General features: G+C 32.2%; 1 protein-coding gene across 6 annotated transcripts; it reads left to right on the top strand.

Annotated features, from left to right (window-relative positions):
* Positions 1-13,099: 13,099 nt before the first annotated feature.
* On the top strand, positions 13,100-66,673 carry LOC127739444 (serine/threonine-protein phosphatase 2A 56 kDa regulatory subunit gamma isoform-like). Of its 6 annotated transcripts, XM_052251215.1 has the most exons (18): positions 13,100-13,216; positions 13,382-13,450; positions 13,658-13,826; positions 30,851-31,050; positions 32,333-32,443; positions 35,389-35,481; positions 37,903-38,033; positions 39,781-39,840; positions 40,228-40,390; positions 42,125-42,175; positions 43,004-43,123; positions 46,854-46,978; positions 47,758-47,859; positions 51,658-51,730; positions 52,548-52,670; positions 54,325-54,354; positions 59,860-59,874; positions 62,536-66,673. In XM_052251215.1, the coding sequence occupies exons 1-18, from the start codon at positions 13,187-13,189 to the stop codon at positions 62,689-62,691; spliced, it is 1,821 nt and encodes a 606-aa protein (XP_052107175.1). In that variant the 5' UTR covers positions 13,100-13,186; the 3' UTR covers positions 62,692-66,673. The 6 variants fall into 6 exon arrangements, with proteins under 6 accessions (XP_052107175.1, XP_052107177.1, XP_052107176.1 ...); XM_052251217.1 differs by lacking the exon at positions 54,325-54,354; XM_052251216.1 differs by lacking the exon at positions 59,860-59,874.
* Positions 66,674-72,089: the final 5,416 nt, after the last annotated feature.

Raw genomic sequence — 72,089 nt, 5'->3', positions numbered from 1 at the left:
TCTGGGTCAGCTCTCCTTTACCCGCTATCTTCGGTGAGGGTTTACTGTTAGATGGATCAACGACTTACTACTTTCGATGACAGAAACCAATCCAACGCTGTACAGTCTACGTTAGGCTATAATCCGCGTAGGGCTAATTCCCGCGTCAACATACACTCCAAAACCCATTATGGATGGGGGAGTGGTTTGCCGAGGGCTGTATTCTAGGTGTTAGATGATGGACCACCATTTCACTGTCTCACGACTTTGGTCCTGATAATGCTTCCTGTCATCATTAATACTACGTCCGAGACTCATCTACCAGTACTCCATCATCGAGGTTAGCGGGCTGCCAAGCTGACCAATCTGACCCTGAAAGCAGCCGTTGTGAAGACATAACATCAAAATAGTCAACAAAAGAAAAACCAAAACAATTCACAAAACCAAGATGGCGGCCTACCAAAACGGCGTCCTCCACCTGTTCCTGACCGATGGCACAAAATTATTTAAACGCTCACCAAACGCCTTCGGGCACTGAGCCGACCGTGCGAGGAATGTATATCCAGTCAAGGTCGTAAAACACTTCCAGCAGCTACCTTAATATCTTCCTGGACGTAGAAACCTTAATCAAATGAATAAACTTAAATCGGGCATTTGCATTATCCCGTAAGTGTTGGTCTTGATTCGGTCTTGCGTTAAGCCTTTATTACTACAACTAGCTCATGGTATACTCTTTGCTTTTTTCATCCTCACAATCTTCCGCTAATGGTTTACAGTGATTTCGTCCACAAACCACCATCTTACTTCTGTCTTATCTGCTTACTTTATTAGTTTTTGTCTCGACTTTATCTGTTACATACCTCTGCAATCTTTCATGAAGCGGTTATGATATTATCATATTAATAAGTCAAATGTTCTGATTCCTAATAGTTGGCAGTTGGCTACCAGAAACTTTACGAAGGCTTTCCTGTTATGCTTATACTGTTCTAATTTTCCTGTTCTAAATTTCCTTTTCTAATTTTGTAGGTCTCTGTCATGGTCTCGTCGATTTTTTTGATAATTAAGAATCGGACCATGCTTTCTGCTTTTCCTGTATGTTTTGTTGAAAACCATCTAACACGTGTTAAGAAGTAAAAAGTAAAATAACAAAAATACCGAACTCCAAGGGAAATTCAAAACGGAAAGTCCTTTATAAAATGGCAAAATCAAAAGCTCAAACACATCTAACGAATGGAAAACAACTGTCACATTCATTACTTGGTACAGGCATTTCCTTATGTAGAAAATGTGGATTAAACCTGGTTTTATAGCTAGCTAAACCTCTCACTTGTATGACAGTCGCATAGAATTCCATTATACTGACAACAATGTGCGAGTAAAACAAACAGACATAATAAGTAAAAACGTCAAAAATTGGGGTACAGCAGTCAACATTGTAATATAATCTTAAACACTATAAAAACAAATATCTGTTTCAACAAAGAAACACAAAATGGCATATAGACAAAGTACATAAGTAAAAATGAAAGACAAGAACTCAAAATTGACCATAGCACAATGGCGGGATGTATAGGTACCGATCTACGTCTTAAGTATATATTCAAAAATGGATAAACAGAAAAGGTTAAAAATGTACAAGGACAAAAAAGGTGAACTTTAACACGTAATTAAGATGATAAACAACGCCAGTACCAAGAATCTATACTTCAAGACCATCATGTATTATTTGTGAAGTTGATACGGAATATTTATCAACAAGGACTTGGTATGTTTCGATGAACTTTTTTAGAAACAGAACGAGACGCGTTTAATTTAAGCTGTTCAGTGGTTTGCCTCGAGTTCTTTGTACGGCGCTTTTGATTTCCACTTGAATGATTTCTTTGAGCTCAGAGTCTATTCCTAAGTCATGCCTGTATGCACGGCGGCTAGAGAGTGACGAACGATTCGAACATGCCTACATACCTGGATATAATTCGACTCCTCTGATTGAACCATACACATACGCATATAGCCCATAACGCTAATACAAAATGTTCTCAGTTTATTTTAATTTTTGTGTTCGAAACCGTTACTTTTAATTTCCAATGATCACAATATCCTGGCTAAACATGTAGGTCATTCCGCCATTAACACAGTATAATCAGCGATGATATATATTGTATGTATATATTTTTTATAGTATGATTAAAATTTGGTAGCTCTTATATGTGCTGAGCATCATCTCTGCTCTGTGTACGGTTTCAATATTGCTATTATTCCGGAAGTCTTTAATAAAATAGTCAAACCGCATACAAGAGTAACAGTATCATTTAAGGGAAATAAATTCCTAAAATATGTTGACGTATAATTAGATCCTATTTTGCTGATCATATTTACAGTTTGACTATCCCTTATTTGAAATTATCCCACTTAGCTTATTTTAGATATACAGGCTTCACGTAGTGTTTCTCTGACCCTCTTTAGCCAGTTGTCTGCCTCTGCAAAAACCCTATCATGGTCTATGGTAAGACCAATAGGAGCGAGAAAGCTTCTTTTGTTTATATGTCAGTAATATTGCTGGTCAAAATTAAGTCGAGTATGCGATCACTATTAGTTGGAATGTCCATTAATTGATGTACATATATCAAGTTGCATAACGTGTTGATGATGGTAAGGTTTTACTGAGGTGACACAGTTTGACCAATCTATATGACCTAGATCTGTCCAAACCATTTCACAGTCTGTTTTTAATTCTTTCATTTTAGAGCGAATATAGTCTTAAGTTATTGCAATGAAAACTTCTCCGTGGCTCTGGTTATTTGTGTCAGGTGGTCGGTCATTTCTATATACAGTTATAGTGTTCGGATTGGAAATAATCAATTGCTGATGTATCCAAGTTAAGCCAAGTATAATATCTGGGTTTACTGTATCGTTAATTTCCAGAGTTTTTTTTTTCATTCTGTTTTTTTTTTTTTATAGACTAGAAATTTATGTTAAAGATCTTTAAAAGTTTATTTTTGTTACTATTGTTTGGAGTATTTTTGTTAAGTGCATTTACATGTGCTGGTGGACCTTCGGCTTTAGTAATTGGTGCTAGAGGGATGCCAGCTTACCAACAAGCTACGTATTCAATGTAGGTATCAACCTGTGATCATCCCCCGGTTTTTTGGTGGGTTTAGTGTTGCTCAGTCTTTAGTTTTCTATGTTGTATTTTTGTATTTTGTTGTTGGTCTTTTCGCCTTTTCTTTGCCATGGCGCGTTGATAGTTTGTCTTCGACTTATGGGTTTGAATATCCCTTTGGTATATTTCGTCTCTCTCAAGCAATAAGAAATCATGTCAAGTTGCATGTAAGACATTTAAATTTACATTACTGTGGTTTGAGGGAGACCATTTCTATAGTACTTGGTCTGGATGGGGTTTAAGGAATAGAGAATAATATTCTTATGTTGTGCTGTAACACCGCTGTCCCAGGTTAAGGGGAGGGTTGAGCGTTCACAAACATGTTTAACCCCGCCACATTTTTTATGTGCCTGGCCCAAGCCAGGAGCCTGTAGTTCAGTGTTTGTCAATTGTTCATGTCTGTCATATATGTAAATTGTTTTGTTATAAAGTACGCCGTTAGTTTTCTCAATTTAAATTGTTTCATATTTTTCATGTGGGGCCTTTTATATTTGTTTCTCCTTCAACGGTTGAAGGCTGTACGGTTGCCTTTAATTGCTTACATTCACTTCATTTGAACTTGGGTGAATAGTTGTCTCATTGGCAATCATACCACATTTCCTTATTTTTATAAAACATATAAGGAATCAATGGAGAAAAATGGTCTCAAAAAATAAAGAATAGAGCATAATGTGGTGTAAAATGTAAAGCAAAATATTGTCCTACGAAATAGCGTCCCTCCATGATTATCTATCATCATATGTTGTACACTGTAATATACCTGACGCCTGACGCGTCCGGACGCGTTCAAAATTTGTACACCGAATGTTTAATATTTTAACGTCATATGTTCATGCTTAGAGACGTGTTCAAAGTTTTAACGTTTGTGTTAAAAATATTAACATGTGTGTTCAGACGCAGTGAACACCGGTGTTCAAATTCTGATCTAAAAAAGAAGATAGTCGTTTGTCCGATTTTCTATCCTTCCAATTAGCAAATTGAAAAAGAAATTCTTTAAAAAATATGAATGTATACGCAGGATGATGATCTTGTGAATTTTTGGCTAATATTTTAGTAATTGTGAAATATTAAACTTCCAAGCTGGCATATATGTATAGTTTATGAATTTATTTTATTGTTTATTTATATATACTAGTTTTACTTATAAGTGACATAATTATGCATATCAATGAGGCCTGTTATGATAATATCGTAATAAAAATATGTCGATGTTTATCTTATTTCATGATCCGTTCATTTTATTAACATTACATGTTCAATCAGTGTTCAAATCGCTCGAAATTTTGAACACCTCGTGTTAAAAAAAAATATACCAGGATACCAAATACCGGAAACAGATATCGGCTGGCGATTTAGGCGGTTAAACGAAGAATGGATACACATAAGAAAGAGAACTGGAGAAGGGACTTCTATCCCATATGAACACGAAAGAAGTAAGTAACAAGTTAGAATAATCTCCATAGGTAGTTCGATGGCTTCCTTGTTATTTTCTCATGCCAGATATATATTTGTCAAATATTCATAACTGTTATACTAGTATCCAAATTTTCAATATTCAACATAAAAGACGAATTAAAAAACGGGCTTTAGATATAAACGTAAATAACTCTCAGCTTTGTTCTGATGATTTCCTAAACTGATGAATAAACAGTCTGTCTGTTATACAGAATAAATGATGATTTTCGACATCCACATACATTAGCTGAACACTAAGTGTTAAGAATTCTAACATCAAGTGTTAAAAAATGAAACACAAAGGCATTAAAAACGGAACACCACACATTCAATTGATGAACACTAAGTGTTAAGAACTCTAACATCAAGTGTTAAAAAATGAAACACAAAGGCATTAAAAGCTGAACACCACACATTCAATTGATGAACACTAAGTGTTAAGAACTCTAACATCAAGTGTTCAAAAATGAAACACAAAGGCATTAAAAACTGAACACCACACATTCAATTGATGAACACTAGTGCAAACATTTGGAACACCATTTTTGACTTAGAAAATGCATTTGTTTTTTTATTTGCAGGAATCGTTAGATTAAAATGTTTGAATTAGGAACCGGTAGCCAATAATCCCAAAAGGTCATTTCTGCATGCTATAAAGTGGTGAAAATAGAAAGATGTCGAAAAAAGGTATGACAATATATGTATATTAATAGCTTATGTGGGTGTATCATTTCTATCTGTTCACCTTAGGTCAAGAAATCGACTTTTGTAATTTATAATGTCAAAACTTGCATTTCATTGCTATAGAATATCAATTTGTAAACTAGTATATATCGACATTAAAGCATAACAAGCATTGCATAATTTGATGCTTTATGAAAAACTCTCTTCTATTAATTTCTAATTTTATTTTGCAGGATATATAGGCTCATAGACATTCCTTGTTGTGGAGGATTTTGACATTGGAAGTTGATAACAACACATAAAATGCCACCCAGTTGATAGCTTTAAGTGAAGATGCACTGAAAAGTGGAGCGTACATTGTATGTGATCGTACAAGAACTGTTGGAATTTGCAAACTTTTAAACTTTCATTGTGACAAATACCTATATCATAAACTATCTAATTATCACATTGACATGCTCTTTTGGTTAGGATACAAATGATGTTGCAACTATCTAGTCATGTAGGGGAAAATCATTATTTGTGATATATATTAATTCAGTTTAAAAACATTATGTATGTGATTTCACTGACTGTTACTTGTGATATCATAAGGTATCTGGTGTACTTGTCTTACATATAATATGCTCATTTGTTACATAAAGAATTACTTGTTAAAATATGTTTTATTGTTATATTTTGCCTGATTGAATATAGTTTTTATAACAGTTTATTTAAGTTGAGTACTTATGGAAAATTATGTACGCTTGAAAATAGAACATGTTCCACATTTGAACACCATCACTTTGAACACTTATGTCAACTGTTCTGAAAGTTAACGTCTGGTGTTCTGAATCTTAACACTTTGGCTTTAAACATGTTCTATGTGTTCAAAAAGTGTTACATGGCTGTTGAACGCGTCGACGTATTAAGATTTTGAACATTCGGACACGTTAAATCGTTGAACACTAAGTGTTAAGAACTCTAACATCAAGTGTTCAAAAATGAAACACAAAGGAATTAAAACTGAACACCACACATTCAATTGATGAACACTAGTGTAAACATTTGGAACACCATTACACGTTCAAAAAGTGTTACAAAAAAGCGTTCAAGCAGTGTTTTATTTATTAACACTTAGATTTACAGTGTACCTGTCCGTGGAATAATGTCTAGAGAACGACAATTTTCCATATGCAATTTTGTCTATATAATATATAGACTATTTCATAGATTGATAGTAATGAAATTTTGTCTCATTAAAGTTAAGTCATCCAAAGTTATATTTTGTCCATATCGAGATAATATTCATGGATTGATTGTCCTGAAAATTTCTCTCATTAAAGGGAGGTTTTAGAAATTGTTATTTTGGACTGTACAGTGTTTTATTTTAATGATCACAACAAATCCACCCAAGTTAATAAATTGATACAGTTATAAACTTACAATTTGAAATTATTTCATGTCTGGGAATAGTCAATATACATATTGTGACCTTATCTATGTCAAAAGATACATAAAATATTGTCAGTTGTAGATCTAAAAATGTGCATGTTTGTGTACTGCAGTATTTCAAAAGATTACAGAAACACTCTTAAATTTTCATTGCGGGGGAGTCCTCGTTTAGTTTATAAGATATCTTATTTATCCGTTTATGAGATATTTATTAAGTTTATAAGATATCTTTAAAAATAAAATATAAAAGATAGCTTATTCTTCTTCCATATACTGTCCGCATTCAAAATATTGAATATTCTGGCAAGTTGTGCATGATTAGAAACTGATTAAAAATGATTGCTGATAAAGTTATTTAGTGCTGTTGGTCACTTTACTGTGGCGATATCCGGAGGTAGTTTGTTTCAGTTCGTGATAGTATTTTCAAAGAAAGACCACTTCCTACAATCTTATGTAGCTGGCTGTAATAGGTATGTGAGATTTTCTGTACGACTGGAGCTTCTTGTTGAGTTTTGTAAGTACTTATTCTTTTCAATAGTAGCTACCAGGTCATTTGTTATTTTGTAACACATGATAAGTCGTGATTCTTTTCGCCTTGTTTGTAAGCTTTTCCATCCTATAGTTAGTTTTTCATTTTGCTGACACTGGATCTATTTCTATGCCGGCTGTTTATGTCTACTAGTATGTGGTTTTGATGATACGGGTCCCATACTGACGAGACATATTCCATTTGTGGTCTTACTTAAGTCTTATAAACATGCTCTTTGATGTATTTGGAGATTATGTGAAGGTTTCGGTGTAGGAAACCAAAGCTGCGACTGACTTTCATATGGTGTTGTTCTCCCCAATCTAGATCGTTTGCGATGGAGCAACCCAGGTATTTAGTTGATGTTTCATGTTTCAGAGTATGGTCGTCAAGTTTGTATTCCCACTGGATTGTTTTGATCTTTTTTGTGACTGTTAGAACACTGAATTTTTCTGGATGAAACTGTATTTTTCAAAGTCCTTCCCATTTTGCTAGTTTGTCTATGTCTTCTCTGGAGTTTATGACCGTCGTTGTCCGAAGAAATGGTCATAAAGACTACAGTATCGTCCGAAAATAGTCTATGAGTCATTGTTTAGTGGAGGCCTCGAGGTAAGCCGTTTATGTAAAAAAGAAATAGACTGGGTCCTAACTTATATAGTTTATAAGATATCTCTTAATTGATTGATTGATTTTTGGTGTTTAACGCCACTTTCAGCACTATTGACTATTTCTTGGTGGCCAGTTTTTATTTGTGGAGGAAAACGGAGAAAACAATCAACCTTCGATAGAAAAACTAGCACTCGGAGTCAAACGCACCTGCCACGTGGGGGATTCGAACATACAACATCAGTGCTTGGCAAACGAGGCCCTAGATATGTTTTTAAAATAAACCAGATATCTATTTAACTTTTAAAATAAGATACCTTATAACTTGAATAGACGGATGTATATCGAATAAACTAAATAAGATATCTTAATAAACTGTTTTGAGTAAGATATCTTGTTAAAAGAATAAGAATATTTATTGTTCTAATTAAGGACATTAAGGGGTTTTGATTGGCAGTATGGCAATTACATACACAACAAAATACACTATGATTTTGTAAAAAAAAAATTACACAAGATATAAGCAGAGGTATCTGATGTTCAGTAGTTGTCGTTTGTTGATGTGGATCATAAGTATTTCTCGTTTCTCGTTTTTTATATAGATTAGACCGTTGGTTTTCCCGTTTGAATGGTTTTACACTACTAATTTTTTGGGGCCCTTTATAGCTTGCTGTTCGGTGTGAGCCAAGGCTCCGTGTTGAAGACCGTACTTTGACCTATAATGGTTTACTTTTATAAATTTTGACTTGTGAGAGAGTTGTCTCATTGGCACTCATACCACATCTTCTTATATCTATATAGTACATAACAATATGTAGTATAATAGAGTATATCTGAGACTACTATAACACATTATAGTATATAATATATAGTCTTAGAGTATATCATGGTGACTTGTCTCTGATATAAGATATTTCAATTAGTTAATAAGATATATCTTGAAAATGGAATAGATATCAACATGTTTTTTTTATATTACAGCAGAGACGTATTATATGTCTCTGATTCCAGTGTTAGTCTTTTAAAAAAAATGACAATATACAGAGTCATTGGCACTCAGTACCACATCTTCTTATATCTACATATATATGTCTCTGCAATATATAACGTGAGGGTACCCAAATTGCACCTATTTCGACAGTTTTTCCACCTACGTTTTTTATGATCCAAACAAAAGTTTCCATTCTGTGTTTATTTTGTAGATGTATCTTTATTTAATAATCCATTTTGAATCATAGAAAAAAGGGTGTGAACCGACCTCCAAACGATCCGTGATTCTGTAATGAGGAGTACCCAAATTGCACCCATGCTTAAATTCACATCCTTAAAAATTGAATAACAGATGTTTTGTCTTATTTCTTCAAATATTTAGAACAATTTGACAGTAGTCCATGCTAACTATTCATTTTTTAAGAAATGGATGCTTGTAACATATTCTATTTGCTCATTTTTAAAAGAGGACTTTTTGTGGACGTCGCATGGCGACGTTCCTTAGATTTTACTTTTTCCAGTGAATACACCATCTGTTGATATATACTGTGAACGTTTTGTGTATGTTTAAATATATCTACCTATGTTAAAAGATGTGAATAATGTCAAATCATAAAAAATACAAAGTGTTTAGTCTCAAAGAAAACTTGTAAGATTTCCGCTGCTATTTTTGCTAAATAGGTGCAGTTTGTGTACTCGGTGCAATTTGGGTACTGTGACGTTATGTCTCTGATTGCAACAAACTGTCGACGATATTACTATAATAATAATAAATTCTTTATTTAAAGAGGGTAACTCAATTAGAAGTAGTCTAATTTTCATTGAGGCCCTCAAACAAAATACATGTATACAGTTAACATTCATACATTCATACATTAAAATACAATATATATTACTGGTATATACACAATTCAATCATTCAAACATACAAATGGCAATGAATGGCAATAAATAGTAAAGTTTTGATTAAATTTTCTTATTGTTACAATAAAAGAAAGAAAACAAATTATTCGACATGCATAGAATTTTCAAGAAAATGATTATAACAATGTTTCTTAGATAATTCCACATTTCGACAATTTTTTATTTTGAGTGGTAAATTATTCCATACCTTTGTTGCAGAATAATGAAAAGATTTTTTATAAAAATTTGTATTTGGTCTTGGAATCAATAGATCATTATTAGAGACAGATCGTAAGTTGTGGTGTTGCACATCATTAATATTTAGCATTGTTAAGTAATCAGGTGTTAGTCCATTTACAATTTTATACATTAGAATTGATTGTTGGTATTTTATTATTTTTGTAAAAGATAGCCATTTTAAAGATGAAAACAGAAAATTAGACGGAACAGAAATATCGCATTCAAGTATAATTCTTGCTACTCTTTTTTGAAGTTTTATGATTCTATCTGAATCTTTTTGTAATAAATTTCCCCAAACTGAACTACAATAGTCTATATATGGTAGAATATATGCATTATAAAATAGTTGTCTTGTGTGTATAGGCAAATATACTAATTATTTTCATTTACCTGTGTATAATATGACGCAGGTTTCTTCAAAAGTGATGATTTTCTATAAATTGTTTGAAATTTCACAGTGATATCATACTTTAACTTTGTTTAAACCTGTTTATTTACTTTTGACTTTAATTATTTATCCCTTGTAATTTTTTATTAACTGTGTATTTGCATTCAGGTGTCATAGGTCAAATTTATTCGTTCATTGTGTGTTAACTTACGTTTTTTGATTGAGTTAAGCCTTCCAATTGATATTTTATAGTGTGTTTTTCTATGTTGTGGTGTTATACTATTGTTTCAGAAAAGGGAAAAGGTTTGGTACCATTAAAACGTTTAATCCCGCTGCAAATGTTTGCACCTGTCCTAAGTCAGGAATCTGATTACAGTAGTTGTCGTCTGTTTATGTAGTTCATACGTGTTCCTCGTTTCTCGTTTTTATATAGATTAGACCGTTGATTTTTCCGTTTGAATGGTTTTACACTAGTAATTTTTTGGGGCCCTTTATAGCTTGCTGTTCGGTGTGAGCCAATGCTCCGTGTTGAAGGCCGTACCTTGACCTATAATGGTTTACTTTTATAAATTGTAACTTGGATGGAGAGTTGTGTCATTGGCACTCATACCACATCTTCCTATATCTATTTAATTTTAAACAAAAGTGATATTTTAGATGAGATAATCTTGCATATACGATCAACATGATCCTCCCAGTTTAAAATTTCATCAATGTCAATTTCAAGTAATTTGAAAGAATGGACATTTTCAATACATGTTTTATTGACGGTAATACACAATTCTGATAGTTGTGTAAGTTTTTGTTTTGAACCCAATTTCATACACTTTGTTTTTTGTACATTAAATTTCATACTGTTATTGGTACACCAAGATTGTATAGCATTTAAATCATTTTGCAATATGCTGTTTATTTTTTCAATGTTTTATTATGAAAATGCAATGTTGAATCATCAGCATATAAATCCATGTCGGATTGTTTAACATGAAGTGGTAAATCATTTATATAAATTGAAAATAACAGAGGACCTAAAATAGAACCTTTAGGCACTCCATATTTTACAAACGATTTATCAGATTTTATGTTAGCGTATTGAACTTCTTGTTGTCTCTCAGACAAATATGATATTATCCAATCTATCGTTTGTTCTCCGATATGATAAAATTTTAACTTTTCTAAAAGTATGGCATGGTTAATAAGGTCAAAAGCCTTACTGAAATCTAAAAACACAGTACCAACTATTTCTCCATTGTCTAAATATTTTAACCATTCATCAATTAGTTTAGTCAGCGCTGTTTGACATGAATGACTTTAATTTTGCCTGAAACCTGACTGGGCGATATGTAACAATTTTTTACTATTTAAGAATGCATATAACTGTGTACATACATGTCTCTCAAAAATTTTAGATATGATATTTAAAATAGAAATTGGACAATAATTGGAGGGAATATCTGTTGGTCCTCCTTTATGTATAGCAGTTACTCTTGCAAGTTTTAATTTTTGCGGAAAACGATTCGACGTTATACTTTTGTTTATTAGAAAAGTTAGTGATGGCGATATTATCTCTGCACTTAGCTTTAAAAGTTTTGGACCAATTCCATCTAAACCTGCGGATTTATTAATATCAGAGACATATAATACAATTGTATTATATGTCTCTGTTAATATTAAGGTGTTTTAGTTGTGAACACACCTCTCCAACAGAAATGAGTTTTAATTTAAAAATTTCAGTTTCCTTTAATTTTGTACTAGTAAAAGTTTGTAGCTTAGAAAAATCCATATCCGAAGTATTATTTCCAATAAGTTTTTCAGCTACGGAAGAAAAATGAACATTTAGTGTATTAACAATATCTTTGGGGTTATAAACAGTTTGATTTTCATACTGCATTTTAGGTGGAAAAAATATTATCCATTTTTGGATTTAACTCTTTAATGTGATTCCTAAGTTCTTAACTATTTTAGGAACTAGATATAGCGTTTTGATAATATTCCTTTTTTGCATTAAATATTAACGACGTTGTTTTATTACGCCACTTTTTAAAGTTTACCCAATCTTTTTTTGAATGATACATATTTCTGTATTGAATGGAATTTTTAATTTCTTCATTGAACCATTCGGCTTGTTTAAATGTTTTTACTCTTTTAGTTTTCATTGGTGCGTGCTTGTTAATAACTTGATTAAAAAGTTCATACAATTTGTCGACAGAAACGGTGTTTCATCGGCCAACACCGTTGAGGGATTCAGAGCTGCCGTTAAGGCATGCTCTGAAAGGAAGAGGAAAACACCAGTTGTACATAATTTTAATTGTATAATATTGCGAACGTTTTAAATGTAATTTGTAAATAGCCTAGAGAGAACTTTCTGTGTTGCCCGACACTGCGTAAAGTTTTCGCGCGGAACCAATAACATTCAGTTTTGAATCCGGTTCCTTACCTGGAAGAAGAAGAAATATCAATATCTTCTTCCATTTCAACAATATGAAAAGGGGTTTGATGTAAGTCTGCACAAAAGGCATCTTCATTAAAGTTTTTGAAACACCTATACTTTATTTCGATATGATTTTCTTTCTTTACCTTTATATTGATTTCGTATTGCGGTCGTCAAGAGCAGATGACCTAAATGCTTTTTTAAAAGAAATGATACCGCTGAAGCCTATTTCAATTTTCGCGCACTTGAAAGTATAAATTTGCACATGATAGAAATCTAAAAATAGGATTTTCCATGTGATAAAAATTTACCAATCACTAAGCTTGTTGTGTGTCGAAGCAAAATCCATACATCATTAAAATCTAACCCGGGGACACGAGTTTTCTCGAAATGCCGGGGAATAAGCCCAAAAAAGAGAAGGTAAGTATCATTGAGCGATTCATAGTGCATATAATATCCTTCTACATACGTCTTTTTTCACTTTTCTCTGTAGAAATAAAAATATTTGCGTCTCGGTTCGTTTTCGAGAAAACAAACCATTGTTTATGTGTTTTGTTTACACTTTGTAATCTTTTCTCGTTTCAGACAGTCACGAAAACTACGCCTGGCTCCAAAGCTAGTGCAAAAGAAAATTCTGAAAATGCTGAAAATGAGGTGAGAATCATGTTTTACGTCAGTGTTGTCGGAGTCAATGCCAAGAATGGCCGCCATATTGACATGGAAATTCAACATGGCGACTGTAAATAATGACATTATTGTTTCTTCCTGTCCTTCATTAAACATACATGCCTCCCACATAGTTAAAACATCATCCTATAATATGTTACATATAAGAAAAAAATCTACATATTTCATTTTCAGAACAAGAAAAAGCCGGCAAAGATTCAACTTCCAGAACATCCACCACCAGCACAGATCAACAAACTGAATTTCACTGGACCACCAACCATAAAGAAAGACAAAAGACAAAACTCATCAAGATTTAATGTCACAAAAAACAGAGAATTGCAAAAACTACCATTGCTGAAAGGTATATAAAATATCAACTATAGGCTTTGGCAAATCAGTTGTGTTCACAGACCTTATCGCTATTTGGGAATCTGTGACACTTGAGGTGAGAAAATATGGCGCCTAAACTATTGATGTCATCCAAAAGATCTCTTATTTTGTGTCGTTTGTAATTTCTTTTGTGACGTCAACATTTATGGGAATAACTGTGATGTCCAGTAATGGCAGACAAATAGTAATATAAATGTCTATTGTTGAACGCTGGTGGCATTTATTGGACCACCAAACACCCAATATTTCAGGAATCTCAAAAAGACTTGAAGAATCCTCTTCCTTTCTCATAGATATTGATGAGAATAGGCAAAACTACTGCATTCAGACACTTTAATGGCCTGACAGAAGTTGTTGTCAGCTTCAAAATTTGTGTGTGATCAATGATCAATTCAGTCATGATATACATGTATTTTCAGAAAATAATAAGCTGTTAAAACAACTGATATTTTCGTGAAAATATTTCGAAGAATACCTGTGTTTTCAGTTGCTGAACCAACCGTTATTTATAGGGTCTGGCCCTGATTTTAATAAAAAAAAAAAAAAAAAATTGGTAATATTTTGGTGTGGTAGGAAAAATGCTCTTCCTTCAGCATATCCCAAAATCATCTGGGTCTAATTTGCACTTTTTTTAAAAAGCATTTTTGCGACCAGGAATGATAAACAAATTTCCATAACAAGTATTCCCGCGGTTTCTGTGGATGAAATGAAACTACAGGTATATACTTAATATTTTAACATTCATGACAGTTTCACACATTTGAACAATGATTCTAAAAACTTCTTGATTAGATCAATTGAAATTTAAAAGAAACCACCTTCCAACCCTAATTTTTTTGGAGGGTTGCAACCAGAAACACACCTATTTTACCTGAGTCAACTATATATAACAGTAGCTAGGCGGAAGAAGGTCTAGTAACTGCTCAACTCTCTCTGTCCGAAAAAAAACTGTTATCAAAGTTTACATGGCTTCTTTGAGAGGGAATGATTACATATTTGATCTGCAGCCTTATAATGTTGAATTGCAGCGAGAAAGCATTTTTTTACAACATTTATTGTACAAGGAAAATTTTCATCAGCTCCTGTTGAAGGGTATGATTTAATATTTGGTCTGATGCTTCATAATGTTGATTTGTAGCGAGTAAGCAAATTTAACATCTGCCATGCATGTACATGTAGCCACTTCTGTTTGTTGATATTTTAAAATTTGACAACACATTGTACAAGGAAGATTTACGTCGAAAGTTTTCTTGGCTTCTATGAAATGGAATGATTTAATATTTGGTCTGCAGCTTGATAATGTCGTTGTAGTGAGTAAGCAATTTTAATATCTGCCTTGAAGCCACTTCCTGTTTGCCTACAGTTTGACCATTTACACCACTCATGTACAAGGAAAATTTTTGTCAAAGTTTTTTTGGCATCAGTGAAAGGGAATGATCAGTTATGCTTCAGTAATGACTGTTTACATATTCCCTCAATTAATTGCAAACAGGGATGTAGGTCCTGTATTGGACTTGTTTCTTTTGGCTGAATACAATGTTGGTTGTATTAAAATAAAATGAAAAAAAAACCCTATTTATATACATTTGTACCTTGTATGCATTAGAAATGTTACTTTTTATTCATTATATTAAGTACTTAAGGCTGATGGGGGTTGGGGCCGTAAATTAAAATCCATAGAATTTTTAAATAGTTTGCCAAAAAGTAGCTTACATGTATATCATGCCTTTTTAAAAAACATGATAAAACGTTTCATATAGGTCACAGGGCTTCTTTTCAAGCTACAGACTACAGGTTGTGCAAAATTGTCAGATTATGCATAGAAACTCCTATTTTGTGTGATAAAAAGAAAACTAAACCATAGAATATATAAAATATGATAAGATAGCTCTTACAATGTTCTTTCAGAAAATAAAAATAAAAATTGGGGTCACAGGACTCGTTTTCTTGCTTCAAAACAAAATAGGTAAATTCATAACACATTCCTACACAAAAGTAACTTTAACTGAGTTATATCCCCTTTCGAAAAAACTGAATCAAACAAAAAAATATTCTGTATTTGTAAGAAACAGTGGTAAAAATATTATAAAACACATTATTTTCTTCATTTAGTTGAAATGTTTTACAAATGAATTACATTTTATCTCCAAATTTGTCTAATTATGGTAGCAGAGGGGGCATTAAGTTTTACCCTTGTCCGTTTGTACGTCCATTTGTCCCGAAATTGGTTTCCGTTCTCTAACTTTAGTTTGCCTCTACTAAATGTTATGAAACTTATACACAATGCTTATTACCACAAAACACAGATCAAGTTTGAATTTTGGTAGCGTCACTATTACTGTTCTGGAGTTATGCCCCTTTACAAATGGAAAAATTGCTGAATTTTTAGTTTTTGTTCTCTACCTTAAGTTTGTCTCAACCAAATGTTATGAAACTTATTCACAATGCTTTTTACCACAAAACTCAGATCAAATACGAATTTGGGTAGCATCACTTTTACCGTCCTTTATAATGTTATATGCAAGCGGGGGCATCATCTGTGTCCCATGGACACATTCCCCATTTATTCATTAAAGATCTAGACTGATTGTTTCCTGTTATTTTACAAACCAAGATGGCGAAAGACACCCGATCTACCTTAATGAAAATTATAATGCTTGCAGTGTTCTCCCCAGATATTTCATATAGCATCCTGGTAAACAGGGAAATTTGAAATACATGTACCATCTTGTTTCTTAAAATTATAGCATCACATCCATAAAACAATCTATAACATGTATAAGAAATTTAAACTCATTTCAGATAGCATCATATTCAAGAAAAATAGCATCACATTACCATGATGCTAAAAGGCCCTGGGGAGAACACTGGCTTGTATTAATTAAAGAAAAGCATTTGTAAATTATATGATTTCTGAGATGGTCATATCAGAAAATTTCTTTACCATGTTCACACCAAAATTATCTCCCCTCACGGATAGATCAACTTCCTGGTTACTTGACCCTTTGTTAGATATTTATTTTAAGTAGTTATTGGTCCCCTACCGACGAAATCGAAGGGACTTTAGGTTTGCACTCCGTCTGTCAGTCCGGCAAATCAGTTTTCCACACTTTTTTTCGTCATGCTTGAAGATATTGATTTGATAATTAAGTCTCCCAAACGAAGTTTGGGAAGACTTATTGTTTTTGCTCAGTTCTTATTATTATTATTATTCTTCTTCTTCTTCTTCTTCTTCTTCTTCTTCTTCCGCCGCTTTTAAATTTGAACTTGTCCGCACCCGTTCTCCAAAACCGCTTGTCAGATTAACTTAAGGTTTCACAATATGTTAGACTAACATGTCTAGTGGTGCAATCAGGGTTTTGTTTGTGCAATGGGGTTTATAAAGGGGTACTTTGAGGGGCAAAAAGAAAAGAGGGTTTTACTATAGAACCCTATGGGATTTTATTTTTTTAAATTTTCATATGATTATAAATTGAAAACCGTTTGTGATAGACACAATCTTTTTAATTGAAAATGTTCTAAATGATAAAGCCCATTAAATGAAATACAGGGTTAGTCCCCAGGGGTCACCCCCACCCCCTGCCATTTAAGAAAGTTCGAATACCTTGTAAGTGGTCAAGATCCCCACCCTAAACCATATATATTTTGGTTTGTTATGCTAAGATGGTTTGAATGATATACAGGGTTAGTCCCCAGGGGTCACCCCGACCCCCTGCCATTTGAGAAAGTTCTAATATCTTGTAAATGGTCGAGATCCCCACCCCTAAACCATATATATTCTGGTTTGTCATGACAGAGCACATCAAATGAAATACAGGGTTAGTCCCCAGGGGTCACCCCCACCCCCTGCCATTTAAGAAAGTTCTAATATCTAAGTGGTCAAGATCCCCACCCCTAAACCATATATATTCTGGTTTGTCATGCTAAGATGGTTTGAATGATATACAGGGTTAGTCCCCAGGGGTTATCCCGACCCCCTGCCATTTGAGAAAGTTCTAATATCTTGTAAATGGTCGAGATCCCCACCCCTAAACCATATATATTCTGGTTTGTCATGATAAAGCACATCATATGAAATACAGGGTTAGTCCCCAGGGGTCACCCCCACCCCCTGCCATTAAGAAAGTTCTAATATCTTGTAAGTGGTCAAGATCCCCACCCCTAAACCATATATATTCTGGTTTGTCATGCTAAGATGGTTTGAATGATATACAGGGTTAGTCCCCAGGGGTCATCCCGACCCCCTGCCATTTGAGAAAGTTCTAATATCTTTTAAATGGTCGAGATCCCCACCCCTAAACCATATATATTCTGGTTTGTCATGATACAGCACATCATATGAAATACAGGGTTAGTCCCCAGGGGTCACCCCGACCCCCTGCCATTTAAGAAAGTTCTAATATCTTGTAAGTGGTCAAGATCCCCACCCCTAAACCATATATATTCTGGTTTGTCATGATAAAGCACTTCAAATGAAATACAGGGTTAGTCCCCAGGGGTCACCCCCACCCCCTACCATTTAAGAAAGTTCTAATATCTTCTAAGTGGTCAAGATCCCAACCCCTAAACCATATATATTCTGGTTTGTCATGCTAAGATGGTTTGAATGATATACAGGGTTAGTCCCCAGGGGTCATCCCGACCCCCTGCCATTTGAGAAAGTTCTAATATCTTGTAAATGGTCGAGATCCCCACCCCTAAACCATATATATTCTGGTTTGTCATGATAAAGCACATCAAATGAAATACAGGGTTTGTTCCCAGGGGTCACCCCCACCCCCTGCCATTTGAGAAAGTTCTAATATGTTGTAAGTGGTCAAGATCCCCACCCCTAAACCATATATATTCCTATTTGTCATGTCTCGAACATTTGAATGACGTATACGGTCAGTCCCCAGGGGTCCCCCCCCCCCCCCCCCCCCCCCCCCCCCCACCCCCAATGTTCTAATATCTTGTAAATGGTTGAGATCCCCACCCCTAAACCATATATATTCCTGTTCGTCATGTAATGAACATTTGAATGACGTATAGGGCCAGTCCCGAGGGGTTCCTCCCCACCCCCAATGTTCTAGTATCTTGTAAATGGTCGAGATCCCCACCCCTAAACCATATATATTCTGGTTTGTCATGCCAAGATGATTTGAATGATATACAAGGTTAGTCCCCAGGCATCACTAATGCATATAACTTTACTGGACCAAACCAATTTTCACTGGAAGTTGCCCAATGTCAGGCGACCCTGGGAATTACGAATTATGGGAGCTTCGTTTGGGAGACTTCGTAACAGCATCCTGTTACATTCATTTCTTGTTGGTATATAGTTTTATCATGACAAGTTACAGATCAAGTTCAAATTTTGTTCCAGGCTGATGATTTTGTGCAGAGTTATAGTCCTTGGACTTAGAAAATTCACTTAAATAATAAGTTTTCCACACTTTTTTTAGTCATGCTTGAAGATATTGACTTCATATTTGTTATATAGATTACATCATGACAAGTTATAGATCAAGTTAGCATATTGTTCCAGTACAATGAATTTTTAACCAGTAGGGGACTATGTATTGTCATGCAATACTTCCAGAATGCTTGTTTATATAGAATTAAGGAGATTTAGTATGATTGACAATAAGTGAACTATCCATCAGACTGAAAGGATGGAGGTGTAAACAACTATAAGTCACTGTACTGCCTTCAAAAATGAGCAAAACCCATATAGTAAGCTATAATAGGCCCTGGCATAACAAAATGTAAAACATTGCATAAGAGAATCCAACGGGCTGATTTAGGCTAACAACAATGAACAAAATACAAATATGTCAGACAGCAATCAATGACAACCACTGAATTACAGGCCCTTGACTCTGAACAGGCACTAGATTATTTCCTCATACTGTCATACTGTTTGTTTATATGGGCAATATTTAAATTTGAAAAGACACATGAAAAAGAATCTACTTTATAAATGATCTTGTTGTTGAGGGTGCAGTGGTGGATCAAGAGAGGGGGGGGTTGGAACCCCCCCTTTTTTTTTATTTATCAATGCTTTTGAATGGGGACATATGAATGGAGCTTACATTCAATGAAACTACCTGTCAGCCATTACTACCAGCCCAGAAAATAGCCTCTACTAGATTTATAAAAAATAATATAAACTTTTAATAATGTTAGTAATGGCAACCATTTGCTGCCTTAGCATTTAGGATAGACAAAAAAGCCTAAGTAAATCCTCAAAAAAAGAAAACCAATATCAGAATTTTTACTAGAATAAAAAAAAAACATGCATGTGATAGCGTGAAAGATGTAAGCCCCTTTTCCTTACTTGGCAACTATGAAGTTACAATGTACACTTAAAGTAGGACAAACTAACCTGACTTCTCCTTCCTCCCCTTTTATTAATATAATAAAAACATTATGTATAGGAAAGTTTGACCTAGAGGACTTTCAATACTTGCTTTATTGTTGAAGACATTGATTTATAAACATGGTCTGAATCAGTTGTCAGTGTTGAAGACTTTTTCTACCCATGAATCAGTTGTCAGTGTTAAAGGCTTTTTTTCTACCTGTTAATCAGTTGTCATTGCTAAAGTCTCTTTCTACCCATAAATCAGCTGTCAGTTCTAAAGGTTTGTTCTACCCGTGAATCAGTTGTCAGTTTTAAAGGCATTTTCTACCCATGAATCAGTTGTCAGTGTTAAAGGCTTTTTCTACCCACGAATCAGTTGTCAGTGTTAAAGGCTTTTTCTGCCCAAGAATCAGTTGTCTGTGCTAAAGGCATTTTCTACCCACGAATCAGTTGTCAGTGCTAAAGGCTTTTTTTTACCCACGAAACAGTTGTCAGTGCTAAAGGCTTTTTCTACCCACGAAACAGTTGTCAGTGCTAAAGGCTTTTTCTACCCACGAAACAGTTGTCAGTGCTAAAGGCTTTTTCTACCCACGAATCAGTTGTCAGTGCTAAAGGCTTTTTCTACCCACGAAACAGTTGTCAGTGCTAAAGGCTTTTTCTACCCACGAAACAGTTGTCAGTGCTAAAGGCTTTTTCTACCCACGAAACAGTTGTCAGTGCTAAAGGCTTTTTCTACCCACGAAACAGTTGTCAGTGCTAAAGGCTTTATCTACCCACGAATCAGTTGTCAGTGCTAAAGGCTTTTTCTACCCACGAAACAGTTGTCAGTGCTAAAGGCTTTTTCTACCCACGAATCAGTTGTCAGTGCTAAAGGCTTTTTCTACCCACGAAACAGTTGTCAGTGCTAAAGGCTTTTTCTACCCACGAATCAGTTGTCAGTGCTAAAGGCTTTTTCTACCCACGAAACAGTTGTCAGTGCTAAAGGCATTTTCTACCCACGAATCAGTTGTCAGTGCTAAAGGCTTTTTCTACCCATGATTTGCCAGCTGAATGTTGTCCTTATTCCCAATACTCAAAGACAATTTTCCCCCTAATTTTCACCCAATTTTCCACAGCAGATTGAATGGTATTCTTCTTTAAATGTATTTCAGTAAATGAGTGGCAAATATCATATGTTTGCATATAGATTTTTGTGATTATAAACTATTAGGCATAGGTATGGCAAAGACTATGTATCTTAGCTGGTTCATGTGCAAAGGAAAGAGTGTGAAGGTTTTTGGAATTATCCCATTATCATTGAATCCACAAGATAAACAACTATCTTACGACATTGTGCTGCTTTATTGCAACTCACAGTTGTTTTTTTTAATTTAATGAACAGATTAAAGAACCATGTCACAGCATAAGAGTAAATATTACATCAATAAATATAATTAAAAAAAGACTGTGTAAGAAAGGGAACCTTTTATATATCAAAAACAGTTTTAAATCCTTTTTACTATTCTGTATAATGAAACTGCTACATGTGGAGTTCATGTCTGTGGTTGTCAGTATGTTTTACCGAAGCAGGTCTAAGTCATATATGCATATATTTGTTTTCATGTCAACAGTCTTCATCATTAGTTACATTGATAACTGTATGTAATCTTTCAGAATCAGTCCACCAATCTGGCTAATTGCTTTCCTAGAGTTGTTTAATAATATGAATACACCTTATTGATTCCTACATCAACAGCCTAATGATCTATGTATTCCACTTACATGTAGGAGCTGATGACTGACTCAATATAATTTACATCTGATATTTTAAGACAATTTGCAGTGAGGGACCAGTAGTCTGACTCATATAATTCTTGATGCCAACTGGTAACAGGAAACAGTGACATATTTATCTATTATCGGACCTGAATAAAAGGGATGTTCAAATTTTTTTTTTAAGATATTCAGTCCAATTTAAATTAACCTTTTAAGTCTTGTCCATGTCTAAAATTTTATTTTATTGGTAGGAGTAACTGTTTCAAGTAATGCAACTGTATAGAGAGGTGGATTCTGGGTTTCTACCCAAGTTTTTTTCTGTAGAGAACGACTTAGTAACAACCTGTAGGATACTACAATATTAATTAGTACTTTGAAAACGAAAATCTCAAGATCTAGAATACACCATTTGACAAAAAAGTCAATACATGATCATTATTTGTTTTATATATAGGAAATAATCAACAATGTACAGAATCGATATAAAGCATCAACTTTTTGGAAATAACACCATGACCTCTGACTGGTTGCTAAATTATATAATAGGCATGTGTGACCATGGTATAAATAGATAATTTAAAACAATTAATAATCATAGCATGTTCAATAGTATAATCACTATAAAATTTTCTGTTACTTCTTTCTCTTTTTTTCAGCTGACATTCTTTTCATAAGTGATAGGTATCTTTTTAATGGATTTATGAGACTTGAACATCAGTAAACTACTTGTATACTGTGTATACTGTGTATACTGTACATGTTTTTATCTGTTTGATTTCATATCATTGAAGAAAAAAAATAATGTACATAATCTTTTTTCCTGTAACTAATCTGTTTAAAGAAGATTTCCTTTGGTGGACAGAATCAGTCAAGCTCTTCATGTTGGCTTTTCTGTATTTACTTTGTCTCCCAAAGGTCACAACATCGGTTGCATACATTTATTCAAATGAGGTTTAATGTCGTGCAAGACAGTCATGCATTAGCAAAGATTCCTTCTTATTTTTGAGAAATTTGAATCAAACCGACTGCAAATAGAAAATTATTATTCGACATTCCATACGTGTAAATGTTGGAAAAAAGCCATGCTTTATTTTTTCCAACTAATATACTCACAAAATCGTCGCATATGCCACTATAAATGATAACGAGTTCAAATTAAAATATTTCCAGAATAGAGTTACCGGTAACTAAAAATTATAATATTTAGTAAAGATGCAAACAAAACATGAATGAATAGAAAAAATGTCATACAATGGAAGAATTTTTATACTGAAGACAAAAACCAAACACCAGAAATAATCATTTTATGAAATTGTGACATTATTAAAGAATTGAAATGTAAGATTTATTATAATCAACTACTTTTATTAAGTCATGGAGTTTATCAAAGCATCCTTAATTGTTCATTAACTTTGACAATAAATATGAAAGATAAAACGTAATAAAAGTTAATGATATGGTATATATGTCCACTTCTGTAAAGAATATTTGGTATGCACCTATATCATCATCATCAGTATTATTACATGTATATATCAGTGGAAAATACTTTGATACATGTTATATAGATTCACCTCCTTAGTCGTGATAGTGTTTGTAATTTGGGGTATAAGATGAAATTTAGGAATTCAAAAGGAAAATATAAATGTAGTTTAACAAATATTATGTTCAGATATATACATGTATTATGTTATTATTATTTTATAAAATCAATTTGTATCTTAACAACAAGGACATATAGCTTCTTCATGTATGTAACAACAAGGACATATAGCTTCTTCATGTACGTAACAACAAGAAATAGATATTGCAACAATTTTCCTGTGTAAATTTCTCACATTTTTAAAAGGAGCACTGCAAGCTGCTGTTACATGTACTACATAAATCCCTATCTTGAAAAGACTTGTAATCTATAACTGTCTATCAATAAAATAAAACAGATAAACAACAAATAGAAACTTTAAAGTAGCTCATCATATTCAGAATAGATGACTGAAGGAAGCAGACAACAGATAGCAATTAATTTCAGTTTCATTGGAAATTCATATGAATAAATTCCATTGGAAAAGACTACCAACATTAAACCACTGACATAATGGAGATACATAAATATAAGGGGAAAGGTTTTAGATAGCAAATTCTATTTACTTATTTTCTGATGTTATGCTGGGACAACTGATTTATGTTATTTTGAGAATTGAAAAACTTTTATTTCTTGCTGTTACTAAGTGACCAAACTTGAAAGAAAATAAAAGTTTGCTTTTTCATTTGGTATGGATTATCCAATAAGCAACATTCACGATAAGTGATTAATTAATTATAAAAAGGCATACATAGGCAAACAAAACTTTGCAGTGAATGTGGTGGCCAAAAACAAAACACCCAGAGGAAACCATAGCCATAGATTAAACAAATGGCCATCTTTGTGTGAATTTAAAAATAAGGTGTTTAAGTCCTTTTGATTACATATGTACTAAAGCTTGCTGCTGTAGAAAAATTGGTTCAACAGCAATTTTCCCCATGTGAAAACAATGTTTGAAATTGCTGTAACATTGCATAGTGATTGATACTTTTTAGCAGGTAATTATTGTTGATCATAATCTAATAGGACACAGAATTACGTGTATGCCCTGATACTGTTGAAAATTAATTCCATGTGGAGTTCAATATTGATTTACCTCTTAATTAAATATATTTTCTATTACAATAGTCATAATTGATCAGTATCCATTGAAAGTATTAAAGGAAAGTCAGTATTTATGTACCATTATGGCATATATGTATATATCAAAATGTCAAACATGTAAAGAGGAAGTACCATTTTATCTTCATCTGGCATTATATAAATAACACATAGCTGAGAGGGTGATAGAACAGATTGTTACCTTGAGAAAACATTGTCAAACTGGGCGAAGCCAAGGCTGACTGTGTTTTCTAGGGGTAACAATCTGCTCTATCACCTTCTCAGCTGATACAGCTATGTGTTATTTAATTTATTATACTGAATGTTCTGTTAGTACTGTCTATTTAATTTCAAATTCAGAGTTATTAACTATGAAGTCTTGTATATAACAAGCATCCGTATTTGATAAAGAGCACTATTGATCAAGCGTCCCTATGAAGGGTAATAGATAGAGTATTAGCCATAGCATAGAGTAAATTATCTTTCTTGTACTAAACAATCAAGAACTTGAATAAGCAAAAAGGATCAGCAAGACAAGATCTACAATTAAGACAGTATGGAAGAAGTCGTCCAACGACTCCTTTTTGAAGTTATTGCCCTTTAAATTTTGCCAATATAGTTAGCAGACTGTCACTCTTTATAAGACCTTAAATGATGATTTTTTTTTACCCTCTTTTGTGTTTTGAGCAAAAACTAAAGAAGATAGAGAGGAACTAAACACACTAAATGATCAGCAATACAAGATCAACAAAACAGAGATTTTTGTCTTGAATTCTATTCTCGTCTTCAATGTTGGAGAGTGTCCTTTGTTGAATATGCACATAGACCAAGTTGAGCGACACAGGCTCTTTAGAACCTCTAGTTATATTTAGTTTAATCTGTTTTGGTGGAGACGTGAGAGTACATTATATTTGGAAGTTAAATTATGTCGAAAGCAACAATGGCACAGAGAAGGCTGAGATAGTGTGGTCTGCTTTCATTCTAATTCAAGGTATCCTTTTATGTATCTTCTTCCCCCTCAGAGCTATCTACACTTTGATTACTTATCTATGATCTATGGTTTCTTGTCTATTTTAAGCTTGCTTTAATATGAATTATGAAAAAAAAAAATGAATTGCTCAAGACTTCTTAGTTGTTTGCTTTGTATAAGTATGATATGATACCAATTATGTACACATCTTAAACTGAGCAAAATTTGGAATTACAATTGCCAAATTCATATGTTCACCCCAAGTTTTTAGTGGGATTCTTATAGCTCAATATTCAGTTTTCTTTGTTGTGTCCTGCAGACTTGTTTATATTCTCACCTTGAAGAGAGGGTTATATGGAGATAGACATGTCCTTTTTTTACAAGTTTGGTTTCTAAAAGATTATTAAAGAATCACTTGACCAAATCTATTGCTATTTTAAATCAATGTCATGGACCATAAACATAACATATGTCAAGTTTGATTTTGATGGTTTTGACATTAACCATTCAAGAGTTATGACCCTTAGTTACCTCAAAAATTGGGGTTTCTTTTGTTTCTGGAAGATAATGCAAATATCATGCTATTTTTCATTGTTATTTATTGTTCAATGTTATTTTTTCCCCTTAGTTACAATGTACCTTAAGGTATTTCTTTGGTTTTGAGTGATAATAAAGTATCACATGACCAAATCTATTGAAATTTGAACACAGGGTAAGGGATCATTTAATATTATTAGCCAAGTTCGAGTTTGATGGTTTTTGACATTTACCGTTTAAGAGTTGTATCCCTTAGTGACCTTAAAAAATGGAATTTTTTTTTGTGTTGCCAGGTGAGAAATTAAAAAATTGTTTGACAAAATCTTTTGACATTTTAACACACTGTTATCAAATAATGAAATACTGGTCATGTTCTGAACTTCAATTTGAACTTTGGTTTTGTCATTTACCATTGGAGAGTTTTCTGCAAAAGGTCTTATCTGTGATCACTAGATCATATAGTTCTAGTTCTGGCAATGATTGGTGATTCCTGACTTTCTAAGACTTATTTACTGCCCCCTTGGTATCTTACTTGTTTTTTGTACATGCAAGGTGAGGTCTTTATTGAAAGTAGTGCTCTTAGTTTTTTCCACATGTTGTGAATTTACTTATTGTAATAATCAATAAATACCTTTTGTGCTAACTAGTATTGATATACTCTATATATATTTAGTCACACATCTTGACATATATTTATGTTCTCAAATAAGAAAATCTCATGATCATATAAAGCTGTACATGTAGCAATTTAAAAATCATTACTTTTCAATTTAAATGGATTTATTAAATGTAATCCATATAGATATATAGTAGAAGAACAAAATACAAATGTTTGTTATTGTTTATATAAAGGAGTCAAATCAACTGGAAATATTTGTAAAAATGCATGAATTGATTAGTGAGCCATTATAGGTTCCACCAAATCTTCTTGTCTATTTTAGATAAGTTAAGTAAATAAACAAATACAAAAAATACATACTTAAGAAAAGATTCTACTGATGACTTCAAAATATTATTTGACCACTGCAGTTGAAAGTAAGAAATGCCAAAATGTCATTTGACCACTGCAGTTGAAAGTAAGAATTGCCAAAATATCATTTGACCATTGCAGTTGAAGGTGTTTAAAGAATCGCCAAAATATCATTTGACCTCTGCAGTTGAAAGTAAGAATCACAGTAGGACATGTATTGAATGTAATATTTGCTTTTTATACGACTGCAAAAAAAATTTTTTTTTGGGGGGGGGGGGGTCAATTTTTTTCCCTCAAGATTTAAGAAATTGTCAATTTTCCAAAGAAAAATTTGGGGTCACAATTTATTTTGCTAATTCTTTGTATATAGTCTGAAAACAGATTTACTAAGTATTGCGCAACAGCACAGTGTATTGCACAAAAGCAAAAAATCTTCAATTGAATATAAATTCAAATCATATAACCAATTTCAAGTTCTTTAACTACATTTATAATGTGTCAGAAACCTATAATGAGTCAAATATTTAATTACAATCCAAATTCAGACCTGTATCAAGCTTGAAATTGTGTCCATTTTTGCCCCAACTGTTCAGGGTTGGACCTCTGCGGTCGTATCCAGCTGTGCTAGGCGAAGCAGTTTATTTTATAGGGTTAACATTTTCAGAATATTTTAATTTGTCCCTGTGAAACTTGAACAAAACTGGTCATTCAAAATGTCAAACTGCTGTTCTAAGATCAGCCAAAGAAATTTGGTGTCAGAAAGGATGCAAATTGTTTGCTTGAGAAAAATCTATGGATACAGTACCTTTGAATTCAATCAGGATTGTGAAAAGAAAAAAACAAACGAACAAATAAAAAAAAAAATATAGCTTTTTAATTCACTGAGACAATATGAGGAGATGATTTGATCAGAATATATCTTTTTAATTCATGTAATTATTTAGGGAATGAAAGTATTATTCAGATGATTAAGAAACAAAGAACAAGGATAAAGATGTCAGTTTAGGTCACTCTGTGGTCGTCCATCAATGAGCATGAACTATGTATGATGAAGTTAGTGATTTGTTTTCAATCAGTAATTTCCAAGTCTAAACTTCATGGCTGTATAAAGGTAGATAAATATTTTTTTCCTCTTAATTCAAACATTCCTGAAATTGACAATTGAAAAATAGTGTGAAACGATTTTTAGATAAAAAGGCTATACAATTTCTCAGGTATGTTTTATTTTTATGGGAAGGTAGGTAAAGAAGAATCAAATACTATTTTGATTTGTCTGTATTGTCCTTAGTTCTCCAGAAACTACAATCTTATTTTAATTTGTCTATATTGTCCTTAGTTCTCCAGAAACTATAATCTTATTTTAATTTGTCTATATTGTCCTTAGTTCTCCAGAAACTATAATCTTATTTTAATTTGTCTATATTTGTCCTTAGTTCTCCAGAAACTATAATCTTATTTTAATTTGTCTATATTGTCCTTAGTTCTCCAGAAACTACAATCTTATTTTAATTTGTCTATATTTGTCCTTAGTTCTCCAGAAACTACAATCTTATTTTAATTTGTCTATATTTGTCCTTAGTTCTCCAGAAACTATAATCTTATTTTAATTTGTCTATATTGTCCTTAGTTCTCCAGAAACTATAATCTTATTTTAATTTGTCTATATTTGTGCTTAGTTCTCCAGAAACTATAATCTTATTTTAATTTGTCTATATTTGTCCTTAGTTCTCCAGAAACTATAATCTTATTTTAATTTGTCTATATTTGTCCTTAGTTCTCCAGAAACTATAATCTTATTTTAATTTGTCTATATTTGTCCTTAGTTCTCCAGAAACTATAATCTTATTTCTCCAGAAACTATAATCTTATTTTAATTTGTCTATATTGTCCTTAGTTCTCCAGAAACTATAATCTTATTTTAATTTGTCTATATTTGTCCTTAGTTCTCCAGAAACTATAATCTTATTTTAATTTGTCTATATTGTCCTTAAGTAGTTCTCCAGAAACTATAATCTTATTTTAATTTGTCTATATTTGTCCTTAATTCTCCAGAAACTATAATCTTTTCTTGTATGTGATGTTGCAATAAATTTCTAAGTATATGTATTACAAATAGATCCATATTGTCCTTACCGTATACCTGATATACCTGTTAAAAATAGGAGAATGCCTTGGGTAACCTCAACTTTATCATCCACGGAAGTAATACTGTATATTGATAAAATTCTACATGAGCTGACTTAGCTTGACATCATTGTTTATTTAATACATGTACTATTATATCATATTGATCTAAAGGTAGCATGGATGTTGTTAATAAGAGGAAATATTTATCTTTTTCCTTCTACATGTCTTTAATTATGTATTACAATATGTCATTCATAAGTAAAATGAATTATACTGCTCATGATGTTGAACAGAGTACATTATGATAAAAGTATGTTGGAATGAAGAACTGGATCGGTTACTTCCCATAGTACATTGAAGTTCTTAACATACCTCTGAAGGACTGGATCGGTTACTTGCCATAGTACATTGATGTTTTTAACATATCTCTGAAGGACTGGCTTGGTTACTTGCTATAGTACATTGAATATCAAACCTCTGACCACACAGAAGTGAATACAGCTGAGCAATTTTTTTATGCCCCAATGCAGTGGAGGGGGCTAACAGTTTTACTGTCAGTCCATACATCTTGAAATTATTTTCTGTTTTTTTAACTTTAGTTTGTTATGAAACTTATACACAAAGCTTATTAGGGCCCCGCCTAGTGGCGGATCGCCCTATAGTGATCAGTCTGTCCGTCCGTCCGTAACAAATTGTGTCTGCTCTATATCTAGAGAACCATTATAATTTCATACTTTATACTTGACATGTATATTAACCAAAACCAGAGGGTGTTTCATAATGTTAGTACAACTTCCTAGGTCAAAGTTCAAGGTCAAAAACTTGGTTTCAATTGACAACCCCATGTCCTATGGTAAAGATCGTGTCCACTCTATATCTTGAGAACGGTTATGATTTCAAAGATTATAGTGGGGGCCCACGGAGATGGCTCCCATCTCAATGATGTCTAGTTACCACCAAACACAGATCAAGCACAAATTTGGGTGAAAACTTAAATCGTTCTGGAGATATGTCCCTTTATAAGTGGAAAAATTATTGAAATAAAAATATAAAAAATATTGAATTTGCAATATATTTACAAGCGTGGGCATCTGTGTCCCATGGACATATTCTTCTTTTCTTTTCAGTTAAAGCTTTAGAATAAAAGATTTTGAACTTGAAATTTAATTCTTTACTTCATTACTTGGATAATGATTTACAATGACCTTATAAAAGGCTGTTCATTCAAAATTTCTTTCATAATGCAAAGGCTGTATGCCAGGGCTAAAAGGAAATATATATATATATATGTGTATATATCTCTTGTAACATATTTGCATGACAGTTTACTGGTCACAGAGCGGGTCTTCCAGGAAAGCAATTTTCACTGTTATAGTTGATTTGTGTATAATTGAAAGGACAATTTACAAGATTTCATTCATTGTCCTGAACTTGAGATAGATGTGTCATTTATTGTTTCCATTGCACATTTCTTGGACAAAAAAACAAAAAAAGTATAATGGTGAGAATTGATACTTTATGTGAACTAGTTTCTGACAGGTATAGCTTATTTCAATTGAATGTTTTCTCCACTATGATAAACAGCTGTATATTGTATTTTTTCTCCACAGATTCAACACCAGCAGAAAGAGAAGATTTATTTATACAGAAAATCAGGCAATGTTGTGTTCTATTTGACTTTGTAATAGACCCTCTTAGTGATTTAAAATGGAAAGAAGTGAAAAGAGCAGCACTGAATGAAATGGTGGAATTTGTATCGCACAATAGAGGTGTCATCACAGAACCCATCTATCCTGAAGCTATACATATGGTAATTGTTCTGTTAACACTGCTGTCTGCATTTTATCTATTATTGTCACTAAGTATCCCATTCAACCAAGTGTATATAATGTTTTTGACCCATCCATCAGTCAATTCTCTGTTTTTGCCATCCTAGTCGGTGCCTTCATTTTTCAGAACCACTGATGAGTTTGATGATCGGACCATTTTTCAGGAGGGGGGCTTGCAAAAATAACCCATAATATTTCTTGTCACCATGTTAACACCTTCATTTTTGTCTCGCCTGTGACGAAAGTCGCTGAAAGTGAGACATAGGGATTGCTTTTTTGGTGATGGCTCCGGCAACAGCTCCGGCGTCAACCATTGTTAAGTTTACTGCTTAAGTTAGTTTGATAGGAACTACTTGTGATAGATCATTGATATTTACATGTAATATAAAGTTGCATTACTATCTGTACATATCAGTTTTGACGACTATTTTGAGGCCCTGCCCCCTAGGACATGGTCCAGTGACTTTGAATTTATTATCAATTTTCAATGTTAAATTTTCTGCTTAAGTTAGTTTGATAGGATCAACTTGTGATAGATCAATGATATTTTGTATGAAGTTGCATTACTATCAGTTCATATCAGTTTGATGACTATTTTGAGGCACTGGCCCTAGGACATGGTCCAGTGACTTTGAATTTATTAGCAATTTTCAATGTTAAGTTTTTTGCTTAAGTCAGTTTGATAAGAAGTACTTGTGATAGATCAATGATATTTTGTTTAAAGTTGCATTACTATCAGTACATATCAGTGTGAAGACTATTTTGAGGCCCTGCCCCTAGGACATGGTCCATTGACTTTGAATTAATTAGCAATTTTCAATGTTAAGTTTTTCTGCTTAAGTTTTATTGATAGTAACTACTTACAATAATTATAAATGGAAAAATTGCTAAATCTGTTGTTTCCGTTCTCTAACTTTAGTTTGCCTGAACCAAATGTTATGAAACTTATACACAATGCTTATTACCACAAAACACAGATCAATTTTGAATTTGATGGTGTCGCTTTTACCGTTTTAGAGTTATGTCCCTTTACAATGGAAAAATTGCTGAATTTTTCGTTTCTGTTCTCTAACTTAAGTTTGCCTCAACCAATTGTTATGAAACTAATACACAATGCTTATTACCTCAGAACTCAGATCCAGTTTCAAATTTGGGTGGCATCACTTTTACTGTTCATGAGTTATGTCCCTTTATAACATTATATGCAAGTGGGGGCATCATCTGTGTCCTATTGAGACATTCTCCATTTATTTTCCTTTTCAGTTTAGTGTAAATTTATTCAGAACATTACCTCCTTCATCAAATCCCCATGGTGCAGAGTTTGATCCAGAAGAAGATGAACCTGCATTAGAGGCATCATGGCCACATTTACAGGTAAATAAAAGAGGTTTGATGGACACATTTACAGGTAAATAAAAGTAAATAAATGGCCAAAATTAGATGCTTAATGGCCACATTTACAATTAAATAGAGAATCTACCTAGCAGCAGGTTCTGGTAAAAAGGTGGCAGATTGTAAACAGCAGTTGACATTAACATTTATCAGCTACTGTTGATTCATTTATTTTTCGTGGATTGAGGAAAACTTGTATTTCAGTGGATATTTTATTTTGTGGTTGTACTAAAATTTGCATACAACCTTATATAAAAATTTCAATTCATTGATGATCTGAATTAGTGGTTCACCTGTAACCACGAAAATTGATACCCAACAAATAATAATGAATCCTCAGTTTACTTTTTGCAAATTTAATCTCATTATTATGCGTCATCATCTAACAGACATTTTATTTTGAAACTTTAATCACATTTATTTTAACTCCTATAACAGACATTTTGTTTGTTTTGAAACTTTAATCACATTTATTTTAACTCATATAACAGACATTTTGTTTGTTTTTAAACTTTAATCACATTTATTTTACCTCATATAACAGACATTTTGTTTTTTTGAAACTTCAATCACATTTATTTTGACTGGTATAACAGACATTTTGTTTGTTTTGAAACTTCAATCACATTTATTTTAACTGGTATAACAGACATTTTGTTTGTTTTGAAACTTTAATCACTTATTTTGCCTCATATAAAAAACATCTTATTTTGAAACATTGATCACATTTATAATACCTCATCATTTTACAGGCATTTTATTTGATAACTTTTATCCTCCTCATTATTTGGCATACATCAATGATTCAGAAACCCATCACCACAATTATTCAGATTTCTAGAGGTTAACATATGGTTTTAAAACAATAAAAAAATCAATTTATCCTTGAAGTCTTTTATATTTGACTGCTGAAATAGTGGTAATAAGAGTTAGGATAAATAAAAACATTTTTACAGTTCAAAAGGTATGGACAGTTTATTTGATTACTAGTAGTGCAAGATATTGATAAGTGAAAATTATGAAATGTACAGTAAATTATTATAATTGTTATTGTGTGTTGTTGATCTACCTGTACAAGTGATTAGTGTTATCATTAGCTGGATCAGGACTTTAAACAGTTATCAGGAGAACCCTTTGGATTATAATACAATTATCAGAGGGACCCTTTGGATTATTATACAATTATCAGGAGGACCTTTTGGATTATAATACAAAAGAGGTCATGGAATTACATGCAATTGATTATAATTGGTAATAAATATCGATGGCTAGAGAGAAAAAAAAATTTGACTACAACTTTCAATCAGGGCGCAGATATTTAACGATGGTTGGGAGCATTTGATGATGACGAAAGATGATTTATTAATGGTGGTGACCCTTCATAAACAGTACTAGTGCATGGAGATCCCTGGTGTTAGACAAGAACAGAACAATTCAAACCTATTCTAAACAAAATGATAAAAAAAATCAAATTCATGTGTATGGTGTAACATTTCTAAATTGAACAAAAACATTGTGATGGTGCCATCTATTTTTAACAGAAACAAGAAATCAATTTCAGATACAAAATAGTTTCAAAACAAAGATAATGGTCACTTAAGCTAATTTGAGGAGAGGCATGTTGTCTAGCCTTTTTGTAAATGTTGCATATGATATTTGTCTTGTTGTTTATTGTTTATTTGTGTTATTTAGTAGCAATCAGATAGTTTGGATTTTATACTAATAAATATCTTCAAGGTTGTTTCAGTGACAGTATCGCTAAAACATGTTTTCATTGTATTTGCTTACGTTTCATTTGTTTATTGTGGAAGACCAGGTGTTGACTTAAAGCTGTTATTTTGAATCTGTAGTTGTATAATCATTGGCACGTCTCATTTCTATAAAGATTATTATACCCCCGCTTTAAAAAAGTGGGGGTATACTGTTTTACCTCTGTCTGTCCGTCCATTCCGTCCCATGAACATTTTTCGTCGCATCTTTCTCAGGAACTACATCATAAGGATTTCGGAAATTTGGTTTCAGGGTTTATATAAGTCAGCTATACAGTGTGATGCATTTTCAGATTCATCACTCAACAATTTCCTGTTTACCAACACTTACATATTTTTACACTATTATATTTGGGCGGGGGTATCATCAGTGAGCAGTAACTCACAGTTTCACTTGTTTGGTCCTGCCCCTCAGTCATGGTCTGTTGACTTTAAAACAATTTCATAGTTTAAATGTTAGTTTGTGATGACGTCAGTTTAAGGAGAACCACTAATGATAAGTATGATATTTGGTATGCAGTTGTATCAGCTTTGGCACACCTCGTTTCCATGGAGATTATTTGTCCCCACCCGCTCAGTCATGGTCTATTGAATTTAAAACTTTTGTATTGTCTACATGTTAAAGTTTGTGATAAGGTCAGTTTAATGGGAATGTCAATAATATTTAGTATATATGCAGTTGTATAATCATTGGTATATCTTATATCTTAGTCTTTCTTCAGTCATGGTTCATTGACATAGAGTATTTAGCATTATATACATGTTAAAAGTATTGCTATTTTGATTTCCACATTTGCAATTTACTATCAAAATTATATGCAGTCTAGGTATATCTCTGTTTCAACAGTTTATTGTATTGTAATATCCAGACCACATTTTGTCTGAACAAAACCATCTACTGACAGGAAAGCTGAGTCAAATAAGTTGATCTTAAACTTTGAATCAGTGATTAATGAGAAATAATTCTGTTTATCACAGCCATGTTAATGTGAGAAATAATTCTGTTGTATGTGTTATTGACAAAAACTTCATAACAGTTTATATTTCATCCTCTTTTTTGTGTATCAGCAGTGTATACAAACTGTTTAAAGCTGTTTCATGCATAATTTATATTGTTCTTGGCAAACCATTTCATTTTGTTTTTTTATTATTTTTCAGCTTGTGTATGAATTTTTTCTGAGATTTTTAGAGTCTCCAGACTTCCAGCCAAATACAGGGAAAAAATATATTGATCAAAGATTTGTGTTGCAAGTAAGCATGAAATTAGAACTTTTAAGTTGGACATGATAAATGACTTGCTCTTTGCTCTTCAATTTAGTCATCACTTCATAAATTTAACAATAAATTTTGCAGCTGTGAAAAAGTCACTAATTTTACATAGTAAACAGTAAGACAGATTACTTACAATGATTTATTCATGCTTAGTATTATAGATCAGTGGTGGTCTTCATTGTAATGAAAAATTTGGTTATTTTTGGAAATTTGATTTTGTTCTAAAATGCCCAGAAATGTTTTAGTTTTTGAATATTTTGATATTAATGTTTTGATGATGATTTAGGTAGAAAATTGTTCATGAGACAAAATTGCCACACACATGAAAAACACAAAAGCAAAAAAACAGCTGTTCTTCATATTGTGGGCTTCAGCATGCAGTAAAAACCTCACTTCTTGGTTGATTATACATAGTTGTATACTTCATTGGCTTGTCAGTCGGCAAGATAGAAAGTACTTGTGATAGTTCATTGATATTTGATATAGAGTTGTACTACCATCATTACATATCAGTTTGACAACTATTTTGGGGCCCTGCCCCCTAGTACATGGTCCAGTGACTTTGAATTAATTAGCAACTTTCAATGTTAAGTTTACTGCTTAAGCAAGTTTGATAGGATCTACTTGTGATAGATCAATGATATTTTGTATGACGTTGCATTACTATCAAAACATATCAGTTTGACGACTATTTTGAGGCCCTGCCCCCTAGGACATGGTCAAGTGACTGAATTAATTAGCAATTTTCAATGTTAAGTTTTTCTGCTTAAGTTAGTTTGATAGGAACTACTTCCAATAAACAACAATATTTTCTATAAAGTTACATTACTGTCTGTACAAAGTGTACATCTCAGTTTGTCAACCATTTTCAGGCCCTGCCCACTTGATCATGGTGCAGTGACTGAATTAATAAGCAATGTTGCTGTCCATCAGATTGTCTTTTTCTGAATTTTATGCCGATAGGCGAGAAATATCTCTGTGTTAACAGTTTATTGTCTCGCCGTGACAGAGTCAAAATGCATGACATAGGTATGCTGTTTCTGGCGGTGTCAACAATGTATTAGTTTTTGATTAGATCTAGTTTATGGTGAACCACTAGTGGTAGGTCAATGATATTTGGTATGCAGTTGAATAAGCATTGGCACATCTCATTCCCATGGAGATTATTTGCCCCTCCCACCTCATTCATGGTCTATTGACTTTGATCGTTTTGCTTAGTTTACATGTATTAGTTTGTGATTAGGTCAGTTCAAGGGGAACCATTAGTGGTAGGCCAATGTTGATTGGTATGCAGTTGTATAAGCATTAGCACATCTCATTTCCATGGATAATATTTGGTCCCGCCCCCTCAGTCATGGTCTATTGACTTTGAAACTTTTGCTTCAAGTTTACATGTATTGGTTTGTGATTAGATCAGTTTAAGATGAACCACTAATGTTAAGTCCATGATATTTTGTAATTACAAGTCTTATTTCCTTGGAGATTATATAGCCCCACCCCTCATCATGGTTCATTGACTTTGAAACTTTTACATAGTTTACAAGTTAATGTTTGTGTTTAGGTTTGTTTAAAGCGAAAAACTTCATATGATAAGTCAATGGTATTTGGTATGCAGGTGTATTAGCATTGACACATCTCATTTTCATGGAAATTGTTTAGCCATGTACCTTCAGCCATGATTCATTGACTTTGAATATTTGCATAACTTACATGTTAAAGTATTGCTATTTTAATTTCAACATTTGCATGAACAAAATACAAAAAAGCGAGATATATCTCTGTGTTAACAGTTTAACTTACATATGATTTAGCTTCTGAATTAAGAAATGGTTTGTTATTTTGTCTGGGACTATAGATTTTAATTTGCACCATGTAAGTGATATTCAGGTCTCCTGGGTATTTACTTATGAAAATATCCAAATTGACAAAACAGGGTGAAAAAATGATTGTTAACTCACTCAAAATTATTTGAATTTCAAAACGGGAAAAAAAAATGATTTTAAACTCACTCAAGATTGCAGAATGATGTGAAAATAGATTGTTTTGATGCTACATAGTAACATAGACTAACAGATAGGTAATTCTGAAGTAAAATTACCTGAATTGACTGACACACAAACTTACCACTATGTTTAAACTACTGATAATTTCAGTGACAATTTTTAGTTGATTCTTTGTTAACTAAAAGAGCTTATTATGTAAATTAATATAAAACCAAATTGTGTATCACATTTCTAGGAAGCTCAGATTTGGAAGAAATTAATTTGTATTGACATTTTAAGAAATATTTATGATGTACATATTTTCAAAATTCACTATTTCTTAAAGCTATATTCATCACCAATAGCCACATGAATTTGAAAAATTTAAGCTAAATATTTTGTTCTTTCTTTGTTTCAGCTTTTAGAATTATTCGACTTTGAAGATCCACGAGAAAGAGATTTTTTAAAGACACTTTTACATAGGATTTATGGAAAATTTTTAGGTTTAAGAGCATATATACGAAAACAAATCAACAATATATTTTACAGGTAAGTTTTAATCCTTCCATTGTTGCAGGCTTGCTCTTAGCTTTTGTCTTGGGACTCTAATCACGTTCCTTCCTACAGAGCTATAGTAATTATGGTAATTATGATGATTTTTATGTCAAAGTATTTACCCTTAAAATTGGTAGAAGTTAATACAAAATTTGAGGGCTTGGCTGTTGGTTTTCATTGGCACCCACAAAAAAAAAATCCTAAACTGAAAATGTCCATAGTGCCTTTGTTAATCTAGCATGATATTGCCTTTTTTGGCCTCTAAATGGAAACTGATAGTCTTTTTTCCTGGTTCTATAGACCTAGTATATTTGGCCTAAAACCCATTACTTATTGTAATCAAGATTTTATAAGAAAGCTTGAAGTTGGTAAATTTTCCATGAATATAAAAGTCAAATTTAGATTGTTCAGTTGTCCTTGAACGATTCTGTAAACTTTATATTGTTGACCTATTTCTAAACTGAGAGATAGGCTGAATCATAAATAATTGATGTTGATCATTGAACCACTACAGACACTTTCACTTGTTAGTTTTTTTAATACTTAACTTGAGAGGGCTGACCTAATTATGATATTTTATGGAATGTATATGAACAATTAAAATATGTTCAGTTTCAGGTGTACTTTGATTGACAGCCATATATGTATTAGTTCTTTAAGCCAAGTATATTTGACATGTTGTTGCAGTCATTGAGATTGTTTTATTTTTTGTAATAAATTTTATCAATGAACCATAAAATATGAGGAGGAGGTCATATGTGCTTTGCCAGATGTCACTGCTGATGCACAATTTCTTGGCATTTAACCAGTTGATCTTATTTTAGATCCAAGAATCTAGAAGCAATTTTAAATGTCTGAAATATAAAACTTGAATAAAAAAGTTAGTGTCAATACTGCTTCTTAGTGCTGTTACTGCTGCTGGATTAACATACATATTTTAATGTTAGGGACATTCATTTCATTTGAGACAAAAGGCTTAAAACTTTTGTCTTTGAAGACTTGAAAGCTAGATATGCTTCAAACAGAGGATATTACTTTTCTAATTGGAGCCTCTTTCTCACTAGTTAGAGAAATGTATGCTGATACATGTAAATCAAAGCATAAATGACCCACTTAAATTCTTGTTACAATTAATTTTAATTTAAAGAAACAGTTGACACTTTCAATGCTATTAAAGTATATATTTTCCTGTAACCATTTACTTCCTGATTCGATCTTTGTATTATCATATGTAGGAACTTTTTTGCATATTTACAATAAAATTTAATCTAAACCAGGAAATCATTTCTTGTTTTGTATTGAAGTAACGTAAACTTAATATTTAGCAATAATAACAGGGGCTTATTATTGCAGATAAAGTCATAAAATTTCAACTGTTTTTTGTTTGTTTTTCTTCAAACTTTGATTTGCCCTGTTTCACAGTTTGATATATTGCTCAGGATACTCCTTCACAGCAATAAGGGGGAAATTCATAAGAACAATAATGTATTTCATACAACCCCCTTATAACACAATATTTGCATTTAATTTCTCCTACAAAATACTGAATGAATATCAATGAAACTTATCTAGAGTTTGTATAAAGATGAGAGTATAATTTGTATTTTCTTGAACACTTAAAATCTTGATTGTATCTACTGAAGAATTCCACAAGAATTTGTATTCAATGAATGATAATAAATAATCCATAGTTATTAAAGTCTATCAAACCTTTGTATAATTATCTATATTTGTATTTCAGCTTTATATATGAAACAGAGCACCATAATGGTATAGCAGAATTGTTAGAAATCTTAGGAAGGTAATTATATCTTATGATGGAACATTAGTGTACTTTATAATAATATGTTAACCTTGAAAACAGATAAAGAATTTTTCCATGATTGGCTAGGGTCATTATGATACTTGTTTTTTTCCAAAATGGTTCAAAATACTTGGAATTTCAGGAAATTCTGGCTAAAAAGTGTATTATCACCAATTAAAGGGATAATTGGTATTAAATGGATACAGTTTACAAAGTTTCTATCTGCCAAGGGTACAACCCATGATTATTTCTATGTCACTTTATCCAAAGTAAGGTGTTCACTATACCAAATTATGTAATCTGATGTAAACACATCAGCATTGTTTTGATACTCCACATGCTGATTTAAGAATTGACATAATATTTTTGCTTCTTATATTTCAGTATTATTAATGGTTTTGCCCTACCATTAAAAGAAGAGCACAAAGTATTTTTGTTAAAAGTTCTATTGCCTTTACATAAAGTGAAGTCTTTAAGTGTGTACCATCCACAACTGGCGTACTGTGTTGTTCAGTTTCTGGAGAAAGACCCAAGTTTAACAGAACCTGTAAGTATGCACTTTGGTGAAGACTTGAGGGTATTCCATTTAAATGTGTAGGGGTCGGAAAGCACTATTAGTGTATTCCATTAAAAATTTGCAGCGGTCTGAAAGTACTTTTTTTTTCAAGGTCACTAAAACACAACCATGACCACCACTACATGAATGCATGTTTTATAAAACTATACCATGTTAAAACATATCAAAGATTAGCTGATACTAAATAGTAGTGCACTAACATTTATACAATAATGTTTTACTATGCAAAACAAAGTATCCAAGGTTGAGGATGTAATGTACGACCAGATGTTCTTTCCGTTCCATTATGATTTTAAGCATGACCATTATAAAAATAAGATGTTGTATGATTGCCAATGAGATGTTGTATGGTTGCCAATGAGAACTATCCACCAGAAACCAAAGGTTTGTCGGTAAATTTAAAATACAGGCAAAATTAATTTGGACAATTGAATGGCTTCCCCTGACAGCTTGGGTGTCAAACATACCGTTATTTATAACATAAGTTACAAAGGCAGCAGTCCTTTTGCACCAATTTTTATTTTTCAAAGGTATTAACTGTGTGTATATACAGAATTTATTTGTGCCTATTTACTTGTACACATACGTATCATACATAATAATCATTTGTTTGACTGTAAATAGTTTTTGTATACTTTATACTGGCTCAAATGAAAGGTATTTTGAAAACAAGTGGTGCAAACCGATTTCTCCCATTACAAATGTTCATCAGCCTTAATATAACTTATAGTATGTACATGCTTTGTTTGTAGAGTTACTTCCCTTATCTTGCACTGATTTCAAAAATATATCCCTTTACATTATGTTTAATTTTAAAATATAAATGCTTAATTAGAAATTGCAATAGGAAACACATTTTATATTATTGTGGCAATTAAACCATATTTTAAGACGTTTTGGCCACAGGTAATGTTGGAACTGAAAAAGGCCAGTGGCCTAAAAATCTTAAAAAATGGTTTAATACCTACTATAAAATGTAAATGAATATAAAACTAAATGCAATGACATTATTTAATGTTCCTTTCATCATGTTAATGATTTCAATTTTTTTTTGGCACATATGAAAAATAATGTGTTGAAAATTATTCCTGATATCTTTACTTCTTTATATGCTTTTAAACTAATGTTATACTATTCAAACAAACATTGAAAAAGGTGTCTTAAATCATTTTGTATTTTCTCATTGCCAAATGTGAAAATAAAGTAATTAAGAAAGAGGGGATGAAACAAGAATTAAAAGCTAGAAGTGAAACAGTAGTCTTCATATGCATGATGTTCTACTGTTTAAGGTGAAAATAAGAAAAGTGTATAAACTTAATTTTATTTCTCAATTTAAAGCAACAAACAACTAATATTTTAAATCAATTTTATTCACAAAAGCATACACAGTTCAAGTATAGACATTAATGCAGTAATGTATGGGGTAAGCATGCTTGAGACAATATCCCGATGACATGATGTCAATGAAAACCATCTAAATGATGCCTCCCAGGAGAAGCCACCTCCATTATAAGGCCATCTTTCTATTGCAGCAAGGGTGGCCTTATAATGTTGGGCTGCTGAATATTATAAAATTTGATATTCATGTATATGTTGGAAATAGACAAACAGTTCACAGTAAATGTTCAAACAATCTTAATTTTCCATGATACTGTAATTGATTTGTCGCAATATTTATGAAAGTATATTTTCTTTTATTTTTAGGTAATAATGGGACTGCTTAAATTTTGGCCAAAAGTACATAGTCCAAAAGAAGTAAGTTGTTGTAAATATTTAATTTACAATTTAAGTAAAGGTTAGTCAATTGAAATGCATTTACTATGAAATTAATTTTAAGGGGATTTTTACAATTCTTACAATAGTTTATGCAATAAAACTGTAACTCCTTTTCACCTGTTTGACAGTTACTAAGTTTGCTTTAATTGAACCTAGCAATATGGTTACCTGAAGATGAAGACAAGCTGTCCTACATTATGATTGCAGTTACAGTACTTTGTTCATTATATGATGGACATATTTATTGCTAAATAATTTTTAACTCACCTGATTAGGGTCAATGTGAACTATTGCCACCACTTGGTGACTGTTGTAGCGCATCAATTTTCTGTCCTATATTTTTAGGGCTTTCCAAAATTGATTGTGGTGAGAGCCTGAGAGGATGGGAGGTACTCTTTTTAAAGTAATTGTGGGTGGTTGCATTTTCTTTAGAATTATGTAAGAATTATTAGTTACATAAACATTTTATGTTATGGGTGGTTCTAAAAAAAAATGTGCCTCTCACACCTCCCATACATTTAATTCTGGAACATCACCTATAAAATTTTGTAGTCTGTGCTAATCTGGACCAAACATTGCCTGCATCATCATAAGAGGATCTACTTTTATGGTTATAAATGATGTTTGATTCAGTAATGCAAGACTTGTGGTAAATGATGAAACAATATTGTTTGTATATATAGGTTTTATCTGTCATCAACCACAGTCAAATTTCTTATGAAAATTTTACTTTTTTCTATGAATGAGTGAAATTTTGAATAAAATGATAGTTAAATAGTTTTATGTTTTTTAAATGATTTTTTTTAGGTTATGTATTTGAATGAATTGGAAGAAATTTTGGATGTGATAGAACCTGCAGAGTTTACTAAAGTAATGGTGCCACTGTTCAAACAGCTTGCCAAATGTGTGTCTAGTCCACATTTTCAGGTAATGTTGAAGCACTGTTTGATGGTGCATATGATTTCTAATAATTATCCAATTGGATGGTAATGTTATCTGCATTCCCTATTGAAGACAGATTTCATTTCGTAAAAGACAACCAATTATACCTAATTGGAACATTTTTTTAGCTCTAAAGACCAAATGACCTGAAAGTACACTTCAACCTGATAATTAGATTTAAATTACTGTGTACAGCACACAACTGTCCACAGTCACTTTTAAAATATATATCCTACCAGTATTCCAGTGTCGATGTAGTGGTCATACCATGCTGTACTGTGGAATGATTAAGTAACATTACAGACTGCTGTAGATATCAACACTACAGCTAATTGTAAATAGAAATCAACAAAATATTATTAAATCCTTGTTGTTTGGTCACGGATGGATAGTTCATACCATATCCCTTATTTTGTATGGAAAGATTCTTGCATGATGTCATACAAAATATCTAGGGTATCTGTCACAAATGAAAGAAATTGTATCTTTTCCCAGTGAGTAAAGTTTGGGTCAGTGACTCTTTAACAAAAATCATATTGTCTGGTATCAGGTTAAAGTTTTGGTTTAAAGTAGGTTAATGTTTTGGTTTAAATTTGGTTAAAGTTTTGGTTTAAAGTATGTTAATGTTTTGGTTTAAAGTAGGTTAATGTTTGGTGTAAAGTAGGTTAATAGTTTGGTTTAAAGTAGGTTAATGTTTGGTTTAAAGTAGGTTAATGTTTTGGTTTAAAGTAGGTTAATGTTTTTGTTTAAAGTAGGTTAATGTTTTTGTTTAAAGTAGGTTAATGTTTGGTTTAAAGTAAGTTAATGTTTTGGTTTAAAGTAGGTTAATGTTTGGTTTAAAGAAGGTTAATGTTTGGTTTAAAGTAGGTTAATGTTTTGGTATAAAGTAGGTTAATGTTTTGGTTTAAAGTAGGTTAATGTTTGGTTTAAAGTAGGTTAATGTTTTGGTTTAAAGTAGGTTAATGTTTTGGTATAAAGTAGGTTAATGTTTTTGTTTAAAGTAGGTTAATGTTTGGTTCAAAGTAGGTTAATGTTTTGGTTTAAAGTAGGTTAATGTTTGGTTTAAAGTAGGTTAATATTTGGTTTAAAGTAGGTTAATGTTTGGTTTAAGGTAGTTTACAATAAAGTTGTGCATTTGTTTATCAGTCTGTGTTCATCGGTCCTATTTCAGGTTTTGGTTAAGGTAGTTTACATGGGAGCTTGCTGTCTTATTTTGATATTCCTGATATCAAATATTTTCAATATATATGAATGTCTTTTGGGTTTTCCTGTATGGGTAATGCCTATTTTTCTGGAGTTTCCCATCCAGTCAAGTGTTTCTATTGACTGTTTACAGGTTGCTGAGAGAGCATTGTATTATTGGAATAATGAATACATCTCAGTTTGATAGCAGATAATGTAAACATCATTCTCCCTATGATGTTCCCTTCTTTATATAGCACAAAACAACACTGGAACAAGTAAGATGAAGAATGCAATCTCCTCAAACAATATACATAATCATTTTCACTTGTTTTGTTCAATGAATTCATGCATTAAAATTCAGTCTAAACATGACACCCACTGCATCTCATTGTTCCATATTTTAAACTTATTTGATTGGATTAATTCTAATTAGTCCCCTACCGACGAAGTCTAAGGGGACTTTAGGTTTGCACTCCTTCCGTCTGTCTGTCTGTCTGTCTGTCTGTCTGTCTGTCGTCTGTCCGTCTGTCCGTCCGTCCGTCCGTCAGTCTGGCAAATCAGTTTTCCACACTATTTTTCTTTGTGTTTGAAGATATTGATTTGATTATTGGTATATATAGTTTTATCATGACAAGTTACAGATCAAGTTCAAATTTTGTTCCGGTCTGATGATTTTGTGCAGAGTTATGGTCCTCGGACTTAGAAAATTCACTTAAATAATCAGTTTTCCTCACTTTTATTTGTCATGATGAAGATATTGATTTGATAATTGGTATATAGTTTTATCATGACAAGTTACAGATCAAGTTCAAATTTCGTCCAGGCTGATGATTTTGTGCAGAGTTATAGTCCTTGGACTTAGAAAATTCACTTAAATAATCAGTTTTCCACACTTTTTTTCGTCATGCTTGTAGATATTGACTTGATATATTTGTTATATAGTTTACACCATGACAAGTTATAGATCAAGTTAGCATTTTGTTCCAGTACAATGAATTTTTAACCGGTAGGGGACTATGTATTGCTATGCAATACTCTCAGAATGCTTGTTTAGTAGTATCATTTGAATTTTCTCATAAAAGATTAAATAACTGATTATAACTTAATAAAAGCAGTGAAAACAAATTTGAATTTATTTCATTTTACTGAACAATGACATGCATAAATTCAGAACATTACACTTTTACAGATGAAGAATGTCTTTCATCTAGACTGCTCTTATATTTTCTTGCTAAAAGTAGAAAGTATTGTCTGCTTAAGGAAGAAAATTCTCATTGCTAAATATTGTCATTTTGTCACCACTGAGTTCAGTTAGACAAGGACAATATTAGTAAAGCAGCCTAGATTAAAATATAATCTTGTGACATAAATCATGACATTGATTTTTCATTTGGCAATCTAGAATTAGTATCATTTAGATAAGAGAAAGGGAAGTGAAAAGGGGGAGGGGACAGGGTCTAGTTTAGTTTACAATGTTTGTTTATCTAAATATAGACAACATTCTATATTCTTCTGCTGCCATATTTGCCACTTTTTATATCGGATAGTTTGTTAATTCTAGATATGCCATAATTATTTATCAAGCTTGACTCACATTATATACATAGATATTTTTGCTTTGTTATCTTGTTGGAGAAAATATTTGAAAAATGTGTGATTAGAAGCAGCTATATTGAGAAAACAACAAATAAAGCAAAAGTATATCAGAATTTTAGAGAATATTTTGCCACGGTATATATAAGTATTGTGAAAATTTTTACTGTAAGGAATATAAAATTTAAATATTTAGTCATTTCATTAGAACAATTTGAAAGATTTATGTAGACTTACAAGTTATTTTCTGCTATATGAAAGGAGTAGGCCCAGTAAGAGCCCTTTTTGGCCCCAAAATATAGCAGTTTTACAAAATTGTTAAAATGTAAATTTGTAACTATTAATTGGAAAGAAGAATACTTCTGTTACATAAATATGGGCTGTTTTTGACAATACAATGCACATGTATCGGGTACTAGCAATATTAAGTCATGTTAAATTACTGAAATCTTCGAAATTTTAGCATTTTGGTTAATTTTTAGACGGTTTCCGTCTGAAATGGAAGTGGCCGCATTTGTGTTCATTCTTAGTATTTAAATGTAAGTTGTATTTGATGATAATACATAACATATATAAAGGTTGATAATGAACACGGATGCGGCCACTTTCATTTTTGACAAAAACCATCTGAAAAGTGACATATTATGGCATATTTGATAGATTTTTCATATTTAAGCTTGCATTTGAGCGTCTTTAATGACTAAATCAGTTCAAATCTTTCTAATAAACTAATTGAATCGACTGCAGTAGACACTTAAGTGTTTAAAAGTGTCCAAAATCTTTCATTAGATGAACCTGAATTTTGAGGCCAAAATCGGCCCTTACCGGACCTACTCCTTTGAAGAAATTTCACAATACTTTAAGAGCGTGATTTTTGTGTATATATAATGTATTAATTGCTGGCTGCTTTGTTTAAGCTTGTTGTTTTTATTGGTAGGTGGCAGAAAGAGCACTATACTTCTGGAATAATGAGTACATCTTGAGTTTGATCAGTGATAATGCCTCAACTATACTACCAGTTGTGTTCCCAGCTTTGTATAAGAGCAAGGAACATTGGAATAAGTAAGATAATCTTAAATCACAATATCTTAACTTGTGGTTAGTAGTTTTTATCTAATCTAGTGTGTGCAGAGAGAGAGATCTTAGGTCAATATAATTGTGATCTTATAATACCAGCAGTAAGATTTATGATTTGTATGAATTCATTTTCTACAAACTTAATAAATACTTGATGAAGAATCATTTTATCAGTTTATTACAATAAGGCTAAAACCACCATTTGAAAACAAGATTTGTATGATGCAGACAGAAAAAAAAAGAAAAATTTCTGTTGTTATTAAAAAAATCAGTTGTCACAATTTTGATAAATGAAGATATTTTTCATTAAAGATATCCATATCAATAAGTTATTGCCACATTAGCTTTGTTCATTGCATGTCTCGCATGTTTGCTGTGAAGGCTGCATCATCTCAAGTTCAGTACTTCACAAACCAAATGCACCAGTTAATGTTATCAACAAGTTTATGTAGTTTGTTTAGAAGAAATCTGTAATTAAACCGATTAATCATTAATGGAACAAGACATATTAGTAAACTGACTTTTGCTTAAAAGAAAATTTATTGCAAGCTGTAAGTAAGCAGCAAACTGGCTAAATCAAAAATGCCAAACAGATTGAATGAGATGGATATAAACTTGAAAACTTTTTCTATGTTACATGTTACAATATGTTAAAATAGCTTGTCAATCCATTGAGGAAATGCCTGTTATACAAGAATATCACTTGTTTGAGATCAAAGACAACATTTTAAACAGATTTAAAATTTTTTTTTTTTTTTTTTCAGGACAATCCATGGCCTAATTTACAATGCATTAAAGTTATTTATGGAAATGAATCAGAAACTGTTTGATGATTGTACACAGCAGTATAAAGCAGAAAGACAAAAGTATGTATTTTTATTATGCCCCTGCAAATTAAAGTTGGGGGGCATATTGTTTTACCCCTTTCTGTCCGTCCGTCCCATTATTGGTGTATAGTTATTCCGCATAACTCCTACAGTTTGAATGCTAGTGATTTTTATTAATATTTGGTCTTTTGGGAGATAGTTGAACTTTGTCATTTTTGGAGTATATACTTGCATAAGAGGTGCATAGCGTTTCCAGATAACTCCTCTTACAGTGAACCATAGACCTATGTGCTCCAATGCTCAACTTTGTGTATTTTAAAATAACACTTTGCATCTGCGGGGGCATCATTTGTGTCTCCCAGACACAATAATCTCTCAAAGAAAGTCCTACATTGACTTTGTTATAATACATGTAGTTACTTCAGAGTGGAGTGCGAGGGCATCACTTTGTCTAGTTTTCATTATACCCCTCGCAATTTTTGCGTAGGGTATGTTTTTGACCCCTCTGTCTGTCTGCCCGTCCGTCCGTCAGTCCTGTTCTTGTCATCGCAACTCCTCTGAAACCACACAACAGAATTTCATGAAACTTTATAGATGATAAGGACATACTGTGTAGATGTGGGTATCGACAGGAAATTATGATTCAATTTTTTTTCTAGGAGTTATGCCCTTTGCACTTATTGGCCTCAATATACTACTGCAACAGTTTGTCATCGCAACTCCTCTGAAACCACACAACATAATCTTATGATACTTTGTAGATAATAAGGACATAATATGTAGATGCGCACATCCCCATGAAATTTTCATCAGTTGACTTTTGTAGGAGTTATGAGTCTTTGAATTTGGTGAGATTTTGTTTGCCCAGTGACAATGTGGGGGCGTGGGGTATGAGAGTGTGTTCACAAAGGTTCTTTAATTATATTATCATTTAACTAAAGGAAAGAAAAACTAGAAAATTACAATTGAAAGGGAAAAAATGGGAAATGAAGTATGTATTCAAATTACATATCAAAACCCAATCCCCTAGTGCACACTTGATTAATTTGGAAAATGGTTTACAATTATGCACATCCCCAAGTATTTTTATGCCCCCGCCGAAGCGGAGGGGGCATTAAGTTTTACCCTTGTCCGTCAGTACGTCCCAAAATTGGTTTCCGTTCTCTAACTTAAGTTTGCCTCAACCAAATGATATCAAACTTATACACAATGTTTATTACCACAAAACACAGATCAAATTTGAATTTTGGTGGCATCACTTTATCCGTTCTAGAATTATGCCCCTTTATAAATGGAAAAATTGCAAAAATTTTCATTTTCGTTTCTAACTTAAGTTTTTCTCATCCAAATGTTATGAAACTTATACACAATGCTTATTACCACAATACACAGATCAAGTTAGAATTTTGGTGGTGTCACTTTTACTGTTCTAGAGTTATGCCCTTTACTAATGAAAAAATTGCTAAATTTTCATTTTTTTCCTAGAAATATCAGTCATTATTCAAGTAATTTTTAAAATTGGGAGTTATCTTCCTTTGTCCATGATTATAGTTAAATCAACTACAATCAATGCTTTATACAATGCAATGTTTAATTTTGCCTTCCACTGATAAAACACAGATCAAGTTGAATTTGGGTAGTGTCACTTTAACCATTATTGAGTTATGCCCCTTTATAAATCAAAAAATTGCAAAATTTTTAGTTTCCATTCTGTAACTTAAGTTTGCCCCAACCAAACATTATGAAACCTATACACAATACTCATTACCACAAAACTAAGATCAAGTACAAATATTGTTTCCGTTCTCTAACTTTAGTCAACCAAATGTTATGAAACTTATACACAATGCTTATTACTGCATAATACAGATTACCGTCTTTTGGGGTGTATAGTGCGCATCCCCTTTATGGTCCAAGAAACGTGAGAAAAAAAGTTTATTGTTCGTATAAGACTCGTAGACATTTTCGGAAAAGTTACAGCTCCAAAATCGGCAAACAGGAAGTTTTTTATATGGACACCGATGTCTGAGAATTTCGTACTGAATACGTAATTAATATGAAATTGCAAATATCCTGACAAATGAATAAGAATTTTTTTAGATTGAGATAAATCTACATTTAAGTTTGTTTTTTTAAAACCAAATTTAATAAATTGTTTGAGTATCAAGGACAAGATTAAATATCCAAATTAATGTTCTGATTGAAACAATAACATAATTACAAATCAGTCAAATGAATATCATTAACGTCATTAGTGCTGTAATAAATTGTTAAAATCTCATTATTTTTATTTTTGTTTGTTGATTCTAGCTGTTAATCCGGATTATCACACCTCAATCAACGGGCCTAATCAATGTCAAAACAAATCAGTGACAGGTTCACCTTGTTCCTAATTAAATTCGTTCAGGTTACAATTATGGGATTATCATGTTTTCAACCATAATTCTTGAACGGTTTTAAACAGTTGTTTAAAGTAGAAACGTATTTATAAAAATAAACTTCTCATAGACTAAATCATCACTTTACAATATCAAGTCACATGACTGACCCACATGACTGGCGATCACCTGATACATTAGAAAAAATGGCGGTTTATATTTTCAAAACGAGCGTGGTTTATTCAATTTTCATACACTTTTCATCTACTCTCCATGATGAACACATACAAAAACAGTAAGTTATGACAACAAGGAACACAGAGGCTAATTTAACCGACAACAAAAACTTTATTGTGTCTTTATTAAGACATGGCAAATTTCCGGATTGCAAACAGATGGACAAATTTACATGATAAACGTAACTACAGAGATATAAAATGTAACATGACAAATCAAGAACAATAAGATACATATTACAAATATAACATGTAAAACATAAAAACAATCGAGGTTTTAGCAAAAATATTCCGTACTCTTCCCTTCTCCTGGAAATTTCTTTGTCGGAGTTTGGACCTGAAAAAAGACTAAGAAAATATCTGTACGAAATTCGGTGGCGTCACTTTTACCATTCTTGAGTTATGTTCCTTTATAAACATAAAAATTGCTGAATTACGTTTCCGTTCTCTAACTTTAGTTTGTCTCAACCAAATGTTATTAAACTTATACACAACCGTTCTAGAGTTATGCGTGTTTACAAATAGAAAAATTGCTGAATTTTTCGTTTCTGTTCTCTACTTAAGTTAGCCTCGACCAAATGTTATGAGACTTACACACAATGCTTATTACCACAAAACTCAGATCAAGTTCAAATTTGGGTAGCGTCACTTTTACCGTTCTTCAGTTATGTCCCTTTATAACTATATGATATGCAAGCGGGGGCATCGTCTGTGTCCACATGTGGACACAATCCACATTTATTTAGTGAGTCTCAGAAATTCATTAGGCTGATTTACTGGTTTTTTTCAAATATGTTAACTCTCTGTTGTTTTTTCAATTTGGACAAATGTTTTAAATTCATTTTTGAGCTAAAACAATGCTACAAAAGGTGAAAGTTACACATACTGAAAACAACGTGTAGTAATCTTATTTAACTTAGTACAGGGATGTACATGTATATATTATACAGGATCAAAATTGCCTGTCACACAGAGGTACATATTTAGTTAATGTTTATTTTTCAATACAGCTTATCTTGTAACCATGTATGAAGATATGTATTTCGTTTTAATGTTTGATGTGAACCTAAATAAATCCCATCTAATGCAGTAAATATGACCTTTTCTAAAATAGTTAACTGACAGAAAATTTTGGGAATAGATTAATAGTAATTGTCGATTAGATTTGTTTTTATTTAGGACATGTCCAATATACTGATAAGCGTTTATTTTTATTTTAACAGAGAAAAAGAAAGAATGAAAAATCGAGAAGATGCATGGACAAAGGTCAACAATTTGGCAATTGGAAATCCACAAGTAAGACATCGGATAATGATAACTGTAAAGATCTGCCCTGTTAATTGGTTGATCATTTTAAATCATAATTGAATGATTTTTAGACTGATTAATGTTGATAAGAATATTCTTTTCTGGAATAGACCTTAAACAAATCTGTGTTGATGGACTGAATGTCTAAAGTAATGGCAAACATAGTGGAAATGATGCACAGAGGTTCCTATAGAACCTTATGGCTTATTTTTTTTTTTCAAAACAAGATGGCCAACCTGAAGCAAGCTTGGCAGAAATAATGTATTTAAGGTATTTCATTAGAAAAAAACTTTATTGTTTTATTGAACTGAACATGAGTAGAATTTACGAAAAAATTAGGGAAGAAACCTGGTATGTGACAACTATAAGACATTGGCAATATGAGAATTTTGATTAAAGCGACAACAATTGACAATAAATTTTCAAACATTTGCAGAAGACTTCCGGTAATCACTTGTTTGAGAAAATTAGTGTAATAATGCTATTGTCACCCTTGGGAAATTCATGAGAATGTCAAAGGAATCCTTACAATTGTCAAGTCATGTGATAGTAATTTGGTTTAATCAGAAACATTCCTCAGTACTAAGGTTTGATAATACCAGGTGAACTATTGTAAGACAACTAAATCAGTATTTTGTTATTAATTGACTTGTATCACAATGCTTTACATACTGGAGCAGAGTCACATGTTTTTAGGCTTATTCCCTTGTTGAACTAAATGAGAACGTTTTTGTAGTAAGGTGACACATTTGTCATCCTCATTGTTCTACCCAAGAAAATTAAGTAATGTTGATAATTGTTTCAGTATAAAGAAGTTGCAACTAAGTATATGGAAAATGGTGAGAAAACAAGAAATCCTGGAACACCCAATAGTTTAGATGAGGACACAGATATTAATATGAAAGAATTAGAAAAAGAAGCCAATGAGGTGGGTTGTTTTACAGCTATCAGATAATACTGGCTAGTACAGAATAGATTACAAATTAGGAAGTTTTGTGCTAGAAGTCTTAAATATGTGTATAAATAGGATGCATGTAATTAAAGATACAGTTTAAAGATACACGTATAAGTAAGAAGTGTATGTATATGTATGACCATTCCGTAGATCCTTTATTACAGGGGTGTGACATGTACAGATTTTGTTTCATCATTTTGGTACTTTAAACTAACCAGGAATTAGGAATGTCATATAATTCTTGAATACAGTTCACTTACTTTTCAAGTTTTTATGCCCCCGCCGTAGCGAAGGGGGCATTAAGTTTTACCCTTGTCTGTCTGTATGTCCGTACGTCCCAAAATTGGTTTCCGTTCTCTAACTTTAGTTTGCCTCAACATAATGTTGTAAAACTTATAAACTATGCTAATTACTTTAAAACACAGACCGAGTTTGAATTTTGGTTGCGTCACTTTTACCATTATATAGTTATGCCCCTTTACAATTAGAAATATTGCTGAATTTTTCGTTTCCATTCTCTAACTTTAGGGGGCCTCGGTGGCCGAGTGGTCTAAGTAGTTACTACTGTAATCACTAGCCAGTCAACACTGAGGTTGTGAGTTCGAACCCCGCTCGTGCGGGTGCACTCGACTCCAATCTTAATTGACTAGGATTGTTGGTTTTCCTATCGAAGGTCGGTGGTTTTCTCCGGGCACTCCGGCTTCCTCCACCAATAAAAACTGGCCGCCACAAAATAGCCCAAAAGCGGTGCTTAAAAGTGGCGTTAAAACACCAAAATCAAATCAAATCTAACTTTAGTTTGCCTCAACCAAAGGTTATGAAACTTATGCACAATGCTAATTACCACAAAACACAGTTCAAGCTCGAATTTTGGTGGAGTCACTTTTACAGTTCTAGAGTTATGCCCTTTACAAATGGAAAAATTGCTGGATTTTTCGTTTCCTTTCTTTTTCTTAAGTTTGCCTCAACTAAATGCTATGAAACGTATACACAATGCTTATTACCACAAAACTCAGATCAAGTACAAGTTTGGGTAGCGTCACTTTTACAGTTCTTGTTATGTCCCTTTATAACATTATATGTAAGCGGGGGCATCATCTGTGTCCCATGGTCACATTCCCCATTTATTTTACAAGTGTTTGTGAGATTGATTGATATGTGGCAGTTTATAGCTTTGATAGCACACATGGGCTATGTTGCAGTGTGAACAATTTTAAATAAATAACAAACAAAAAAAGTCAGGTAAAAGACCCATCACATATATAAAATCCTTGTGTAAAACAAAAGTACTATTCACATATAAAAAGAAAGAAAAATCCAGTTAGGTATAAAAAATATTACATTATTTATAAAAATATTGAATTCTGTCAAAACAATAGTATCACATGAAGTGCAAATCAATCAAACATTTTATTATTATATAAGTGTTTCAGGAAATGAGTAGACTTTGTAATTGCATTAACAAATATAATAGTGAAATATAAATGTAATTCATCAAAAGATTAAGATATGTTTGAAATAGTGTAAATGACTATGTAACTTAAAAAAGCCAGTTTTGTTTAAGCATGCATTCACTTTATATATACATTTACCACTGCCACACACTCACTTGTGATTCTTAATTCAGATGTCTTCAAATTATGGTGAATTACGACAGGTGAATAACATTATAATTATTATCTTTCTCTTGCCTGTATTGCCAGTATGTACTATCTAATAACACAAAATATAATCTTAATATAAATCACAGTGTTATTCACAGTCAGATATTAATGCTTGGCTTCAGTCTGATCCTAGCTTAAACATCTGACATCAAACAACAAAAATCATTTAAACTTTACTCCTTTGCATCATTTGGAAGTCAAAATATTGAAAAAAAACAAATTAATGGAAAAAATGTTTTAAAAAATCTTGCGTTACAGCTGAAACAACTACCTTCTGAACCGAGATGTATGAAATCCTTATGTTGGTGTTTTTTTCCCCTCACTTTTCGCAATCTAATTATCTACAAATATTTTTAAGATATCTAAACTAAAAGTGTATTTTGAAAAGATGTAAATGATGATAAAAATGTATAAATTTCCATTGTAATATAGCAGAAAGTTGGCCTGAAAAATAACATGAACAAAAGGGGTAAGAGGATGTTGCATTTCACTTTTTTCAAAGTTTTACTTTTTATAATGCATGAATTCGAGGAAATAATCATTTTGATTTTGTTCAGGATTTTTTTGTCTTGTATTGGGTTACCACCCTTTTGGAAACATCTTGGTCAATACTCATCAAACACAGTAACTGACCCCTAGTGACTTTCAAAGGTTAAGGTTTAATCCTTGTCAGCATCATACAAATTGAATGACTTTTAGGGTATTTATCAAATTTCATGTTATTACCTTGATAATACAATGACCCTTAAGGACTAGAAATCATTAATCACCCTGATAGGGAAAAGGATTCCAATATATATTCTATCTCAGATGTTGAAAGTCAAGCTAAGGTCAGTGTTCCAAGTCAAAACCTTGTGAACACAATGCAGACTTGAGCTTGGTCAATCTTCTTCAATCTTAATACAAATAAATGCTAGAGACAGTGATCCCCCTTTGTCATATTGAATGTTTAGGTGGATGGTCTTTCTCAAGTCAGACAGTGATCCCCCTTTGTCATATTGAATGTTTAGGTGGATGGTCTTTCTCATGTCAGACAGTGATCCCCCTTTGTCATATTGAATGTTTAGGTGGATGGTCTTTCTCATGTCAGACAGTGATCCCCCTTTGTCATATTGAATGTTTAGGTGGATGGTCTTTCTCAAGTCCGACAGTGATCCCCCTTTGTCATATTGAATGTTTAGGTGGATGGTCTTTCTCATGTCAGACAGTGATCCCCCTTTGTCATATTGAATGTTTAGGTGGATGGTCTTTCTCAAGTCAGATAGTGATCCCCCTTTTTCATATTGAATGTTTAGGTGGATGGTCTTTCTCATGTTAACTGCTGGATGGATATTTTACACTTTGATAATTCAAGATATTATCAAATGACATAGTTAGGGGTTGTTTCACTTGACTGAATTATGTTTCTTTGCTTGGACTGACACAGAGCATGAACAATTGTATAAATGGGAAGAGTGAAGCAGATAATTTTAATGATTCAAGGGAAATTCAAGTTAATAGATTAAAAATGTCTAGATGATGAGCTGCTCTTTAAATTCCATATTCTAAGAGTTCTTCACATCTATTTTAAATAGTATACTTGTTTAGACAAAAGTTGAAGTAAAGTTTGATGACTTTTCACGTTACCTAATAGTTATTCTCCTAAATTGTTTGATGAAGTTGACTTAAATTTGGGTTTACTCTTTATCTTGAGTAATATTTTCCTTCAGAAATTTTATCTGATTCAAAATAAACAGACTTCCTCATACTGCTTAAAAGTTGGGTTCTTTCATATCCATTTTTTTGCAATAATGTCTGAACATATTCTTGGAAAACTTGGCTATCAGATGGCTCTCTACTTTGTTTAGAAAATGTGCAATGTTTTTGATTCTGATTTGCCATTGTTTATTTATAGTGCTTCTTGTATCCCAACTAGGAACACTTATTACCAATAAGTATAGACAAGACATAAATCTTAATATTAGATATTTATTTTTATGCATTGCAGCACAATTAGTTATTCAGATTGTTTTTATCCTGTTAAAATGCTGCAACATGTTGTAAATGTCATATATTGCACCAAATAAAACAAATCATTTTACCTAAGATTTTTTTACCTTATTTGTTTTAATATATTTTGTCTATTTCTTTAAATGTTAGATTAGAATATGTTGTAAATTTAGGAAAATTTGTTTACACCTTATCACCTTGTTCTAAACTGTCATTGATTTTTTAACTCTTACTAGCAAAATCAGTTTTCAAATTGTGAAGTATATTTGATATACATTCAATTCAAACGATGATGATGATGATGATGATGGATGGCTGCTTAATGCCCAGCGGCAAATTAATATGCATATTCAGGACGAGAACATGTTAATGTTATATAATCATTAACCCTGCTTTGTACTAGTCCGACACACTGAGCCAGATTTTTAACGTGCTAGTTCACTGGGCAACAGTCTGCAGGAAGACATGTCACCTTACCCGAACACTTTATTATGACTCTTTGCTCATACTCCTTAATGCTGCGTGCTTAGTGGAAAAGCAGCAAATACCAATTTTAAAGTCTTTGGTTTGACCCAGCCTGGGTAATTTAGACTTGATAATGTTTTTCTGGTCTACGTAAAAAACACAGAAGTGTAACTCTGCTGTAGTTAATGATATTGTCATCGTCAACATCTAATGGTAGATTTTTTGCTCATCTGGCTAAGAGAGCCTGTAAGAGTTTTTCTTCTCTTGTTTGTCTCGTTTGGGAAGCGGGCAAAATAAAGGATTAACTTTCCCCTCTTATGTCACCAATTTCAAAGCACATTTATATCATATCCTTTCTTTCACATAGGATCACCAAAAATATGGATGGGATTACCCCCTTGTGCCTTATTAATTCCCCTTTAAATCTGAAGTAATCACACTGATTAGTGTTCAGTTTTCTGATCATTTTAGATTAAGAAGTACTTACTAAGTTATTTCCTCTCCCATATAAATATTTTTGGAAAGAGAATTTTAAATCTTATGACCATGAACAGAGAGTGCTATACTTTTTATACCCCCGCCATAGCGGAGGGGGCATTAAGTTTTACCCTTGTCCGTCTGTACGTCCGTCCGTTTGTCCGTATGTACGTCCCAAAGTTGGTTTCCGTTCTTTAACTTTAGTTTGCCTCAATCAAATGTTATGAATCTTGTACACAATGCTTAATACCACAAAAACACAGACAAGTTTGAATTTTGGTGGCGTCACTTTAACGGTTCTAGAGTTATCATGGTTATGCCCCTATACAAATGGAAAAATTGCTGAATTTTTCATTTCCGTTCTCTAACTTTAGTTTGCCTAAACCAAATGCTATCAAACTTATACACAATGCTTATTACCACAAAATACAGATCAAGTTTGAATGTTGGTGGTGTCACTTTTATTGTTCTAGAGTTATGCCCCTGAACAAATGGAAAAATTGCTGAATTTTTTGTTTCCGTTCTCTAGTTTGCCTCAACCAAATTTTATGAAACTTATACACAATACTTATTACCACAAAACTCAGATCAAGTACAAATTTGGGTATTGTCACTTTTACTGTTCTTCAGTTATGTCCCTTTATAACTTTATATGATATGCAAGCAAGGGCCTCATCTGTGTCCCATGGACACATTCCCCATTTATTTCACAATAAATTACTATTGTAACAACTTGTTTAGTGGTCTATTTGTTTAAAATTCAAAATTGTATCCTAAATGTAAAATGACATCTTTTTCTCCAATGGCCATCATTCTCCATCAACCTTGACTCCCTTTGTAGAAGCTGCCATATTTATTTCTTGTTTAATTTGTTCTGTCCTGAAAATAAGACATGGAGTATTTGGACAGACACCCTGTCACTTCCTGTCCAAGTACTTTGGGAGTCTCCTTCCAGTTTAGTAAACACTAAACGTATATCTCTACTGATATAAATAATTGCATTAATCTTAAAACTTGCTGACAATAAAAAAATCAAGTATTCATATTATCAGTGGGAAGATATTCATCCATTCATTGAGTAATTTATGTTATACATGTAATGACAATTATGTAATGCATTATACAATGATATGAATTGTTTGGTTTGAAAATATATAGGATTTTAAATGTACTGACAAAAATTATATGATGTTAATAATGATATATGTTTTCATATCCACACTTTCAGATTACGGTAAGATATTTTTTTTTTACTACTAGTAGCATTAGGTCACACTTATATATCTGTATTCACACTGCATGTTCTCAACTACATTTTCCTACAAGAAAAATATTGCTGCACCTACAAATATAATCCTGAATTTATTTTGTTCTATGCTTTATTAAAAAAAATGTACAATTATTTTGGAAAGTGTTTTATAAAAATTTATTGTATATTTTGAAAAGTAAAGAATGAAATTGTTGTTATATCAGGAATAGAGACTGCATGCTTAGTCTGTGTCAAAATTTGGTGAAGTAAATGTTTGCAAAACCTATACTTAGACATTATGCAATGTGGTATCTTGGTATATGTATGCCAAAAAATTGTAATGGTTTTTTAGTTTAAAGGTGTGTAGTTATAGTACTCATCTGTAAGAAAAAACAAATTCACATTAATCCAGAATGTAGTTGACCATTCTGAAATTTGAATTCAATAATCTCGAGAATAAAAGATAAGTTTGGAAAGATATAGGGAATTTTTATGTTATAGCTCAATAGTCTTAGACATAAAAGGGAAGTTAGGAAGGATTTTGACAATTCTAGTCCTGTCTCTCTTCAAACAAGAGGTATAAAGGGGATTGAAATGTTTTTGCTTTTACGCATTGTATTTTAAATCTACAACCACAGAATTTTGTGTTTGTATTAAATCCTTGCTCTGGCTGATCAGAATCTGAAGTAATCCCATAACTGCAAGGTAGACTAAAATATAAGTGTAAACTAAAACCTTTTGAAAACAAAATTTACTGAAAAGGGTTATATGTGTTCTGAAGAATAAAACCAAACTTTATTAGTGGTTCCTAAGTATTTTATATGAGATTACATCTAAGTTCAATAGCTCTTGTAAAATGAAAACATTTGCAGTTGAATAAGGTTTGTATTTCTCTATCATCCTGCACTTGTACATAAAGACTTTGGTCAATAAGGTTTTTCTTGATATAATTTTGTTTTATAGTTGAATTTTGTTTGTTTATCTCATAGCCCCCTTCAATTGAAAATAAAGAATAGAATTTAATTGTTTAAGCCTAACATCTCATAACAAAATGCTTAAAATAGCTAGATTTCATATTGATTTCATAAAGACAAGGTTATGAGCAGCCATTCAGTGACCTTAGTTACTGAAATACATTTTTAATTTTGAAAGATAGATTTCTGAAATCTATTTAATAAGGATTTATGGAAAAATATAATGCAAATTTTGATGGACTTTTATAATCTTATGTTTAAGTGAGCCTTGTTTTGAATTTTTTGTTTCTAACTTAATAGATGTACTTGAAATAAAAAAACTGATGTATGATCTTTCTGTATAGCTCTATCAGGAACAGGTGAGGCTAAAAACAACTTTTTTTCTTTCAAATAACATTGATGCCTGTAAAGCTGTCAAAGATTTAACACTGTTTTTGTGTAACCTTCACACACACAACTATGTAGACTGCAACAACCCCTGTGCAAAATGATCTCCATGCATTTTCTGGAGTGCAAAGATTTGAGTTTGCTAGTGATTTATTATGTGTTTTGTGCAGTTTTTTCTTTAGCTGCAGTTTGATCAATGTTGTCCAAGTGTATAATCATTAGAATGGTAAAGTCATGTTGTCTATCAACTTATCTGTTAATGTACATCTTTCAATTCATTTTCAAGCATTCTAAAACTGTCATTTTTGGTACAATATAATTTTGTAGAAAAAACGGAAGAGAAAAAGTAAAGATACTCAGAGATTGAAACTATAGAACTGTGGCAAAAATAGATTGTTCATAATGATGATATTTGAAAGAAAAATAAATGTAAAACAAATAATTGGCTTTAAAATTATAACTGACTTAAGTGTTAGGAAAACTTGTTGCACAATGCTGCCATGGTTGAGCACAATTCATGAACTTTTATTAGTTTGCTTTTAAACACAGAGGACACACACTTGAATGATTTACACAAATTTTGAGATTAACATTAAAAAGAAGACAATGTTTTTGATCCTACAGCTATTCTAGAAAAAAAAACTAAAGGGCATATTTGATGGCTCTTGACACTTTATTTGATTGATGTGAGTAGTTGAAAGGTGCATGTCCATTAGATATTTTGCTCAGTTCCTCATATACTTGAGTAATTGGTCAACTGCATTTGGTGTATATGTAATGATTGTAAGATGTGCATGTTTTTAATGACCTTGACCTCATGTTCATGGTTTATTGATCAAAATTACACCAGATTCTCAGTTACTTTAAGTTATAGGTCAACTAAAATGATAAGATATGTACATGTCATTTCGACCTTCAGCTCATTTTCATGAATCATTGATAATGTTCATGTTTTTGTGATTCCTGTAGTAATATCTTGAATCAAAAGACTTTCAAGAAATTCAATAGGCTGGCAAGACATTATATCCTGTGTACTCTACTGCTTCAAAATTACAGTAACATTGCAGCTCCTCAAGAAAAGTTGACCTTGGACTAATTTGACCTTTTGTTTTGATGCTCTTTGATGTTTTGTATGTTTAATTCTACCTACTTAGCATGCTTTGCTGCTTTGAATTTAGCTTACATGTATAAAGGTGCACTCTAGTTAGAAATTCACCAGTAAGACCATAGAAAAATATAGTTGTTTCCTTGCTCCCTACCTACCCTTAAGTTTCATGCCTACCCTTACACATTTTATGGACATTTTTGGTTAAGCACTGTTTAAATCCTTGCATTTTTGGTTATCTACCAACTTACCATATATTTTTCTACCAGGAGGAGGGAAACAAGTGTATATTTTTTGGGCAGCATATAAAATGATCAACAAATCTAAGCTACTTTCCTTGCTTCCCTTTGAAGTAAAAAAATACCTGATAAAGGTAGGGGATACATAAAAAAAAATATTAAGCATCAGAGTGCATCTTGGTAGTGTTAAATGAGTTTATAGAGGAACACTTAGTAGGTCTGGATCCAGATAAAAGTAAGGCATAATGGTCAATTGGTTATGATTCATTGACTATATACAGCGATTAATGTAATTATTATGCCTGAGTATAAAAATAAGATGAATAAGCAATTATAGGTCACTGTACAGCCATCAACAGTGAGCTAAACCCATACTGCATAGCAAGCAAGAAAAGGTCCTGAAGTTTATACTTGGAAATATTTATGATATTGGAACTGTGACTAGAAAGAAGAAGACTTATAAGTGTAATTAATTGGTCCCTGCAATTAGAAAAAAATCTTCAATCATCTGTTGGTGAATAAATGGAATGGTAAAATCTGGTAGTGTTTTTATTTGTGATGTCATGACAAATGGGAATCAAGTTCTGATTTTAACTGACCAATGTTGTCCATTCTACATGTAGTGTTTGGTAAAAAAATGTTTTATAGCTATGAGCAACAACCTTACATAAAAACAACTTTTGATTGGTTCAACATCTTTGCATAGTACATCATTTGGTAAATATTTCTCTTAAGATAAGGCTGTTTGCTCTAATTGTAATATCAATATGAAAGTCTTAAAATGAGATAATTGGGCAGTTTTTCATTAAATCCAAGAAGTTGCAGGCCTAAAGCAAAAAATTAAATAAAATTCAAATAAAAATTTTTAAGATGTCTTAAGGACGAATGTCTTCTGAACTACTGAAATATTTATTTCATAGATTTATAATACTTTGTTATATTTAAAATGAAGTCACAAAAAGTGGCCTTACCATACTATCTCCTAAATATAAGGTGTCACATAGAAAGAACTAATGTTTTCCTCTGAATAGTCCATATATATGATTTCTCTGCATGGTTATTTGTTATAATTTTGTATTATATCTAGCAGATTTTGCGACAAAATATTCTAGTAACAAGATTGAGTCTTAATCTGTCAGAAATTACCATGGATGCTTTGTTGAATATTAAATATTAATTATTATATATTTTGAGTGTGATTGTGTAATAACATTATTTGTATATGTGACAATTATTTTAGGAAATACTTCTTACCAAATATTTTTAATGAATTATGTTTAATTTTGCAGATAACGAAGAAAAAAGGCAAGGGAGACAAGCCATTGTTGCGGCGAAAATCCGAACTACCACATGACATAACTATGATAAAAGCGTTAGATAGTCATAAAAGACATGATGAATATCTCCCAACAAATTCAGAGGGCAATTCAGCTACAACTACCTGAGACCAAAAATTGATTTATTCATAAATCATGGACCATTTTTTGTCGTAATGTTGGGACATTCAATCTCTTTATCTGGTGTCTGCAAGTTTATTGTATAGTAGAGATGATAAAAAAAGTAAGTGAATGAGTGCAAGTGAGAGTAACTGCTACAAATTTTTATATTGTATATAATCGAAGAGTAAAAGTGAAGATTTTATGGAATATATCATCCTGTATGAAGTGAGTTCTGTGTACATTTATGTGCGGGTCAAGATTTTGTATAATTGCAATTCTGTGATAAATAGTCCATTAAATTAACTTGCAGCACCCTGTGATACTCCACCCACTTTGCCTTAAAAGGAATGGGAGGAGTCACAACTAGAAATGCCTGATAGATTTATGTACATTTTTGTTTTCTCATAGATGTACCTCAGGTAAATATCATGCAAATGGAGTTCAGACAGTAAATGCTTTTACCACATAAGATTTTGTACTGGATATATGTGTGTGTTTTACTAAGGCAATCTTTGATGATTGCATACCAAAATAGTTTACCAGCATAAATGTAAGGCTTTTATTATGTAGATCATCTCCATATATCCTACCGGTGTTGTTGATTTGTCAGAAAAAAGGTCTTATCAAATAAATTTTTGCCAAAGTTACAGATGATCATTACATTTAGATAATCATCACAAAATGTATTTGCCAACGTTAAATAGAGGTCACATATCAATAAGATTATTGTCAATGGAAATTGATAACCTGTATATGGTACAGATGTAAATACTCTTTTCATTGCAACAGGTTTAATCTGTTTGAATGATATACTGTATAGCACTTTCCCTTTGAAAACAGACATGATGGTATGACATGACCAACAATCATATAAATCTTAAATGAATCATTATCAGTCGAACCAGTTCAAGTAGCACATTATACAGTGCATACAGTATTATTGTACACAGAATATAGACCCCATCAACTGCTTTTATAGTCTAGTCAGAAAAACAATTAAATGCAGTATTTAATCCAATTCTGACAGGACAAGTATTAATTTGCCTTACTAAATATATGTATCAGTATATATGTGTTTGCATTAACTGTGATTAACTATTGGCAATGTAATATTATTGTTTATTGTTAAAAGTAGATGATAACGGGACGATCATACATGTATTGCAGATTGGGCAAAATTCGTATTCGTAACATTCTTGAAAAAAGTGCTATTTTTGTTAGCTATTTACTGTTGTTAATTTATTGTGAAAAATTGTTCATACCAAAAAAAAGTAATGAATTTTGTTTGTGATTTCTGGTAATTGTGGTGAAACTTTTGTAAACCAAACTCTCAAATAGAATTTAAAATCATAAGTCTTTTGACTTCTGCAAATAATTATATAATTCAGGACAAAGTGGGAAAGATGGTTTAATTTTTTCTTTTCAAGAACTCCAGAAATCAAATGAAATGAAAGAAAATTTCTATTGAAAGTTCTTATTACTTTCATATATAGTTGAAGGAAATTTGAAAGAAAATGTATGTCAGGTATTTAAAGAAAGATTTCTGTAAAAAATAAATGCATTTTAAATTTGTTAGTTACTTCATTCATCTGCTTATTCTCAAGCAGTAATATGTAAATTTTATGTGCATGGTCATGAGGTCATATATTGATGTGTTCATTTACTATTGTACACAAAGTTATCTTTTCTAACATTTATAATAGATGAAAAATATCAAGACATGTAGCAAAATGCAGCTATGAGTAGACATTTTTTGAACTGCAACAGCTTTGCTCATTGGATATAGAATGTTTGTAACTTTTTTCTTTGTACTTGACTTTCAGTTCAAAGGCATAAAAATGACAGAAAATCTACATTTTTGTATGATCTAAAACGTTCAAACAAGTAACAGCAAAACAATTAAGATCCATTTCCCCTATCAGATTTGTTTAGACTAATAAAATGAAAATGAATTTGCTACTATTTGGATTATAAGATACAAGGTTTCACTGTACATTATTTCCATTTCCATGTTTGTTAGGATGATGAGGACTGAGAGATAGTTACAATAAGTATAATTAGTTATGAGTGAGTTTGTTAACTAACTGTTGTTATGTTTGTTAAGTAGTCTTCTTGTTATTTTAAGATGGGATCAACAAAACATTTTTGCAATATTTTTTTTTTTAATTCTCATTTTCATTTTACTAAACATATGCAATCTCTCTTAATATTATAAAAGGACCTCGATTTTGTTTAACTGATCATATGTTGATTGTATCCAATGATTATCTCCCCAACATCTTCATTTATGCATTTAGAATTAAATGACTAGAACTTCATAATTCCATGTAGGAACATAATGCATATTGGTACTTAATATGATTTACTCACACTGAAACTATATAACAAAAACAAAGTTATGGTCTTATTTAACATTAGTCAATGTAATGAGGACTTTCAGAAGGAGGAGTGAGAAGATCCTGAAGTATATTTTTTATTTAATCGAAGTGGAACAATGTTGTAATAAATGACTTTATATTAAAGGATGGTGGTGGATTTTGAGAGCCCAGTTAACATTTTAAAAATCTTCTAAAATCAATTTGTTTCAGAGTCGCAATGTATTTTTTTTTGTTTTAATATCAGAGAACACATAATCAGTCATGGGTAGACATTAGAAATTATGCAAAGCACATTTAGTTAACTAGGTTTTATAATTATATTAAACTCTTAACTGAAACTGGAATCCTTGTTAATGTTTTGAATATCAATTCTTTTATGGAGGATTGTCATTTTAAGATTATGTTATTAATTGAATAATAAGTTACCAAAAATTACATTCCATTACTTAACTATAGCATTACCATTACCACTGATTGACATGCCAAGTTTGTAATGTGCCAGTGCATTGCCATATGTCTGTTGTTAAAATTCAAAGTAATAAAAGGAAGTGATAAGGGGATGAAAAGCTCAAAAGAAGAAATTAAAAAAAAAAAAACACATTTTGAGTGAACCAAAATCATGCTTTCATGTTTGCCAAAAAATAAAGAGACAATTTCTTTTATGAAATACAATATGAGATTTATATAGTAAATTTCCTAACTACCCTTAAAATGTATGAAATCTGGTAAATTAGTCGCACGATTCCATCGGGCATAAATTAAACAGATTCTTTAAAACAAACTCTTTTACAGATGGGTCCATTTAAACATTAACAAACTTTCAAAAGAACATTTACATATCAGAAGATATATAGGCCAAATTTCACTTAATTTCTAACATTTCAGTAAAATTTGATAAGAGTTTTTAGACTGGTTATTTCACCATACAAGTATCCAACTGTTAGATGTTATATAAGCAATCCACATTACTTGACACAGAAGTGAAGTAATCAATTTTTATCACGAAAAATTCCAATAAATCTGAAAATGGTCTTCAAATCTTTTGGCAGGGGAAAGAATTATTGTTTATTTTTATACGGTACCAAGTGAACGCACCTTGAAAATATGTAAGCAGCTTTAAAATTTATTGTGCATTTTCAAGGCAAAAATACGACACCAACTCAAAAAGGGTTTAAGGTACCGTTTATGTTGTAACAAATATAAAGTGAGGTAAGAACTTCCTTACATTTTTTAATCTAGTGATTACTTACTTCACTATTCCCTGGTGTGACTGAACTTTATGTTTTCATTCAGCATTGAAATTTTAAAGTTATTGTAATTATTAAACAGAAAATCATAAAATGTCAAATTTATTTGTTTACTAAAGTGTAACATTTTTGTATTCAAACATGAAATGTAACATTAACTTGTTCAAATTTTAATAATGACCTGTTTTAATTTAATCATGCTGTCTAGGTTATAATTCTTTTAGATGCATTTGAGTAAATAATAGAATGAGATGCACTATTTTCAGGTAAATATGCATGATGTACTAGGTCTTTGTTTGTGGTCAGGAATTGTCAAGAGTGATATTTTTTTCTTAAAACTGTCATTAAAATGAAAAAATTGAATTGTGTTTTCTACATGCCATGAGTGATGATTTATTGTACATTATAAATAACTATCATGAAAGTTTTACAGCTGAAGTTGTTGTCCTTGGAGTGTTACTTAAGAAATGTAAAGGAAAAATAAAGTACATGAATTGTGGGCTAAATGATATTGCGACTAAAAGCAAAAAAATATAGGAAATTAAATGGAGAAAAGCAAGTATACCTGCTGAAATACATAAAACTGCCTTAATGAGATCCTTGATAATTTGAAACTCTTGATATTTTTGAGATCAGGATGGGCTTATGTCAAAAAAGATTTAATGTTCAAGTAGTAAGGCAAGTTAAACTACAGAACACCACAGAGGAAAGAAAAGAAACCTGCAGAAATTACGCAGTATTGATTTTGTTCTGAATAATAATTGATTTTTTTCATGTGCAGTATTGTTTCAGAAGATGTTGCTTTGATATTTAGTATATGATATCGAACAGTTTATACCTTTTGAAACTGACCCTGTTTAACTGAACACTTTTCCTTGTAAGAGTTATCTCACCAAACACTGTTTTCCTTGTGATCGCTACTCCTTTCCAACCATAAAAGAAACCGACAAAATTATATGACCAACTTGCTTGTTACATCCTCCGGATGTCTAAATAATTTTGACTGAAGCAATCCAGAGACTCCATATGAGAGTTATTTCTCCTTGTGTATTTGATATAAGTGATATGTTTTTGTAACTGATAAACCATAAGTGATAGAGACCTATGGTTTTTGATTTGAGGTCCAGGGTCCACCAAAAAAAAAATAAGGTCAAGGTCATGTTCTGAATTTTGATTTAAGCTTATTTCAGCTTCTCTACAGAATTTATATAAGATACCAATAAAGTAGTTTTACTAAAATGTACACTGCAACATGTCGTAACATATATATTTTGGTTAAAAGGGTGGGTCAACATTTAATGGGGAGTTTCCTTCCCTCTTATGTTTAAAATGAGCTGTCATTAAGTATATATAGAAGGGACTTGGGGTCATTTGAATTGAGGTCCTTGCTTGTTGACCTTCAAATTTATGTCAAGGTCAAAGGTAAATTTGATGTTCTTGATCTTTGCTATAAATTCATATTTATATGTGATAAAGCTATGGTATCTTTTGCATAAGGTTGGTTGACATGATGTTGAAAAGGTCAACCGGAAGTAGCCATTTCCTGCACTGATTCATTCAAAAGTACCTGGAACCATATATTTTGGGAATCAGTGTGAAGTGACCCAACAGATGGTACTGGAAGTGACAATTTTAAACCAGAAGTTGCAATTTATCTCCCTTATTTCAAGCAAAAGTATATAGAAACCATATAATTTTTTAGATCAGCGTAATGTAAGCTATTATTTGACACCGGAGGTGGCTTATTAACTCCCTTTATTGATGAAAAAAGTGCCTGAAACATTGTATTTTCAAAATCAATGCGTGATAAGTTATCTTTTAAGTCCAGTCTTGGCAGACATACTGTTTTTATTCAAATTTCCTCATCGTAAGTTAATTCGGGTGGAAAGACCTTCAACTGTTCTCTGAACAATTGGTTTTTAATTGAATTAATTATACATAATGTCAAAATGCCAGATTTTGATTGGTTAATATGAGGTAAATAATTTACTCTATCCAACAGAAAGTACTTTATTACCCTTCACGGCGACCGACGCTTGATCAATTGTGTGCTTTATTAAATACGGATGGTTATGTACAAAACGTCATAGTTAATTACTTTAAACTTGAAATTTAATAAACAGTAATAACAAAACTTTCAGTTTAATAAATCAAATAACACATTCCTGAGAGGGTGATAGAGCAAATTGTTACCCCTTGGTTGACAATGTTTTCTCGGAGTAACAATCAGCTCTATCACCCTCTCGGCTACATATTTATATAATGATTGAAAATCTTAAAGGTTGTGGTCAAACTACAACATATATCAAACTTAAAGGATAACATTATATAAGAAAGGACATTTAGATGTTTTTAAGCATTTATCTTAGATATGACCTTTTACCAAACTGAATTAATGAAACATGGCAACCTGTATTAGACATAGGAAGAGAGTGAAAAATGTACATTTAAAACCAAAGTAATATGAACTATTAGGTCAATCCTATCAGATGGAGAAAAGTGAGTGTTTTCTTTTCAATACATTGCAGACAATGAAATTTGACAATCACTCAGTTTTGTCAAATCCTCTTTTTTGGAAGGCACGGTCCAGTTTGATTAGCCCTGTGCAGGGTATGTTTACAGATTTGTTAGGCTGAAAACGAATGAACATTCCCCAAATTCCCCAAATATCAGATATATGTTCCACTTGTGCCACTACCTATTCAAATAACTTTTTCGGGAGTATGGGTATCGGATAGGAAAGGAAAAGTTGAAAAGCAAATCAGATTGCTATGTGGCCATGCATGTTTTATCCATTTATGAACAAGGTCTTTGCTTTTTCTCAAACTTCTTATGACGTACTTGCACAAAATCTGTCGGAAGTGTACTGTTTGATATTTTAGTCTGGGAAAGCATTGTTTTTATTCGTTAAATTGGCACCTTAAACTAGCCTGTTATCTCTCAGAAACTGAGTAATTAAGTCTTTATGACCTGATCTGATGAGTCGAGCACTATCATGATGATTATAACAGTTTGATGCCCCGATTATGGTTTCTGGTCTTTCCGTTCATCAGTTTGTTAATCCGCTTCGTATCAGTTTTTGGTTACAGTAGTTTTCCATGCTCCGTATCCGTTTTTTTGTTACAGTAGTTTTCCATGCTCTGTATCCGTTTTTGGTTACAGTAGTTTTCCATGATCCGTATCTTTTTTTTTTTGGTTACAGTAGTTTCCGATGCTCTGTATCAGTTTGTTTTTTGGTTACAGTAGTTTTCTATGCTCCGTATCCGTTATTTTGTTAGAATAGTTTTCCATGCTCCGTATCAGTTTTTTGTTACAGTAGTTTACCATGTTCCGTATCAGATTTTGGTTACAGTAGTTTCCGATGCTCTGTATCCGTTTGTTTTTGGTTACAGTAGTTTTTATGCTCCGTATCAGGTTTTGGTTACAGTAGTTTTCTATGCTCCGTATCAGGTTTTGGTTACAGAAGTTTCCGATGCTCCGTATCAGTTATTAGTTACTCGGTTTTCGATGCTCCGTATCAGTTTTTGGTTACAGTAGTTTTCCATGCTCTGAATCAGTTTTTGGTTACAGTAGTTTTCCATGCTCTGAATCAGTTTTTGGTTACAGTAGTTTTCCATGCTCCATATCAGTTTTTGGTTACAGTTGTTTTTCATGCTCTATCAGTTTTTATCTCGCCTTGACGGAGTCAAAAAGCGAGACATAGGTATGCTGTTTCCGGCGGCGGCGGTGTCAACAATGTATTAGTTTGTTATTAGGTCTAGTTCATGGTGAACCACTAGTGGTAGGTCAATGATATTTGGTATGCAGTTGTATTAGCATTGGCACATCTCATTACCATGGAGATTATTTGGCCCCGCCCCCTCAGTCAAGGTCTATTGACTTTGAAACTTTGCTTAGTTTACATGTATTAGTTTGTGATTAGGTCAGTATATGGGGAACCACTAGTGGTAGATCAATGATATTTGGTATGCAGTTGTATTAACATTGGCACATCTCATTACCATGGAGATCATTTAGCTCTGCCCCTCAGTCAAGGTTTATTGACTTTGAAACTTTGCTGCTTAGTTTACATGTATTAGTTTGTGATTAGGTCAGTTTATGGGGAACCACTAGTGGTAGGTCAATGATATTCGGTATGCAAATGTATTGGCATTTGCAAGTTTCATTTCCATGGAGATTATATAACCCCACCCCTAATTATGGTTCATTGACTTTGAAACTTTTACATAGTTTACAAGTTAATGTTTGTGTTTAGGTTTGTTTAAAGGGAACGACTTATTAAAAGTCAATGGTATTTGGTTTGCAGTTGTATTAGCATTGGCACATCTCATTTCCATGGAGATTGTTTAGCCCTGTACCTTCAGTCATGGTTCATTGACTTTGAATATTTGCATATCTTACATGTTAAAGTATTGCTATTTTAATTTCAACATTTGCATTATCAAAATTACAAATAGGCGAGACATATCTCTGTGTCAACAGTTTATTTGGCATTTCGGTAACATTTTATCAATCAAGCTCTGCTGCAGGGACTCTGGGTTCAATCTAAAAATAGGGAGAGGATGTATGAGTGTCAATGAGACAAACGTCAATTAAAGATCAAAGGCAAAGATGTAGAGTTAAAGGTATTCGTTCATCCTTCAAAAATGACCAAAACCCAAACCTTATAGTATGCTTAAAAAAGGCCCCGGAAAGACACATTGAGATAATTAAGAAAAAAACAAACTGCACTAGTTGTACAAACATTAAATAAATAAAAAAAAAACAATTGTGGCACTCAGCAAACCACTGGATTACAGACTTCTTGCTCAAAACTGTTAATTATAAATGTGTCTGTAAATAAAATTTTCGAGCGCTCAAACCTTCATTGTGTTCTGACATTCTGACACAAAAGTCTCCTAACTACTACATCCGATGGTTCCAGTGTTCAGTAATCCTTTTTTCTTCGAAAAGCGTCTGATCATAGGAAAATAGGATAAACATGTTATTTGCCTGGTTGAAATGCCTACCTATTGGCTCTCACATACCAAAGATTTTGATGTTCTTCAAAGCGTTTTATGACTTGCTATTGTATTGTGGTTGACAGAAATTGTTACCGGGTAAACTACCGTCCGGATAATTATCCTCTGGATAATTCACCTGAAAAGAAAATATTTTCCTAAACGGATAATTATCGACCAGATTATTGCCTTGACCGGATAGATCTCCGATCAGATTATTATAAGGAACAAATTGTAGCTAGATACCATATACAGTCTATGAAAAGTGCGATTCGAAAAAAAGAGTTTCTTTTGTGGAGTAGCGATATTTTCTAATATGAAATTGTCACTATGCAGACACTTCATGAGAAAAAATTGTTTTCGGCGACGAAAAATATGTTTAATATTTAACAATATCAATAGATTATGTCCGGAAATACTTCACGCGATAAGCAGGAATAAAAATGTCTGAAATCGATCATTACATACATTTCAAGGTCGTTTTAAAGGAAAAGAATGGAGTGCATCTGTAAAACGAGAATCAAGGCTAGATATCTTTATGGGTATATCAACTGTCACCATTTCGTTTAAATACATACCAAAATTAAGTCCTGAAATATGTTCAATAGTAAAATAATAGCAAAGGTTTTTGTCCGTGGAAAAAATTTAGTGCTATGTTTTCTCATGTAAATACATGATTACATGCTATTTATTTTATTGTAGATGCTACATTTGTAATATTATTGCAGTATTTTTTCTGTTGTAATAACAAGTTTTATCTTATATGAGTTATCAGTTTT

Source organism: Mytilus californianus, unplaced genomic scaffold (assembly GCF_021869535.1).
Source record: "Mytilus californianus isolate M0D057914Y unplaced genomic scaffold, xbMytCali1.0.p SCAF_4, whole genome shotgun sequence".
Lineage (NCBI taxonomy): Eukaryota > Metazoa > Mollusca > Bivalvia > Mytilida > Mytilidae > Mytilus > Mytilus californianus.
The sequence above is the reverse complement of the archived record's forward strand: the minus strand, read 5'-3'. Positions and strand labels throughout refer to the sequence as shown.

Bases quoted from the DNA above. Each gene is read 5' to 3' on its own strand.
- LOC127739444 (XM_052251215.1), top strand. From the start codon at position 13,187: ATGCCGGGGAATAAGCCCAAAAAAGAGAAG. The intron at 13,217-13,381 runs GTAAGTATCATT...TTCTCGTTTCAG, and splicing joins ATAAGCCCAAAAAAGAGAAG to ACAGTCACGAAAACTACGCC. The intron at 46,979-47,757 runs GTAAGATAATCT...TTTTTTTTTCAG, and splicing joins AGCAAGGAACATTGGAATAA to GACAATCCATGGCCTAATTT.